The 71,294-nt window shown below is 47.5% G+C and overlaps 1 protein-coding gene across 3 annotated transcripts; it reads left to right on the top strand.

Moving 5' to 3' along the window:
• The first annotated feature begins 43,479 nt into the window (after positions 1–43,479).
• Positions 43,480–69,726, top strand: ZNF57 (zinc finger protein 57). 3 transcript variants are annotated; one of them, XM_033196090.1, is made up of 5 exons: positions 43,480–43,779; positions 58,803–58,832; positions 65,988–66,114; positions 66,546–66,717; positions 68,009–69,726. In XM_033196090.1, exons 1-5 carry the CDS (start codon positions 43,777–43,779, stop codon positions 69,315–69,317), a joined length of 1,641 nt encoding a protein of 546 aa, XP_033051981.1. In that variant the 5' UTR covers positions 43,480–43,776; the 3' UTR covers positions 69,318–69,726. The 3 variants fall into 3 exon arrangements, with proteins under 3 accessions (XP_033051981.1, XP_033051982.1, XP_033051983.1); XM_033196091.1 differs by lacking the exon at positions 58,803–58,832 and having other exon boundaries at positions 43,481–43,779; XM_033196092.1 differs by lacking the exons at positions 43,480–43,779; positions 58,803–58,832 and adding an exon at positions 65,301–65,773.
• Positions 69,727–71,294: the final 1,568 nt, after the last annotated feature.

Here is a 71,294-nt window from a genome sequence, read left to right as displayed (position 1 = left end):
TTTTATATTTTTAGTAGCGATGGGGTTTCACCATGTTGGCCAGGCTGGTCTCGAACTCTTGACCTCAGGTGATCTGCCTATGTCGTCCTTCCAAAGTGCTGGGATTACAGGCGTGAGCCACAATGCCTGGCCTAAAATGATTTCTTATTTGTGGTTAATAACAATTAAAAAGCGTAAATAATGATTTTGTCAATGCCCTATACCCAGAAACCACCAGGATCACACTGGTAGTCAAAGAAAATTTGCTGTGTTGAGTTGAAGTTGGAACACATGATCAAGAAAGGACTGTGGCTTGTATCAGTCACAGATTTGGCCTTGTGTTCTGTGATTTTGGTGAGTGTTCAGGGAAGCCAGGCTTTGGTCTGGATTGGATGTTCTCAGGTCATGAATACAATTCTCTAGGAACTCCCAAAGTTCTCATCTATAAAGCAGAAGTTAATTGGAGCTGAAAACTGGTCAGTAAAGCAGCATCAGCCAGTCACATTGGGGAGAAGAGGGGAATGTTTGATCATTTTTGTGGTTTGGAGGTGAGTTCCAGAACAAAAGAAGACATGTTTGACATCCTCAAACGAGAAAATTTTTCATGTGTCTTATAGGCCAAGGAGGCAGAAACTTTTGTTTTAATGAGCCAGAAAGCCCCAAAAGCCTATTTTAAGTTTTCTCAGGTATGGTTTCAGCCTCTGAACTTCCAGAATTAACTAGGGAAGAGGAAAAACACGTAACACCTTAGAGTTTCATTAAAGAGCAAGCAATATCCAATAATTTCCATTACTTTCCATGTTAACATAAGTTTTCATAGCGCTCTATAATGTGATTTGGCAGTCACTTGTATATCTTAACACCCCCTTACCCATCATTCCCTCTTAGATGAAGAAAGTTAAGCACCAGGAACACAGAGTCTTGTATATTCATGTAGCTCATGATGATGGAATCAAGTTTGAAGGCTTAACCTGTGCTTAACCTGTATTGGGCATTGTCAAAACTTAAATTTAGAACACTAGAAAGCAAGTATAATTAATTTTACAAATAGGGCATCAAATTTTACAAAAAGACTCCTAAGGCTATATGGTATTCTTTTTATAAGACATGGAAAAGGCAAAGATAAAGGAAATGAACAAATTGTTGGTTAGACATGGGGGATTTGAGTACGAATGGGCATAAGAGTGTTCTATCATGATTGTAGTGGTGAAAAGCATTTATGAAAAGTCATAAGGCTATTCTTAAAATAGCAAATTTTGCTGTATGTATACTTTAAACAATAAAAATGCTTTCAGTATGTTAAAGAACTCAAGACCAGGCGCAGTGGCTCATACCTATAATCCCAGCACTTTGGGAAGCTGAGGCGGGAGAATTGCTTGTGGCCAGGAGGTTAAGGCTGCAGTGAACTATGATCACGCACTGCACTCCACACTGGGCAACAGAGCAAGACCCTGTCTCAAAAAAAAAAAGGAATTCAAAACTTTCCTGAAACTTGATATATAAGTTCGCAATAAGACTTCCCTAGCTGGGCGTGGTGAATCATGCCTGTAATCTCAACATTTTGGGAGACTGAAGCAAGAGGATGACTTGAGGTCAGGAGTTAGAGACCAGTCTGGGCAACATAGCAAGACTTCCAACTCTACAAAAACTAAAAAGTGACCCAGGTAGGGTGGTGCATGTCTGGTCCCAGCTACTTGGCAGGCTGAAGCGGATCACTTGAGGCCTGGAGGAGCCATGATCATGGCACTGCACTCCAGCTTGGGCGACAGAGCAAGACTGTCTCAAAAAAAAAAAAAAAAAAAAAGACTTCCCCCACCATCGTGGAGTTCTCTGGAGGAAATGTAGGGCTGGATGACAAGGACTTGTGCCTTGTCAGACCCCGTTTGAAACCCAGTCTGAAGTTTTGGAACACCCACAACGGCCATACCTGACTTCATCTCACACACGTAACAGGAAAGAAAAGGGAGGTCTTCCAGAATCTGTCGTTGAGTTTACACCAGGTTCCTCCCATCAGATCTTTGGGAATGCTGTGGTTCTGAAAGATAAAACGGAGACCCTACACTTCTTCCTAGGAATACCCTGCCTGGGAGCATCCTGATCCTGTCTTCAGACAAGGGGCATCCACATCTTGTCTTCTAGGGCCTTTCTTGAGGCCCCTTCCAGCTCCAAAGTTCTCATCTCAAGCTCAGTTCTGTGTCTTCATGCTGCGAAATGTCTTTAGGGATCCCCAAACTCCTCTTGCTGTTGGGAACATGTGGCAGTCGCACATTGTGAGGTGAGATAGAAGAGGCAGTGGCAGAACCCATGCCATGGAGACACGTCCATCAGCCACAGCAGCTTCTGCTACTGCATAAATCCATAGGCACAATCACACACCTCCCATCTCCCATGGCATCATAAAGATGGCCAGCTGGGACCCACCTACAGTGATGGAGAGATGGGGTTTCACCTACAGATGGGCAAACAGGCACTCCTCCTCACTGTCCCAGTCACCTGACGTGCCTTCGCTGCACACTCAGGGCGTGACGCCCCAGGAAGTGTCCATCGCGCCCCAAGCTCCTTACCTGCTTCCTCCCACACTCCGGGACGTGCCTTACTAACGCCTCACCAGAGCGCATGCGCCCTTCTCAGGCGCAGCCCCACAGCGCACAGCGCCAGCTCATTGGCTGGTGGGAAGTGGCGTTCCGAAGAGAAGCCCCTCAGTCTCCGGAAGCCCCACCCTGCAGATTGTTCCCAGGATGCAACACGGGCTCGCGTCTAAAAGAGCTGTGCTTTGTTGGGACTATCTGGGAGTTTCCGCCTTCGACAAAGTGCGCAGGCGCACTTAGGCGTGGCGGGGCGACTGTAAGAAGCAGAGATATCAAGAGTGGTACTGGAAGTGGCAGAAGCTCTCCTCTTGCGCTATTCAGCTTCCGGTGTGGTGGGTCCCGGATGTTGCGTGTCTGTGGCGGGTAGACAGCCCAAGCTCCAGAGGCCTCCATCTTGTAATGGTGGATGTACTTGAGTGGACACGACAGACGGGGAAGGACCCTGATGGTCCGAGGTACCTTTCACAGCAAGTAGAAGGCACTGCTGTGAATATGGTGGCATCAGAGGTGACTGCAAAAAAGGACGGGGCAGCTGAGCAAGGAAGAGATACCAGTGATGTCCTAACTGAGCTCCCTGGGTCTGGTAGTGAGGAGCTCTTTCTTAGAATTTGAGTGGGGTCGGGGGCTACAGCATCATGACTCTTGTCCTGTCGTGGACTCAGGCTCCCTGTTCCCAGGTTCTTATGCAGACAGTGAGGGCTCAGGAAGGCTCCCACCACCATCACCATTACTCCACCAAAACGGTTGAAGGACCTTCTTTTAGGGTTGGGGGGCTCTCCTCCTCCCACAAGGGATGGCTGTGAAGACAACTCATTCTCTGACTTTCAGATGGATGTGGCCCTCTGATGAGATGTGTGCACACCTCACCGAATGCATATGTCTGTTGAGCCTGGACATTAAGTATCTGTTGATGTTCTTTCTGTGTGACAGATGATGTCCTAGGTGCTGCAGTGAACAGAAGAGACAAAATATCCTTGTTCCCTTGAAGCTAATGTCGTAGGGGCCAATAAAAACAAAACAAAACAAGGGATGCAAGTCAAGTGCACTTTGTATGGAAAGTGGTAATTCCTAAGAAGAAAAACAAAGATGGGGATAAAGGGTACAGAGGGCCTGTACTGTGTGTCTGTTACTACCTCTGGGACTCTATCTCTTGAGTGTGCTTGGGTATGTCCACCTGTTTTTCCTAGTGACAAAGTCTGGGTGATTCTGTGGGGACATATATTGGTGTGTCTGGGAGGTCCCATGTGTCTCAGTGGTGGTCCCTGTTTTCAGGAAGGAGTGTCTGTGAATGTCCATGTGTCTCACTGCACGGCTGTGATTTTTCTCTGTCTCTGTGTTTTCCAGTCTTTGTGTGATGAAATACAAAGGCCTAGCAGGCTCAGAGTTATTAATAAATTGTACTTAAGCATTTAGATACATATATTTATTGTACTATTAAATTCTTCCAATATATAGTTTAAAAAAAAAAAAAAGCTTCACAGTTGTTTTAGTAAGGTTGTGTGAATTTTTTCAGGGAGTGGGAGACCGAGTCTCGATCCATTGCCCAGGCTACAGTGCAATGGTGCAGTCTCAGCTCACTGCAACCTCTGTCTCCCATGTTCAAGCAATTCTCGTGTCTTAGCCTCCCAAGTAGCTGGGATTACAGGTGTGTGCCACCATGCCCAGCTAATTTTTTGTATTTTTGGTAGAGATGGAGTTTCACTGTGTTGGCCAGGCTGGTCTCAAACTCCTGATCTCAAGTGATCCTCCACCCACCTCGGCCTCCCAAAGTGCTGGGATTACAGGCATGAGTCACTGCGCCCAGCCTCAAGTTGATTTTTTAAAGTTTGGCATTCATTGTTTATTTAAAAAACAACAATTGAGCAGGGATCAGAGGCTCACACCTGTAATTCCAGCACTTTGAAATGTCGAGACAGCTGGATTCCTTGATCTCAGGAGTTCAAGACGAGGCTGGGTAACTTGGAGATACTCCATCTCTGCAAAACATATGAAAATTAGCCAGGTGTGGTGAGGCTCACCTGTAGTCCCAGCTAATCAGAAGGCTGAAGCTGGAGGATAGCTTGGACCCAGGAGGTCGAGGCTGCAATAAGCTGTGATCGTGCCACTGCACTCCAACCTGGAAATAAGAGCAAGACCCTATCTTAAGCAAACAAAAAAATCCTATCTGAAGCAGATAAAAACAGTCATATTTTATTTTAAAATATGTATGAAATGAGTAGAATTATTAACAGGAAGCCTGTTTTCTAAATGGTGAGCCTTTAAACACTGATTCTTATGGAAGTGGTCAGTACTTTTCGTAAATCATAAAACGTGAATGTTTTCTTCAGTTTGGTGTGTAAATAAATATCAGAGTTTGCATTCCATTGGTTCTTAAATAGAATATTTTCAGAAATGGAAGTATATAAAATGCATCAGGAGTTTTGACCCAATTCTCTAGTGATTGATGGAGGCCAGCCAATCCTCAGATGCACCTCAGAACCTGCCGTTAAATTTAAAATAGAAGATCAGAAACTAAACTTCTAAATTGACAGTGGTCCAACTTTCTCTGCCAGCTTCTCAGAGGACTCATCTCTACTGTCACTTTTAATTCTATTCAAGCTGTCAGGGTCTTTAGGCAACCTGTTTCGTTAACCACGTCTCAGGCCACACCAGTATCCTTCGTTTTGATTAACACTCATTATAGCTTTCTAGTTTCTGAAGCCTCACCGCTAAACTTTCTAGGTAGAGATTTGTTACATCAATTGAATGCCATCATACAATGTAATGGGAAAGGTGTTTTTATCCCCTTGACCTCAGACCAAACCTCAAACTTTCTGTTTTCTCTGATTGAGACGCGTCCTCTGAAGAGGATGCAACCTCAAGTGGTATTCCAATTACTTCCAGTTACTGACGTTCCAATTAGTCCCTGGGCCTCATATGCAAATGAAGTTGCATTGCTACAGAGCACAGAGACTGTGCATGTTGCCTGGAAAAGGAATAAGCCTTTTCAACCAATAGCTCAGTGCCCTCTTGTGTCAATATGCAGAACAAGGAATTGAATCTATACTAGACTCTGTTACAGCAGAGTGTCCATTAACTTTACCTTCTCCCACTATAACACCCCAGTCTTGCCAGTAAAAATGAGAAGGGAAGTTTGATTTTGATGAGAACCAAATTGACCAATTTTACAAAATCTAATAGCCACAATTATTGTAGTTCCTTACCACCCTACAGTTCCCAATACAAGCAGTATATTTCCCCCGGTTCCTGCTTGTGCAGCCTGGTTTGCATGAATGGACCTCTGCTCAGCTGTCTTTTCCATTCTTTGGCACCCTGATTCACAGTTCCTCGGTGCAGTTCTCTTTAGAGGACAGTGGGCATGGCCTGCATACCTCAGGAATATTGTTGCTCCCCCATCAATGTTTTCCCAAGTCCTTAAGGCTTGCTCAGACTTGTAACTTTTATCCAAGGCCCTACTCTTGTTCAGTATACTGATAATCTCTTTGTAGCCAAGCTAAGCAAGGTGGTCTTATGGATTTCCTCGTTCTCCTAGAGACACTAACTGAATTGGGCCATAAAGCCTCGCAATCTAAATTTCAGTGGGTGCAGATAGTTACTACTTAGGATGTGAGATATCTCAGGGCACCCAAAGCTCAGCCAGAATGCCTTGAATCAGTTTTATCCATTGCTGTCCCCAGAATAAAAGCAGGTATGGGCCAGGTGCAGGGGCTCATGCCTGTAATCCCAGCACTTTGGGAGGCCAAGATGGGCGGGTCATGAGGTCATGAGATCGAGACCATCCTGGCTAACACAGTGAGACCCTGTCTCCACTAAAAGTACAAAAAATTAGCCGGGCATGGGGGCAGGCACCTGTAGTCCCAGCTACTTGGGAGACAGAGGCAGGAGAATTGCTTGAACCCAGGAGGCAGAGGTTACAGTGAGCCAAGATCATGCTGTTGCACTCCAGCCTGGGCAACAGAGTGAGACTCTGTCTTAAACAAACAAACAAAAAAACAGACATATAATTCTAGGAGCAGCTGGCTATCTTCACTGAGAATTCCTAATTATGCTGCCTTTGCTAAACCTCTGTATGCCGTCTTTTCAGATCTGCCTCAGCGCCTATTATCTGCCCCTCAGAGACATCGAACTTCTTTGGTTTTTTTTGTTTTTTCGAGACAGAGTCTTGCTCTCTCGCCCAGGCTGGAGTGCAGTGGTGCGATCTCGGCTCACTGCAAGCTCCGCCTCCCAGGTTCGTGCCATTCTCCTGCCTCAGCCTCCCAAGTAGCTGGGACTACAGGCACCCGCCACCACACCTGGCTAATTTTTTTGTATTTTTAATAGAGACGGGGTTTCACCGTGTTAGCCAGGATGGTCTCGATCTCCTGACCTCGTGATCCACCCGCCTCGGCCTCCCAAAGTGCTGGGATTACAAGCGTGAGCCACCACACCTGTCCCAGACCTTTGAATTATTACAATTAGCACTGTCCACATATCTACTCTTGGCTTACCAAAATTGCCAATTTTAACGAACCTTTTCACCTCTATTGCCATGAAAATGATGGGATTGCTGCAGGTATCCCAACAATTGCTGCAGGTATCTGAGAGGCAAAAGACAGCCCTCTCAGATACATTCTATTGCATATTTCTCTTGTTAGTTAGACCTTGTGGCACCAGGCATGCCTCCATGCATGCCCCCTTGTCCGCATCTCGTAGCTGTAGCTGTGATGCAGGATGTTTTAGTGCTGCTTCACCAGCCAGAGGCCTCTGTGACCAGTGATGTCCTTGCCCGGGCCTTGCTTGGCTCCGGGATCGCAGCTGGAGATACCTCACCCCCCAGCCCAGCCGGCTGCACTTACCTTGCATTTGCCACAGGATCTGCACTCAGCCCACAGCTGGGTCGGGTGTGCAGTGACCTGCTTCTGCCTTAGGCACCAATGTCTGGATGATGGGAACATGGTGGCACCCAAAAAACTCAGGTGCCGTGACCCCGAAGTCCCAGAGGGGCTGTTGCAGTGTGCAGCAGCTCTCCTCCCTCCCACCACTTGTAGCATAGTGAGTGGCTGGGCGTGTTTCAAACCATTTGTGTTACAGCTCATTCAGTCCCGCTGCCCCACTCTGGCCTGCGACTCTGGGGCTGGGCTGGCTCCCCTACTGCTTCCTGTTGCATGGGGCAGCTGCCTGGTGCCAGCAGAGGGAAGAGGTCCACAATGTTACAGCCTTTTTTGTACCTCTGTTCAGTGGGTCGCCAGTTCTTGTCCTGTGTCCAAGAAGAATGAGGTTATGCTGACAACTGAAGGGTGAACAGGGCAGAGAGTTTTATTGAGCAACAGCTGTCAGCAGAGAGGGGAACCCGAGTTGGGCAGCCCTCTACCTGAAGTCGGGTCGTCTCCCCCATCGGAAGATGGCTAGTCCCAAAGTCTATCTGAGCCTGGGGCTTTTCTGGGCTTACAGTGGCAGAACATGTGCTAATTGGTTTGTGAGTGTGCAAAAAAGGCTAAAACAACAAATAAATAAAAGGCACCACTCAAAGATGGGCACAACGGTGCCAAAAACAAACAATTAGGGAAGGGTAGGTACACGTAATAGGTGAAGGGTGGCATCCATCACAGGAAAGCTCACAAATGGGAAGAGAGGTTCTCAATCCGGTCTGTGGATTTATCCAAGACTTGTAGCTTGGCCTTCAGGCTTTAAACTGTCTTCGGCTTGAAGGTTGGGTTTCACTGGGGAGCCGCCCCTGTCTACCTATGACTTGCCTGCCTCCTGCCACTATCAGCTGCCTCCACAATTGACAGAGTCACACTCTTAACATTAGGCTGTCTCATTCAGCTCTGTGTTCCCCATGCCATATCTGCTGTCTAACAAGCTCACAAAACACAGCGCCTCTGTCCTCCATGAGAGCCTATGAAGAAGCCTATTAACAAATCCTATCATCTCACACCTTTGTGACACTTTAAATCCATCTATGACCCCCACCCCTGATGGTGGAATGCCCCACTCTAGTCCACATGGTTACCTTGCAGAGACAGAAATGATTTCAAAGCCAGGAGAGTTCTTAGATATTCCCTTAGACAACCCAGACTTACTTCTTTTTTTTTTTTTTTTTTTTTTTTCTGAGACAGAGTCTTGCTCTGTCACCCAGGCTGGAGTGCAGTGGCCTGACCTTGGCTCACTGCAACCTGTGCCTCCCGGGTTCAAGCAATTCTGCCTCACCCTCCCGAGTAACTGGGATTACAGGTGCCCACCACCATGCCCAGCTAATTTTTGTATTTTTAGTAGAGAGGGGGTTCCATCATGTTGATCAGTCTGGTCTTGAATTCCTGACCTCAGGTGATCCGCCCGCCTCGGCCTCCCAAAGTGCAAGGATTACAGGCATGAGCCACCGTGCCCAGCCTCTCAGGTTAAATTTTAAGAGCACCCTGGCCAAGGAGAAAGTCCATTCAGATGGTTGGGGAAGGGGGTGCTTAGAATTTTATTTTTGGTTCACAGGCTTTTGCAAATGAAATTCCTGGAGAAACATAATCACTGGTTATGCCATAGGTTCCCCACAAGAAACATTTGACGCATACTCTTTATTTGCCATAAAATCAGCCCAACCTGCTGAACCCATAGCTCTTACTAGAGCTTGCACTTAGGCAAAGGGAAACTGCACAGTTCACACTGACTCCCATGGCTCTGGAGTCTGCCATGATGTTGGCACAATTTGGAAATTCATGGATTTCTCACCCTACCAGTACTGCAGCCTTTATATGTTCTGTGATGAACATCGCTTTCAACTATGCCTTCCGTCAGGCCATGTAAGTTCCCACCCGTTTCTCAGTCGCAAAGGGTTTTTATGAGGATGTACATGCTGAGTATTATCAACAGCTTTTCTTTTTTCTGTATTTGTTCAGATGATTTGACATATTTTCCCCTTAATGCAGTATTGTGATATATTAATTGATGCATAGTATTTTATTGTAAAATATAACGTATTCAGGCTGGGTGTGGTGGCTCACGCCTGTAATCTCAGCACTTTGGGAGGCCGAGGTGGGCGGATCACGAGGTCAGGAGATCGAGACCATCCTGGCTAACACAGTGAAACACCGTCTCGAATAAAAATACAAAAAAGGCCGGGCGCGGTGGCTCAAGCCTGTAATCCCAGCACTTTGGGAGGCCGAGACAGGCAGATCACGAGGTCAGGAGATCGAGACCACCCTGACTAACACGGTGAAACCCTGTCTCTACTAAAAAATATAAAAAATTAGCCGGGCAAGGTGGCGGCGCCTGTAGTCCCAGCTACTCGGGAGGCTGAGGCAGGAGAATGGCGGGAACCCAGGAGGCGGAGCTTGCAGTGAGCTGAGATCCGGCCACAGCACTCCAGCCTGGGCAACAGAGCGAGACTCCGTCTCAAAAAAAAAAAAAACAAAAAACAAAAAAAAGTAGCCGGGCGAGGTGGCGGACGCCTGTAGTCCCAGCTACTCTGGAGGCTGAGGCAGGAGAATGGCATGAACCTGGGAGGCAGAGCTTGCAGTGAGCCAAGATGGCACCACTCACTCCAGCCTGGGCGACTGAGTGAGACTCTATCTCAAAAAAAAAAAAGTGTGTGTGTGTGTGTGTATATATATATATACACATATATATATATATACACACACACACACACACACACATACATATATATATATATATATATATATAGTATTCAGAAAATGCACCAAACAACTGTACAGTCAAAATATTCTACAGTGGCCGCTGTGTAATGACACCTAGGCCAAGTCTTGGAGAAGCCGCCACACCAGACATCACACCTGAAACAATGCCCAGTGGTAAGCGCCTCTCTCCAGATGAGGACAGTGTTCTGAATTATAGGGAGGAAATTTCCTTGCTCTTCTTCATAGGTTTTTTTGTTTGTTTGTTTTGTTTGTTTGTTTGAGACAGAGTCTCAATCTGTCACCCAGGCTGGAGTGCAGTGGCACGATCTCAGCTCACTGCAACCTCCGCTCCCAGAGTTCTAGCAATTCTCCTCCCTCAGCCTCCTGAGTGGCTGGGATGACAGGCACCCACCACCATGCCTGGATAATTATTTTTTGTATTTTTAGTAGAGACGGGGTTTTACCATGTTGGCCAGGCTGGTGTCAAACTCTTGGCCTCAGGTGATCCACCCCCCTCAGCATCCCAAAGTGCTGAGATTACATGTGTGAGCCACCATGCCCAGCCTCTTCTTCATAGTTTTATTGCTCATGTATGTGTCCCTAAGTTAATATAGATTTCGTGGCCGGGTGCAGTGGCTCACACCTGTAATCCCAACACTTTGGGAGGCTGATCATGAAGCCAGGAGATCACGACCATCCTGATTAATGCGATGAAACCTCGTCTCTACTAAAAATACAAAAAGTTAGCCAGGCATGGTGGCGGGTGCCTTAGTTCCAGCTACTTGGGAGGCTGAGACAGGAGAATGGCGTGAACCCGTGAGGCGGAGCTTGCAGTGAGCCAAGATCGTGCCACTTTACTCCAGCCTGGATGAGAGAGCAAGACTCTGTTTCAAAAAATATATATATATATATGTGCGTGTATATTTATATGTATCTGTGTATATATGTATATAGTTTATGTGTGTATATATATGTGTACATATGTGTTTGTGTGTATATATATACAGTTCGCTTATTTTTTTATGCAGATGGTATATTGCGAGTACTACTGTTTATCATGAACTTCCTTTCCAGTTATAAAGATTAGCATAACAGTGGGATAGTAGTTCATTCACTTTTGTTGCCAACATAAAAACACTCCCTTGTGAGAATATGCCATTGTCATGTTTTTGTTTTTGTTTTTGTTTGTTGAGACAGAGTCTCGCTCTGTTGCCCAGGCTGGAGTGCAGTGGCACAACCTCGGCTCACCACAACCTCTGCCTCCCAGGTTCCAGTGATTCTCCTGAGTAGCTGGGATGACAGGCGCACGCCACCACACCCGGCTAATTTTTGTATTTTTAGTAGAGACGGGGTTTGACCATGCTGCCCAGGCTGATCTTGAACTCCTGACCTGAGGTGATCCACCCGCCTCAGCCTCCCAAAGTGCTAGGATTCCAGGCGTGAGCCACTGTGCCCGGCCCCCAAAGGCACTTTCTATGTGTGCCCTTCTGTTTTGTGGTTGGCCTTTGAATGGTAGTACCAGTCCCCACCCACCCAAATGGGTCTGGATTTCATGCCACACCCACCAAAAGGACAGAAAAAAATTCCTAGGCAAGAGTATTCTGTGGAGATCTGGGGAGGTGGGAGCTGGTCCAGGTGGCTTGAAGGAAGCAGAAACAGTGCATTATCGAGTTTGGTCTCTATAGCGGCTCAAGGCTGGGGCGGGGGTTTTGTGAGGCTTGACCTTCTCACCTGCTGGAACCACAGGGTGAGTGGTACCCATGGACCTTCTTTTTTTTGAGACAGAGTCTTGCTCTGTTGCCCGGACTGGAGTGCAGTGGCTCAATCTCGGCTCACTGCAAGCTCCACCTCCCGCGTTCACTGCAAGCTCCGCCTCCCGGGTTCACGCCATTCTCCTGCCTCAGCCTCCCGAGTAGCTGGGACTACAGGCGCCCGCCACCTCGCCCAGCTAGTTTTTGTATTTTTAGTAGAGATGGGGTTTCACTGTGTTGGCCAGGATGGTCTCGATCTCCTGACCTCGTGATCCACCCGCCTCGGCCTCCCAGAGTGCTGGGATTACAGGTGTGAGCCACTGCGCCTGGCCCCATGGACCTTCTTATCTGGTTGCATGATGGGTGCGCAAGGAAAGGGCTGTAGGTCTGTCAGTGGTCAAACATCAAAAATCAAAGTAGCCTCTTGACTACATTTCACCCCCTCCCCCGCCCCGGAATTTGATCAGTGACTGAAATTCACCATGTGTCATGTACTTGAATTTTAATTTGGCCAAGTACAAATTTTAAAAGCCATTTGCCCAAGCAGCATAGTATAATTTAAAAAGCAGGTCTTGGCCCAGGCACAGTGGCTCACACCTGTAACCCCAGCACTTTGGGAGGCTGAGGCAGGCAGATCACCTGAAGTCAGGAGTTCGAGACCAGCCTGGCCAATGTGGTGAAACACCGTCTCTATTAAAAATACAAAAATTACCTGGGCGTGGTCGTGGGCACCTGTAATCCCAGCTACTCGGGAGGCTGAGGCAGGAGAATCACTTGAACCCAAGAGGCAGGGGTTGCAGTGAGTCAAGATCGCACCACTGCACTCCAGCCTGGGCGACAGAGTGAGACTCTGTCTCAAAAAATAAAATAGGCAGGGTACAATAGCTCACGCCTGTAATCCTAGCATTTTGGGAGGCCAAGGCACTTGGAACACGAGTTCAGGAGATTGAGACCATCCTGGCTAACATGGTGAAACCCCATCTCTACTGAAAAATACAAAAATTAGCCAGGCGTGGCCGGGCATGGTGGCGAGTGCCTGTAGTCCCAGCTACTTGGGAGGCTGAGGCAGGAGAATGGTGTGAACCTGGGAGGCGGAGGCTGCAGTGAGCCAATATCATGCCACTGCATTCCAGCCTGGGCAACAGAGCAAGAGACTCTGTCTCAAAAAAAAAAAAAAAAAAAAATTAGCTGGGCATGGTGGCACACACCTGTAATCCCAGCTACTTGGGAGGCTGAGGCAGGAGAATCACTTGAACCCGGGAGGCAGAGGTTACAGTGAGCCGAGATTGTGCCACTGCACTCCAGCCTGGGTGACAAAGCAAGACTCCATGTCAAATAATCATAATAATAAAATAATAATAAAATAAAAAATAAAAAGTGGGTCTTGAAAGAGTATTCAGATGCAGTTGTCTCCAGGCATTGGAGTTCCATGGCATCTTTTCAAATATTTCAGTAACGTTTTAGACCATTGTAGTCCATTGTCTTATTTATTGTTGTTGGGGGAAAGGCTTATGGGGTGCCTGCGTAAACCAGCCATAAAAATATGGGACGATAAGTTGTGGAAAGTCACAAGAGGCCTCTGAGGAGGAAAGCCTTCTTATCGCCATTGTGTTCCCATGCTCAGAGCGAGACCCGCTTTCTTATCCATAAACACTATGTTCAAGGAGAAAGGCACTCCTTTGAAGCACTGGAATGTGGACAGACATGCAGGCTCCTAGTTAAGCCGCTCCCACTGGCTACTCTCCGAAGGACAGCACAAAGGAGATTCATTTAAACCACCACTGCTATAGATTACGCGTGTGACACACTGCCTCCCTTTCACCATTTTGCCCTGAACGTCTGCTTCTTAGATCTAAGTGACTGTCCTCAATAAACGGTGAGGAGACCAGAGCTTGGCACCTTTTGCAGCCTCCACTGTGCAACTGGCCCCCTGGCCCCCACTCTTTGTGACCTCTTAACCTGTCTCTTCTCATTCCTTCATCGCCACTGGACTTTGGGTACCCTACGGGTGATGTTGAGGCTGGTTTCCAACAATTATTTGTGAAACCCTTCCGGTACCCACGTACAGCCAGCAGCCCCTTTAAGGGAACATAACTCTCCCTGGCTGGCCAATAAATAGTCCCGAGCCAAGCAGTCATCAGCTGTCGCGTCTGCCAGGGAGTGTTATCCTTCACGGAAAGCATCTAAAGCATTAGCTATCCGCCGCGTGTGGTTAGAGTGTGCTGGATGTTTTCCAGTGGCTTCCTGGTTTGAGTTGACAGGATGACATCATGTGTGCCTGAGGCAGTGCCTGTCATGGCCCGAAAAGTATGTGCAATGAGCAGAAAGTTCGCACACTTGTGTCAAGAGGAGGTTTGGGAGTGAATGTGAGATGGAGCAGGGACTCCCTCCTCGGGACCTGCAGGTCTCCCAAGCATAGAAATAAAGAACAATTCTTGTGTTTCTTCAAGGTAAATTTCAGTCACCTACTTAGCCTCAGGAAGTAAATAAGCAACTTGATAAGCAAGAAGGTAATAGTAGCCTAAAACAATAGCCAAGGAAGCTAGAATTATGGGATGTGTCGTTCTCCTATAGAAACTAAAGATGGTTAGGCATGGTGACTCACGCGTGTAGGTCCAGCACTTTGGGAGGCTGAGGCAAGAGGGTTGCTTGAGGCTGGGAGTTTGAGACCAGCCTGGGCGACACGGCAAAACTCTGTCTCTGCAAAAAAAAAAAAAGAGAGAAAAATTAGCCTGGCGTGGTGGTGTGTATCTGTAATCTCAGCTACCTGGAAAGCTGATGTGGGAGGATCTCTTGAGCCCAGGAAGTGGAGGTTGCAGTGAGCTGTGATCACACCACTGCACTCCAGCCTGGGCGACAGAGCAAGACCCCATCTCAAAAAAAGAAAACTAATGTTTTTGTTGTTTTTTTTTTTTTTGAGATGGAGTCTTGCTCTGTCGCCCAGACTGGAATGCAGTGGTGTGATCTCCACTCACTGCAAGCTCCGTCTCCCGGGTTCACGCCATTCTCCTGCCTCAGCCTCCTGAGTAGCTGGAAGTACAGGTGCCACCACCACGCCCGGCTAGTTTTTTTGTATTTTTAGTAGAGATGGGGTTTCACCGTGTTAGCCAGGATGGTCTTGATCTCCTGAACTCATGATCCACCCGTCTCAGCCTCCCAAAGTGCTGGGATTACAGCGGAGCCACTGCGCCCGGCCAGATAACATCTTTTTTTTTTTTTTTTTTTTTTGAGACGGAGTCTTGCTCTGTCGCCCAGGCTGGAGTGCAGTGGCTGGATCTCAGCTCACTGCAAGCTCCGCCTCCTGGGTTCACGCTATTCTCCTGCCTCAGCTTCCGGAGTAGCTGGGACTACAGGCGCCCGCCACCTCGCCCGGCTCGTTTTTTTGTATTTTTTAGTAGAGACGGGGTTTCACCGTGTTAGCCAGGAAGGTCTCGATCTCCTGACCTCGTGATCCGCCCGTCTCGGCCTCCCAAAGTGCTGGGATTACAGGCTTGAGCCACCGCGCCCGGCCGATAACATCTTAATATATGTCTCTGAGTTGTTTTTCAGAAACCCCAACCCCCACCGAACAAATTCTCCCACGAGTAGATCACAAGTGGACAAGATAAAGGGGAACTGGGGATTGACCTATGACCTACGCTTTCTGCTCCAAATTTCTTCCTGAGGGTATTGGAGGTGGTCACACCCACGAGCCAGAGCTAACACTCGTTTCTACTGACCCTGCGTTTTTAACAAAGCTTCTCTTCACCAACTGCAAACTGGAAAATCTTTGACTCTACCTATGACCGGTAAGCCCCCCACTTCAAGATATACCAGCCTTTCAGGCCAAAACCAATGTGTCACTTTTATATATTAATTTACCTTTTTCCCTATAACTTCTGCTCTTCTAACATTGACCCCTGCCTTTAACAACCCTTACCTGTGAGCCACCAAGGGTGCTGGGACTTAAGCATGAGCTGCCTGATCCTCCTTGCTGGACACCTCGCAAATACACACTTTCCTTTCTACCGCAGCAAACCTCGGTGTGGATATCTGGCCTTACTTTGCTGGGTGAATGGACTCCAGTTCAGTCCTCAAACAGGCGCCCAAGAGGAAATACTGACCCCCTGCCCCAGGTCACACAGATGACAGATGATGTTCAAAAGAAGGCCCAAGAAAGGACATAAGAGTCACGGCCGGTAGAGAACTATCTCAGTTAACAAAACCCCAGGGGAACGACCATTTTGAAATAAGCATCTGGGCCGGGCGCGGTGGCTCACGCCTGTAATCCCAGTACTTTGGGAGGCCGAGACGGGCGGATCACGAGGTCAGGAGATCGAGACCATCCTGGCTAACACAGTGAAACCCCATCTCGATTAAAAAAATATATACAAAAAACTAGCCGGGCATGGTGGCGGCCCCTGTAGTCCCAGCTACTCGGGAGGCTGAGGCAAGAGAATGGCTTGAACTCGGGAGGCAGAGGTTGCAGTGAGCCGAGATTGCGCCGCTGCACTCCAGCCTGGGAGACAGAGCGAGACTGTCTCAAAAAAAATAAAGAAAAGAAAAAGAAAGAAAGAAGCATGTGTTACTGTGTTTGTTATGCGTTGTACTCCAAGGTACCAATAAGTCTGATGATCAGGACAAAATAAGGGGCCCTAAAGGCTGGGGTTGCGCCTAAGTAAAGCTGTACACAGTGGAGAAGACCCATTTAGAAGACCATGTGTGGTCTGTAGTGTCAACAAGGTTTGTCTGAGCCATCAGTTCCACGAGGCCTCTAGCCCGAGAGTATAAGAGAGCAGAAAGTTTCTTTGAATGCCTTATTCAAGAGCCCAGTTTTGGCCGGGCGCGGTGGCTCATGCCTGTAATCCCAGCACTTTGGGAGGCTGAGGTGGGTGAATCACGAGATCAACAGATTGAGACCATCCTGACCAACATGGTGAAACCCCATCTCTACTAAAAACACTAAAATTAGCCGGGTGTGGTGGCAGGTGGCTGTAGTCCCAGCTACTGGGGATGCTGAGGCAGGAGAATCACTTGAACCCAGGTGGTAGAGGTTGCAGTGAGCTGAGATTGTGCCACGGCACTCCAGCCTGGTGACAGAGTGAGACTCCATCTCTAAATAAATAAATAAATAAATAAAAGAGCCCAGTGTTGTGTTGGAACAGGAATTAAAACAAATTACAGAATATGTAAGCAGAAACTCAGTTGTAAGTAAGAAAACCCAATTCCCGGGCCGGGCGCGGTGGCTCAAGCCTGTAATCCCAGCACTTTGGGAGGCCAAGATGGGCGGATCACGAGGTCAGGAGATTGAGACCATCCTGGCTAACACGGTGAAACCCCGTCTCTACTAAAAAAATACAAAAAAAACTAGCCGGGCGAGGTGGCGGGCGCCTGTAGTCCCAGCTACTTGGGAGGCTGAGGCAGGAGAATGGTGTAAACCCGGGAGGCGGAGCTTTCAGTGAGCTGAGATCCGGCCACTGCACTCCAGCCCGGGCGACAGAGCGAGACTCCACCTCAAAAAAAAAAAAAAAAGAAAACCCAATTCCCGACCGGGCGCAGTGGCTCACTCACGCCTGTAATCCCAGCACTTTGGGAGGCCGAGGTGGGTGGATCACGAGGTCAGGAGATCGAGACCATCCTGGCTAACACGGTGAAACCTCGTCTCTACTAAAAACACAAAAAATTAGCCAGGCGTGGTGGCGGGCGCCTGTGGTCCCAGCTACTCGGGAAGCTGAGGCAGGAGAATGGCGTGAACCCGGGATGTGGAGCTTGCAGTGAGCCCAGATCACAGCACTGCACTCCAGCCTGGGTGACAGAGCAAGACTCCGTCTCAAAAAAAAAACAAAAAAAAAAAAAAAAAACAAAAATGAAAACCCAATTCCCCCTGAGAAAAAGAAAGAGCTGGAGTCCTTTAAAAATTAACTGCCTGTTTTTCTGTGGCTAGTGAGCCTTATCTCTCCTCCTTTCCCAGGCATTGTGAAGACCCTGTTTCCCTAGCTGGGCAGCTGCAAAGTCATTAGACAGATAAACTTAAGTTGTAAAACATGTTTTTCCTTGAAAAGTAAGAAATGATGTAATGCATGTCTCAGTTAATTGAATAACTGTCTTTGTGTCTCACTTCTGTAATATCCTTCTCCCTGTACAGATCTCTCCCCGCCCCACAAAATGCTTAAAAGGTAACTTAACTCTTTGTTCAGGGCTCAGTCATTTGCATGTTACTCTGACTAGGCTGGGGCACCTAAATAGTAAATATCCTCCTGAACCCTAGTCTCTCTGATTCCTTATCGATCCCGTTTCAGTGTAGTTTGGGAAAAGAACTGAGCACCTTGGTCACTGTCAGAAACGTCTCTAACCCCAAGGGTAGGGCGTGTCTTGGTGAAACCCTGTATTGTGGCCCAGCAGGAGAATGTCTGGTGGGATTGGTAAGGAACATGCTCATTTAAGTGGCTACCATGATCAGAGTATAGGGAATAGCCTCTGCAAAGGTGAGCAGTGGGCGGGGACTCTATAAAATCTGTTTGCTCTCGGCCCTACGAAGAGGCTTCCAGGGATTATGCCCCCTTGTTTATATGTTGTTTGCCTCTAGAATATTCAAGCCATTTCATCTGCCTGCACATTAAGCACTCAGCTCTGAAGTTGGAGTTTTCATAGGTACAGAGATATTCGTGACCTGGATTTTTACTTGGGAACTGTGAGGCAAAATATCCCCAGAGTGCTTTACCTCAAAATATTTACCTAGGATAAAGAGTTGTTGCCACAGTGTTTTTTTGTTTTGTTTTGTTTTTGCTGTTTTTGTTTTTGTTTTGAGACAGAGTTTCGCTCTTGTTGCCCAGACTGGAGTGCAGTAGGGTGATCTCAGCTCACTGCAACCTCCACCTCCCAGGTTCAAGTGATTCTTCCGCCTCAGCCTCCCTAGTAGCTGGGATTACAGGCACGCACCACCACGCCCAGCTAATTTTTTTGTATTTTTAGTAGAGATGGGGTTTCATCATGTTGGCCAGGCTGGTCTCAAACACCTGACGTTAGTTGACCTGCCCACCTTAGCCTCCCAAAGTGCTGGGATTCCAGGCGTGAGCGCCCGGCCAGCACGACCATTGCTAATGGCTCAAGAGTTCAGTTCTAGCAATTGTACTGACCTTAGTTAGGGAAGGTAAACCTTTCCTTGGTCACTCACTTGACCCCATGGGCCTCCCAAGGTGTCTACTGGTCAGAAGAGAGACAAGACTTCCTCCAGCATCATGGAATCTGGCAACAGACTGAGGACAGAAGAAGCTGCTTTTTTCTTTTTCATTTCTTTCTTTTTCTCTTTCTTTTTTTTTTTTTTTTTTTTTTGAGACAGAGTTTGTTTTGTTTTGTTTTGTTTTGCTTTGAGACAGAGTCTTGCTCTGTCGCCCAGGCTGGAGTGCAGTGGCATGATCTCAGCTCACTGCAAGTTCTGCCTCCAGGGTTCACACCATTCTCCTGCCTCAGACTCCCGAGTAGCTGGGACTACAGGCGCCCACCACCTCGCCCGGCTAATTTTTTGTATCTTTAGTAGAGACGGGGTTTCATCTTATTAGCCAGGATGGTCTCGATCTCCTGACCTCGTGATCCGCCCGCCTCAGCCTCCTAAAGTGCTGGGATTACAGGCGTGAGCCAGCGTGTCTGGCCGAAGCTGCTTTGTTCTATAGGTGGATACCTGAAGGGCCCAGGTTTGCCTCTAAGCACCATTTTCATTTCAGGAAGGAGACCACTGTGGATGGAGGATGCTGCCTGCAGGACCCAAGACCTGAGAACTGACCAATCAGGCAGCTGGGGTGGGGCCTTGAGAACTGACCAATCAGGGGAGCTTAGGTGGAGCATGGAGAACTGTCAATCGGGGTGGTTGGGGCAGAGCCTCTAGACCTGTCCAATCAAGGGAGCTGAGGCAGGGCCTGGAAACTTGACCAATTAGGAAAGTCGGGGTGGGGCCTGAAGAACTGCCCAATCAGCAGAGGTCAGGGCTAGCAAGCTGACCAACCAGAAGAGCAGGGACAGAGTCTAAAGAACCGTCCAATCAGGGGATTTGGGATGTGACCGGTGAACTCTCCACTCAGAGGTGAGCAGAGAAGACAACCGTCCAATCAGCCCCAGGGGCGGGGCATTGCTGCCCTCCCTGCTGAGCACTCCCAGCCTGCCCTGAGTGACCACAGGTGTCCACGTTGTGCTCACTGGCACCGGCTGTGAGCCGCGGGGAGCTCCGCAGACAGCTCAGGTCTTGGGTCCTGCAGGACATGGTGAGTGCAGGGCAGGAGCCGAGCCTGAGCCGGAGTCCTGGGAGGGGAGGGTTGGAAACCGCCAGAACACGCTGAAACTCCCAGGGCAGCGGCCCGGGAGCCCTATGTAGCCTCTGTCCCCGTGTCACCCCCGGGTCCTGCGGGGAGTTTCCTCCCCTGCCCCAGGTCTTCATTCCCTGCAAAGTCGTAGTTGTCAGGACGCTGGGATGGAGGGGAAAGAAAAGACAGAAATGACTCCTGCCCGGTGGGGTCTCACAAAGTTAAATGGAAGAAAAACTAACCCAAAGTCCAAAAACAAAAGCAAACAAACAAACAAAAAAACAAAAAGCCCACCCCAGCGAGGCGGTGCAACAACCCCCAAAGCAGAATGCGCTTTAGAAGCAAACTTTGGGCCCAGGCCCACGTCCCTGGGCGGGGCGAGGGGTGGACAGGTGGTGCGGGCGCTCCTGACCCCAAAGGCCCGCAGGCCGGACTCCAGGCCAGCCGCCCCGGCCTGGGCCTCTCTCCTTCTAAAGACTGATTTGGTTACTTGAGCCTGAGATTTTTTCAGTCCATGGAACATACAGTAAAGAAGAGACTTTGAAAGATAAAATATTTCCAAGGAGGTGAATTTCAGAAAAAAAAAAAAAGTTATCATCTTACATTCCATTTGTTAAAAATTCTTCCGTGCCTTTTTTTTTTTTTTTTCTGTTCCTTTTTTGCACATGTGGTTAAGTTTCTCACATCTGTTGTTTTCTTTTCGGTGACGACAAATGGGATTCCAGGGCTTAGCCTTTGATGGGGCTCCCGGGAAAAAGAATCGCAGAGAAAGAGAGAATATCTCTCTCTTATTATGACACCCCCCGAAATGAATACATTCCTATAAGAAAAAATGTTTGGTGTTTAATTTGGTGTATTACAAAAACTCGCTAAAATATCAGTTATTCTCTTTTTCCAGGGTGGGGAATTTGTAACAGATAATAATTCTGTTCTTTTATTTTTTATTTTTTGAGACAGAGTCTTGCTCTGTCACCCAGGCTGGAGTGCAGTGGCACGATCTCGGCTCACCGCAACCTCCACCTCCCGGGTTCGAGGGATTCTCCGGCCACGGCCTCCCGAGTAGCTGGGATTACAGGGATGCATGGCCACACACAGCTAAGTTTTGTATTTTTAGTAGAGACGCGGGTTCCACCATGTTGGTCAGGCTGGTCTTGAACTCCTGGCCTCAGGTGCTCCACCCACCTCAGCCTCCCAAAGTGCCGGGATTATAGGCGACAGCCGCCATGCCCAGCCCCTTTAATCACTCTTTTGTATTCACTCATAAGGATATATTGTTAGTGTTTATTAGTTCCACTGCTTGCTAGTGACTATTTGGGTATTTTCAAATTTTTTCCATTATGACCAGGGCCACTAAAGACATTATTATATGTGTATCCACTTGAATGTCTTGTTCTCATCTGCTTTGCAGTATACCCTCATCCTCTTCCCCAAGAGCCTGATCCAAAATAATAAAAATTAGCCTGCCTCCCTGAGCTCCGCTGATTGGGCAGTTCTTCAGGCCCCACCCCGGCATTCCTAATTGGTCAGGTTTCCAGGCCCTGCCTCAACTCCCTTGATTGGACAGGTCTCCAGGCTCTGCCCCAACCCCCGTGATTGACAGTTCTCCATGTTCCACCTAAGCTCCCCTGATTGGTCAGTTCTCAAGGCCCCACCCCAGCTGCCTGATTGGTCAGTTCTCAGGTCACATATAATCGTCTATATCGGTCTAGCCTGTAATCCAGCACTGGGAGGCCGAGTCCGGATCACGAGGTCAGGAGATCGAGACCATCCTGGCTAACACGGTGAAACCCCGTCTCTACTAAAAAAAAAAAAATACAAAAACAGCCGGGCGATGGTGGCGGCGCTGTAGTCCCAGCTACTCGGGAGGCTGAGGCGAATGGCGTAAACCCGGGAGGCGGAGCTTGCAGTGAGCTGAGACGCCACTGCACTCCAGTCCGGCAACAGAGTGAGACTCCACCTCAAAAAATAAAAAAAAAAAAAAAAAAAAAATCGTCTATATCTCAGTTGCTGGTAACTCCGTGATGCATTTTCCTGAGTGAAATAATCAGTCTTCCTCGATTCTTCCTGTTCTGTCTTGCCCCAGCTTGAGCCCATCAGGAAATTGTATATCTCCTCTCAGGCTGGCCCTGCACACGACGGCACTGTGACCACCCAAGGTGACACGCCTGCTTCTCACCTCGTGCGGCTTTCGCCTCCTAGCAGGTGTCCTGGTGTCTGCATCTGCCCCCTATGATCTAGTCTCAACTGTCACATGAGATCACTGCTCTGTGCAAAGGCCTGGAGTCATTCTGAGCCAAAGCCAAAGTCTTTCCTGTGGCTGATGAGTTCCCCACAAAGTGATCACTTCCCGTCACTCGACCCCCTTTGGCTATCACGCCCCATCCCCCTCTGCCCAGTCACACAGGCTCTGGCTGTACCTGAAAGAGCCAAGGGCCCACTCCTTCCTTAGGGCCTAACCTCTGGCTGTTTCTCCCACCCAGAACAATTTTCTCCTTTCTGTATTTTTTCATTGTATACTATATTTGCCATGATTAAAGTGGATCACTTCTGAAAGCTTCTCTTGTTTCTAATTTCAGGGAGCAGATGGCATTTTACTATTTTGGGCTGGGCCCCCATACCTGTAATCCCAGCACTTTGGGAGGCTGAGGCAGGCGGATCAGTTGAGGTCAGGAGTTCAAGACCAGCCTGACTGACATGGTAAAACCCTGAGTCTACTAAAAATAAAAATAAGGCCGGGCGCGGTGGCTCACGCCTGTAATCCCAGCACTTTGGGAGGCTAAGAAGGGCGGATCACGAGGTCAGGAGATCGAGACCATCCTGGCTAACACGGTGAAACCCTGTCTCTACTAAAAATACAAAAAACTAGCCGGGTGCGGTGGTGGGCACCTGTAATCCCAGCTACAGAGGAGGCTGAGGCAGGAGAATGGCGTGAACCCAGGAGGCGGAGCTTGCAGTGAGCTGAGATTGCGCCACTGTACTCTAGCCTGGGCGACAGAGCGAGACTCCATCTCAAAATAAATAAATAAATAAAATTTAAATAAATAAATAAATAAAAATAAAAATTAGCCAGGTGTGGTGGCACACACCTGTAATCCAAGTTAATTGGGAAGCTGAGGTGGGAGGATGGCTTGAGCCCAGGAGTTCAAGGCTGCAGTGGGCTCTCATTGTGCCATTGCATTCCAGCCTGCGCAGCAGGGTGAGACCTTGTCTCTAAAAAATTTTCTGGGCCGGCGCGGTGGCTCACGCCTGTAATCCCAGCACTTTGGGAGGCCAAGGTGGGCGGATCACAAGATCAGGAGATCGAGACCACGGTGAAACCCCGTCTCTACTAAAAATACAAAAAATTAGCTGGGCGCAGTGGTGGGCGCCTTTAGTCCCAGCTACTAGGGAGGCTGAGGCAGAAGAATGGCGTGAACCCGGGAGACGGAGCTTGCAGTGAGCCGAGATCGCGCCACTGCACTCCAGCCCGGGCTACAGAGCGAGACTCCGTCTCATAAAAAAAAAAAAAAGAAAGAAAAAAAAGAAATGTACAAAGAGTGTAGATCTTGTTCTTACCATCAAATTTTTTTAAAAGGTAACTGGTGACAGATGTGTTAATTAATTTCATGGCAATCATTTCCCAGTGTATATGTGCATCAAATCGTCATCTTAAATGTATACCACTTTTATTTGTCAAAGACGAAAAAACCTATGACCCAGGAAGTGATAATAGATAGAGGGGAAGAGGTCTCAGGACTGAGTCTTTTTTTTTTTTTTTTTTTTTTGAGACGGAGTCTCACTCTGTCGCCCAGGCTGGAGTGCAGTGGCCGGATCTCAGCTCACTGCAAGCTCCGCCTCCCGGGTTCACACCATTCTCCTGCCTCAGCCTCCCGAGTAGCTGGGACTACAGGCGCCCGCCACGTCGCCCGCCTAGTTTTTGTATTTTTTAGTAGAGACGGGGTTTCACCGTGTTACCCAGGATGGTCTCGATCTCCTGACCTCATGATCCGCCTGTCTCGGCCTCCCAAAGTGCTGGGATTACAGGCTTGAGCCACCGCGCCCGGCCAGGACTGAGTCTTAAATCAATATTGGGAGACTGCAGGATCTTGTGTGAGTGTCCTATGAATGAAGTTCAGCTCCCCAGTGCTGTGAGTTCCACCATCCTCATGTACACGTACGTGGTTTGTTTTAGGACACGGTGGTCTTTGAAGACGTGGTTGTGGGATTCACTCTGGAGGAGTGGGCCTTGCTGAATCCTGCTCAGAAAAACCTCTACAGAGATGTGATGCTGGAGACGTTCAAGCACCTGGCCTCAGTAGGTAAGGATGGCATTATTTCTGCACTTGGTTATTAGATAATACATGTTTTGTCTGGTTGCAGTGGCTCATGCCTGTATTCCCAGTGCTTTTGGGAGGCTAAGGTAGGAGGATCACTTGAGGCTAGGAGTTGGCAACCAGCCTGGGCAACATAGTGAGACCCTGTCTCTACAGAAAAATCAAAAATGAGCCCGGTGCGGTAGCATGCTCCTGTTGTCCCAGCTACTTGGGAGGCTGAGGCAGGAGAATCGCTTGAGCCCAGGAGGCCAAGGCTACAGTGGCCCGTGGTCACACCACTGTCCTCAGCCAGGGTGGCAAATTGAGACCCTGTTTTTTTTTTGTTTTTTTTGTTTTTTTTTTTTGAGACGGAGTCTCGCTCTGTTCCGGGTTCACGCCATTCTCCTGCCTCAGCCTCCCGAGTAGCTGGGACTACAGGCGCCCGCCACGTCGCCCGGCTAGTTTTTTGTATTTTTTTAGTAGAGACGGGGTTTCACAGTGTTAGCCAGGATGGTCTCGATCTCCTGACCTCGTGATCCGCCCGTCTCGGCCTCCCAAAGTGCTGGGATTACAGGCTTGAGCCACCGCGCCCGGCCTTTTTTTTTTTTTTTGAGGCGGAGTCTCGCTCTGTCGCCCGGACTGGAGTGCAGTGGCCGGATCTCAGCTCACTGCAAGCTCCGCCTCCCGGGTTTACGCCATTCTCCTGCCTCAGCCTCCCGAGTAGCTGGGACTACAGGCGCCGCCACCTCGCCCGGCTAGTTTTTGTATTTTTAGTAGAGACGGGGTTTCACCGTATTAGCCAGGATGGTCTCGATCTCCTGACCTCGTGATCCGCCCGTCTCGGCCTCCCAAAGTGCTGGGATTACAGGCTTGAGCCACCGCGGCCGGCCGAGACCCTGTTTTAAAGAAAAAAGAAAAAAGAGCCAGGTGCAGCGGCTCGTGCCTGTCATCCCAGCACTTTGGGAGGCCAAGGTAGATGGATTGCCTGAGCTCAGGAGTTCGAGACCTCTCAAGCAACACAGTGCAATGCCGTCTATACTGAAATACAAAAACTTAGCTGGGCGTGGCTGCGTGTACCTGTCATCCCAGCTACTCAGAGGGCTGAGGCAGGAGAACCGCTTGAATCCGGGAGGCACAGGTTGCAGTGAGCCGAGATGGCACCACTGCACTCCAGCCTGGGCAACAGAGTGAGACTCCATCTCAAAAAAAAATAATAATAATAAATATTTCTTGCTCATTAAGCCTATTCTAAGATTTATAATGTAGAAGGGGAATACATTGGTTAATAAGACAGTTATAATCATTGATGTCCTGGACCTAAAATTCAGTAGCTTCTCTATGATAATAAAAATCTATCTATCAATCCATACTTTTCTTTCTGTCTTGTTGAAAAGACCCCGGGTCGGCCAGGCACAGTGGCTCACGCCTGTAATCCCAGCACTTTGGGAAGCCGAGGCGGGCTGATCACGAGGTCAGGAGATCGAGACCAGCCTGGCTAACATAGTGAAACCCTGTCTCTACTAAAAATACAAAAAATTAGCCAGGCGTGGTGGCGGGCACTTGTAATCCCAGCTACTAGGGAGGCTGAGGCAGAAGAATGGCGTGAACCTGGGAGGCGGAGCTTGCAGCGAGCCAAGATCGTGCCACTGTACTCCAGCCTGGGCGACAGAGCAAGACTCCATCTCAAAAAAAAAAAGAAAAAGAAAAAGAAAAGACTTAGGGTCCTTTTGTGTTACCAACGCGGGCATATATTGGGGGCACAGAGACGTTAATTGTTTGAGACCTTGTGATGATTTTTCTGTGCATTTGAAATTATCTACCATTTTGACTGCTTTTACTTTTTTTTTTTTTTTTCTCATTAATTGAAATCCTTGAGGAGGCAGCATCACAGGGATTCTATGTCCAATGGCCTTAGCAGGAAGACTGCTTTAGAATTTGGCATGAATCGGCCGGGCGCGGTGGCTCAAGCCTGTAATCCCAGCACTTTGGGAGGCCGAGGCGGGCGGATCACGAGGTCAGGAGATCGAGACCCTCCTGGCTAACACGGTGAAACCCCGTCTCTACTAAAAACACAAAAAACTAGCCGGGCGCGGTGGCGGGCGCCTGTAGTCCCAGCTACTCGGAGGCTGAGGCGGGAGAATGGCGGGAACCCGGGAGGCAGAGCTTGCAGTGAGCCGAGATCGCGCCACTGCACTCCAGCCTGGGCGACACAGCGAGACTCCGTCTCAAAAAAAAAAAAAAAGAATTTGGCATGAATCACGCCACGGTTTCTGTGGGCCTGAATGACCTTTCCCCAGATGCTTCTGGTTTGGTTTGGTTTGTTTTGCCACCAGGAGTCACTATGTTGTTGTTTGCTTTGTATACATAAGCATGTCTCTTACCCAAATAGAATTCAGTTTCATCTTGGGCATAAACACCTTCGATTATTATTATTATTTTATTTATTTATTTATTTTTTTGAGATGGAGTCTCGCTCTGTCGCCCAGGCTGGAGTGCAGTGGCGTGATCTTGGCTCATTGCAAGCTCCACCTCCCGGGTTCATGCCATTCTCCTGCCTCAGCCTCCCGAGTAGCTGGGAGTACAGGCGCCCGCCACCACGCCTAGCTAATTTTTTGTGTTTTTAGTGGAGACGGGGTTTCACCATGTTAGCTCAAGATGGTCTCCATCCCCTGACCTCGTGATCCGCCCGCCTCGGCCTCCCAAAGTGCTGGGATTACAGGCGTGAGCCACCGTGCCCAGCCAAACACCTTCAATTTTAAGAAGAGCTGTGTGCTCTCTTTGATTCTGGAGACCCTGCTTACAGGCAGCCAAAATGGCCTTGGACCACCACCTTCCAGACACATTTTCTTTTGGAAGTCATGTTCCCTGCAGGCCTCCACAGGCTCCAAGATGGCAGAGGGAGCTCTTGTACTTCTTCGTAATGAAGTCAGGCCGGGCACAGTGGCTCACACCTGTCATCCCAGCACTTTGGGAGGCCAAGGCAGGCGAATCACAAGGTCAGGAGATCGAGACCAGCCTGGCCAATATGGTGAAACCTCGTCTCTACTAAAAATACAAAAAATTAGCTGGGTGTAGTGGCGGGCGCCTGTAATCCTGGCTACTCGGGAGGCTGAGGCAGGAGAATGGCTTGAACCCAGGAGATGGAGGTTGCAGTGAGCCGAGATCGTGCCATTGCACTCCAGTCGGGGCGACAGAGCGAGACTTTGTCTCATAAATAAATAAATAAATAAAATAGCATAATGAAGTCATGAAACAATTAAACACCTGAATGACTTCTTTCTTGGCAGATGCCTTCCTCCTCATATTTGTTCACTTTTTTTGTTTCAGATAATGAGGCTCAACCTAAAACCAGTGGGTCCATTTCTCAGCAGGATACTTCTGGAGAAAAATTATCCCTTAAACAGAAAATAGAAAAGTTCACAAGAAAGAATACATGGGCCTCCCTTTTAGGAAAAAATTGTGAAGAACATAGTGTGAAAGCCAACCACAACACCAAGGAGAGACGTTCGAGGTGAGTTGCACTTAGAAGAAAAAGTCAGTATCGTCGGGTGCGGTGGCTCACGCCTGTAATCCCAGTACTTTGGGAGGCTGAGGCAGGTGGATCACCTGAGGTGAGGAGTCTGTGACTAGCCTGACCAATATGGTGAAACCCCGTCTCTACTAAAAATACAAAAATGGGTGTGGTGGCAGGTGCCTGTAATCCCAGCTGCTCAGGAGGCTGAGACAGGAGAAGTGCTTGAACCTGGGAGGTGGAGGTTGCAGTGAGCCAAGATCGTGCCATTGCACTCCAGCCTGGGGAACAAGAGCAAAACTCTGTCTCCAGGGAAAACAATAAATAAATTATTAAGGCATAAACCATTAATAATGTGCTGCCCATTTTTAGCAGAAATCCAAGGGTGGAGAGACCATGTAAAAGCGGTAAAGGTAATAAGCGTGGAGGCACCTTCAGAAAGACTCAAAATTGTAATCGTCATCTGCGCAAGAATCATCGTCCTGGTGTGAGACGGTATGAATGCAGTCAGTGTGGAAAACTCTTCACCCATTCTTCGTCCCTGATGAGGCACCAAAGAGCTCACTCTGGGCAAAAATTATATACATGTAAGGAATGTGGGAAAGCCTTCAGTCGTCCTTCCTACCTACAGACGCATGAGAAAACTCACAGTGGAGAGAAACCCTATGCCTGTCAATCTTGCGGGAAGACGTTTCTTCGTTCCCACTCTCTCACCGAACACATGAGGACTCACACTGGAGAGAAGCCCTATGAATGCGGGCAGTGTGGGAAAGGCTTCAGCTGTCCCAAATCCTTTCGAGCACATGTGATGATGCACACTGGAGGGAAGCCGTATGAGTGCAAGCACTGTGGGAAAGCCTTCAGGTGTCAGAAATCCTTTCGAGTCCATACGATCATGCACACCGGAGCAAAACCCTACGAGTGCAAGCAGTGTGGGAAAGCCTACTGCTGGGCAACATCCTTTCAACGACACGTGAGAATTCACAATGGAGAGAAACCTTATAAGTGTGAAACATGCGGGAAAGCATTTGGTTGGCCCTCCTCCTTACACAAACACGCAAGAATGCACGCTAAAAGGAAGCCCGTGAGTAGGGGCAGCGTAGGAAAGCCTTCAGCGAGGCCTCACCCCTCCACAAATGTCAAATTGCAAACTAGAGAGAAGGTCTATAAATGTGGAAAATGTGGAAAAACGTATGGCTGGTCCTCATCTTTACACAAACATGAGAGAAAGCACATGGGAGAGAAACCTGTCAATGCAGCCAGTGTGGGAAAGCCTTCAGGGGGGCTTTGCTCTTCCAAAAATGTAAGAATGCAGATTGGAGAGAAGCCCAGTAAGTGCGAAAAATGTGGCAGAGCTTTCAGTTGTCCCAAAGCCTTTCAAGGTCATGTGAGAAGTCACACAGGAAGGAAACCCTATGCATCTAAGTAATGGGAGAAAACCTGTGCAAATTAACTCACATATCATGGTTCAGGAAATTCACAGCAGGAGGGCTGGGCGCGGTGGCTCACACCTGTAATCCCAGCACTTTGGGAGGCTGAGGCGGGTGGATCACGAAGTCAGGAGATCAAGACCATCCTGGCTACGGTGAAACCCCGTCTCTACTAAAAATACAAAAAATTAGCTGGGCGTGGTGGCGGGCGCCTATAGTCCCAGTTACTTGGGAGGCTGAGGCAGGAGAATGGCGTGAACCCAAGAGGTGGAGCTTGCAGTGAACCGAGATCATGCCACTGCACTCCAGCCTGGGCGACAGAGCTAGACTCTGTCTCAAAAAAAAAAAAAAAAAAAAAAAGGCCAGGCGCGGTGGCTCAAGCCTGTAATCCCAGCACTTTGGGAGGCCGAGACGGGCGGATCACGAGGTCAGGAGATCAAGACCATCCTGGCTAACATGGTGAACCCCGTCTCTACTAAAAAATACAAAAAACTAGCCGGGCACGGTGGTGGGCGCCTGTAGTCCCAGCTACTCGGGAGGCTGAGGCAGGAGAATGGCGTGAACCCGGGAGGCGGAGCTTGCAGTGAGCTGAGATCCGGCCACTGCACTCCAGCCCAGGCGACAGAGCGAGACTCCGTCTCAGAAAAAAAAAAGAAAAGAAAACAGAAAACAGAAAATTCCCAGCAGGAGAAGAATCTCCTGATGTTTATAAATATGGTATTGCCTTTATGAGGACCACATCCTAAAAGTGGGTCTCTAGCAAATGAATTTGCAGTTCTCTTGCAGATAAAGTTGAGGGGAGAATTTTATAAGTCCTCTCTCATCGATAGTTCTGACATTTTCATACATCATGGTTTTTTCTTATAAATTACTAATGTTTCTCTTTTCATTTAGAAGTACATTGCACCAGGCCAGGCGCGCTGGCTCACACCTGTAATCCCAGCACTTTGGGAGGACGAGGCGGGTGGATCACAAGGTCAGGAGATTGAGACCATCCTGGCTAACATGGGGAAACTCCATTTCTACTAAAAAAAAAAAAAAAAAAAAAAAAATTAGCTGGGCGTGGTGTCGGGTGCCTGTAGTCTCAGCTACTCGGGAGGCTGAGGCAGAAGAATGGTGTGAACCCAGAAGGCGGAGCTTGCAGTTAACTGAGATTGCTCCAGTGCACTGCAGCCTGGGTGACAGAGCAAGTCTCTGTCTCAAAAAAACACAAAAAACAGAAAACAAAAATATATTGCACCCATGGGTGGTTTGAAATTTATTTTAATATGCATTAACTTTTTAATATAATTTTTTGTTACTCTGTGTGAAGCCATGAGATCAGTGAAATATTGGTGTTTGTTGGCATTTTCTGACTGGCCCTGTGTGTTCTGAGCTGGATATTACTTACAGGTTACTTTTATTCCACCTTTCCATTTTACAGGGAAAAAGTATTTTTAATGTTAATACTTTCTACTTATAGAGGCAAGTAATTCAGCAGCTTTATACTGTTGGTCAGAGAATCCTTATTCATTTTGCTTACGGGCTAATAGGTAGTTGGTAGAAATATGTATGTATGTAAAGTCTTGGAGGAGTGTTATCTGGTAGAAACTATGATTTTCTTTTTTTTTTTTTTTTGAGACGGAGTCTCGCTCTGTTGCCCAGGCTGGAGTGCAGTGGCCGGATCTCAGCTCACTGCAAGCTCCGCCTCCCGAGTTCTCGCCATTCTCCTGCCTCAGCCTCCCGAGTAGCTGGGACTACAGGCGCCCGCCACCTCGCCCAGCTAGTTTTTTTGTATTTTTAGTAGAGACGGGGTTTCACCGTGTTAGCCAGGATGGTCTCGATCTCCTGACCTCGTGATCCGCCCGTCTCGGCCTCCAAAGTGCTGGGATTACAGGCTTGAGCCCCCGCGCCTGGCGGAAACTATTATTTTCATCTGTTGCTGTTTGCTCTTTGACTTGGCTTCTGGCTTGGAATCGGAAAATAGGTTTGGTTTTCTTTTCCTTCTTTGTTTTTTTTGAGACAGAGTCTTGTTCTGTTGCCCAAGCTGGAGTGCAGTGGCATGACCTCGGCTCACTGCAACCTCTACCTCCCGGGTTCAGGCAATTCTACTGCCTCAGCCTCCCAAGTAGCTGGGACTACAGGCACCCGCCATCACGCCCGGCTAATTTTTGCATTTTTGGTAGAGACGGGGTTTCACCATATTGGCCAGGGTGGTCTCGAACTCCTGACCTCAGGTGATCCACCCGCCTCGGCCTCCCGAAGTGCTGGGATGACAGGCGTGAGCCACCACGCCCGGCCGTATTATCATTATCTTCATACCTCATTCTCTCAGTATTTCTTGTGCTTCTATTTTCCTGCTTCCATGACAGATACAATGGTACAACCATAAAAGCACAGGCGACTGTGTCCCTCCTGCATCACTGAAAACTACCATGACCTAGTTTTCTTCATGAGATAAATCCTACTTTCATGAGAAAAAGAAAGACAATACTGGCTTATCAGGTACACTATGGGAATTTCCTGTCACACACAGCTGAATACAGTATCTCAGTATGTGTTCAGTTATTATGTTTGATTATGTATTTTTTTATTCTTTTTTTTTTTTTTTTTGAGAAAGAGTCTCGCTGTCTCTCCCAGCCTGGAGTGCAGTGGCACAATCTCAGCTCACTGCAATTTCCGCCTCCTGGGTTCACACCATTCTCCTGCCTCAGCCTCCCGAGTAGCTGGGACTAAAGGCGCCCGCCACCTCGCCCGGCTAATTTTTTGTATTTTTTTAGTAGAGACGGGGTTTCACCGTGTTTGCCAGGATGGTCTCCTGACCTTGTGATCTGCCTGCCTCATCCTCCCAAAGTGCTGGAATTACAGGCGTGAGCCACAGCGCCTGGCTGATTATGTATTATTAAAACAAATGTTTCTGTTTCTGAGAAATCTCTATTTACTGTGTTTTAACTGTGTTTTCAAAGAAGTTGGATTCTAAACAAATAGATAAAATGTTTCTGAGAAATAGCCTATTTAACTGAGTTTTTCAAATAAGTTGTATACTAACAAATGTCAATCTCTATTTTTTATTTACTGGAAGACTGTATTAAAATATTGAAACTGAATTGCCAAATCAACTTGGTGACTTTAAAAATTATAGTTCTGGGCCAGGTGCGGTGGCTCACTCCTGTAATCCCAGCACTTTGGGAGGTCGAGGCGGGCAGATCACGAGGTCTGGAGATTGAGACCAGCCTGGCCAACATAGCAAAACCCTGTCTTTACTAAAAATACAAAACTTAGCTGGGCATGGTGGCGGGCGCCTGTAATCCCAGTTACTCTAGAGGCTGAGGCAGGAGAATCACTTGAACCTGGGAGGCAGAGGTTGTAGTGAGCCGAGATTCTGTCATTGCACGCCAGCCTGGGTGACAAGAGCAAGACTCTGTCTCAAAAAAATAAAACAAAAAGGTATACTTATGGTTCAGCCTCATGTCTGCAAATATTAAAAATTTTAGGGCATGTCATATATATGTATATATAGTGTGTGTGTGACAGAGTTTTGCTCTGTCACCTGGGCTGGAGTGCAGTGGTGTGATCTCAGCTCACTGCAGCCTCCACCTCCCGGGTTCAAGCGATTATCCTGCCTCAGCCTCCCAAGTGACTGGGAATACAGGTGTGCGCCACCATGCCCAGCTAATTTTTCATATTTTTAGTAGAGGTGGGGTTTCACCTTGTTGGCCAGTATGGTCTCGATATCTTGACCTCATGATCCGCCCACCTTGGCCTCCCAAAGTGCTGGGCTTACAGGCGTGAGCCACCACACCAGGCCCATGTCATATGTTTTTATGAGTTTGGACATTGGCATCTCAGACCAGGTACTTCATATGGATTTGAACCACAAAATGTTTGGGTGTTTTTGTTGTTGTTGTTGTTTGTTTTGTTTTGTTTTGCTTTGTTTTTTTGAGACGGAGTCTCCCTCTCGTGCCCAGGCTGGAGTGCAGTGGCACAATCTTGGCTCACTGCAAGCTCCGCCTCCTGGGTTCATGCCATTCTCCTGCCTCAGCCTCCCAAGTAGCTGGGACTATAGGCACCCGCCGCCATGCCCAGCTAATTTTTTGTATTTTTAGTAGAGACGGGGCTTTATCATGTTAGCCAGGATGGTCTCGATCTCCTGACCTCGTGATCCGCCCACCTCAGCCTCCCAAAGTGCTGGGATTACAGGCGTGACCCACTGCGCCCGGCCAATGTGGGTGTTTGTTTTTAATATCTTTGTGAAATAATTTTAAATTGTCTTATATATTTGGCATTGTCATTTTGCTGCCCCTGCACACTGATGGAAAAATTGTGTTCTGCAGAAAGCTAGCGTTCCTCACAGGGTGGGGAAGAGCTATGGTCATCTGCACACTTCTAGCCCGTTCTGAGTCTTTTCCCATGTGCACGGTGATATCCAGGCAAGTCCGCCGTGACTTCCTGGTGAGGATAAAATCTATGGATGGTGACAGAACTAGTCAAGGAATAACTGAAGTGAGCTGCAGACAGGATTATCATTTTGAGTAACATCCCAATTTATTAGTCATCCTTTTTTATTTTTTTAATTAAACAATAATTTTTAAGTGTAAACTTTTAATGATCCACAAAGCCCAAAATTCCCATTTGATTTTCATAGGTATTGTTTCCATATACTTAGACTTCTAGCAGCTATTAGAAGAGAAAAATATGTACCAGCTTTGTGTTTAATTAAAGGCAAATGAAATCCAGTCTGTGTCCATTTTCAATGTTAATAGTCTTGATAGCGGGCGGGCACTGGGGCTCACACCTGTAATCCCAGCACTTTGGGAGGCTGAGGCGGGTGGATCACCTGAGGTCAGAAGTTTGAGACCAGCCTGACCAACATGGAGAAACCTCGTCTCTACTAAAAATACAAAAATTAGCCAGGCGTAGTGGCACATGCCTGTAATCCCAGCTACTCGGGAGGCTGAGGCAGGAGAATGGCATGAACCGGGAGGGGGAGCTTGCAGTAAGCTGAGATCGTGCCACTGCACTCCAGCCTGGGCAACAGAGCGAGACTCCATCTCAAAAAAAAAAAAAGAAAGAAATCTCACATTCTCACATTTGAATGAAGAATCATGAATCATAATGGGACAATAGAGTGCCCAACATGTTCATATATTTATAAAGGAGTGGGACTTATTCCAGGAATTTAAATGTTTCCATATTGGAAAATCCAAATATCTTCATATAATTCACCAAGGAGATGAGAAATATCTTCAGGTAGGTAAGGGTGTATTTGTACATAAGTAAATGTCTGTTTCTGCTTAAAAATACTTGTTTAGATCGCTTCTCGGCCTTTTGGGTAAAATCAAGTGTAAAAATACTTGTTTAGGAAAATAATTCCTTAAAGTGATTAAAAATACAACTATCTCAAAATTAGAGCCTAATTCAAATACTTCATACATTAGTAGAGTCACCTGGCATGGATGGAAGGATGTGTCATATAATGCCAGTGTTCTGACTCTCTACGGCTGCATAATGCCACCCCAAAAATTATGTATTTTTATTTTTTTTTATTTTTTGAGACGGAGGTTTGCTCTTATTGTCCAGGCTGGAGTGCAATGGTGTGATCTCGGCTCACCGCAACCTCTGCCTCCTGGGTTGAAGCGATTCTCCTGCCTCAGTCTCCTGAGTAGCTGGGATTACAGATATGAGCCACCACGCCCAGCTAATTTTGTATTTTTAGTAGAGACGGGGTTTCTCCATGTTGGTCAGGCTGGTCTCGAACTCCTGCCCTCAGGTGATCCGCCCGTCTCGGCCTCCCAAAGTGCTGGGATTACAGGTGTGAGACACTGCGCCTGCCCCCCGTCCCCCCGAAATTTAGTTTACAACAACCACATTTATTTTGCTGAGGTACCTGATATTTATCCAGGACTGGGCAGACGCAGCTCATCCTTGCCGTTCTCCAGTTCCACACCTGCACAAATTGGGGTGGTTTTTTCCGCATTCGTTTTTATAGGGCCTTTTACTATGTCTTTTTATCTTGGGAGCCATGGGAAAGTTTACAGCAAGTAACAATGTTAGCACATAATACAGTACGGTATCATTTTTCTCTTTTTGTGTACACAAGTGTCCATTTTTACTACACCACCAGCACGTCTAGATTTAATCCAATGTGAAAGAAAGTGAAACCCGTCCCAAAAGAGCAAGGTGATTCTGGCTTGAGCTCTAAAACGTACAAGTCATTGTCGTCTACAGTCTTGTAATTAGCCTGTCATCAGTTGTTTTAAGGTTTTAAGTAGTCTGCGTTTTCTTTTTTTTTTTTTTTTTTTTTGAGACGGAGTCTCGCTCTGTCGCCCAGGCTGGAGTGCAGTGGCCGGATCTCAGCTCACTGCAAGCTCCGCCTCCCGGGTTTACGCCATTCTCTCGCCTCAGCCTCCCGAGTAGCTGGGACTACAGGCGCCCGCCACCTCGCCCGGCTAGTTTTTTGTATTTTTTTAGTAGAGACGGGGTTTCACCGTGTTAGCCAGGATGGTCTCGATCTCCTGACCTTCGTGATCCGCCCGTCTCGGCCTCCCAAAGTGCTGGGATTACAGGCTTGAGCCACCGCGCCCGGCCTAGTCTGCGTTTTCATTGGTTGTCACTAGATGGTAGCAGAGAGCATCTGTCAGAATTAATTAACAGGGTTAAACCAGCTCAAGCAAGCGAAGCCAATGGCTGTAGTCTTTAGGATGCTGCTCAGACCAAGGCTATGGCTGAAGCAGCCCACCCCCTCTACACACACGTGGGGCCCAGGAACCTCTGCAAGGTCCTCTACGGTTGGACCTTGTGTCCTGCCAAGTGGCTGTCAGTGTAGGCTGGCATTTAGTGCTGTGTGGCCTTATTGATGGTCACAACCATTTTTTCCACTTTGGTACCACCCGCCATCCACTGGAACGCTTGGATGCATCTCCACGTGGATCTGAGTTGAGCTTCCCCTCCTTTCTCTGAGAGCATTTCCAGCTAATATGTGTCTGCTTGGTCATGTCCTTGCCTCTGCCCCTTAGCCAGGAACTTTACAGAAACCCAAAATGTATCTAGACCTCTACATCATGCCATAAATGTAAATTATTTCCAGATTTATCACTGAAAATAAATGTGAAAACAAGAGATCATGAATTGGAATAGGCAAACATTTGTGAAAACAAAAACACCACAAAATAGAATGAACAGATATTAGAGGCTACAAAACAAAAGGCACCATCGGAGAGTGAAAAGAGAGTCTATAGAATGGAAGAAGAAACGTGCGATACATAGATCTGGCAAACGGCTTGCACACAGAGTATAAACGCTCCTATAAATTACTAAGAAGGCAGGCAGCACAACAGAGAAGTAAAATTACAGATTTGATTAATCATTCACAAAGGAAGCTTGTCCAAGAGACTAATATTTAAATGATAGTTCAATTTTTTCGTAAGGGAAATGCAAATTAGAGCGAAAATGACATACTACTACTCCCTACCATCCTGGCTGCAAGCCCAAAATATCCAGGAAAATGCTATTGCAGAATATGTGCCACAGAAATGCTAAGTTGTGGCTGGCACAGTGGCTCACGCCTGTAGTCCCAGCACTTTGGGAGGCTGAGGTGGGAGGATCACTTGCGCCCAGGAGTTCAAGACCAGCCTGGGCAACATAGCGAGACCCCATCTCTAAAAAGAAAAAATTAAATAAAAATAAAAAAAGAAATGCTAAGTTGCTACAACGTCTTTGGAAAACTATGTGACTCGATATGTTTAGATACACAAATCCTTATTGTGGTGGAGCCCCTTCCTTCCGAGCTTTCCAGAAAATCAGCCACACAGCTCCCCCAACAGGAAGCACGACCTGCTTGCACCTGTGCACTATGCCCGGCGGAAGCTCCCAGCTGCCTCCAGGGCACAGCGGCTTTGGAGGCGGGGCCACGTTGCATGCTGGGAGCAATCTGAGGGGCGGGACCCTAGCGGTTAAGGGCTGTCCTTTTTTGAACAACATTTCCCAAAGAACTTGGGTTCCCCGAGTGGTGCCCCAAGCAGTGGACGAGCAAGGTGCCTGAGAAGGAGGGGACTATAGACACCGGCTGATGTCCACGGACTACCAGGAAGCCATGGGGCGGTGGCCTCCGTGTGGACTGTGCATGTGCATCCCGAGCCTCAGGCTAGTGTTCCGGACTAGACTGGGGCGTCGCAGCCGCCTGTTAACACCTGTGGGCAGCGCGGCCTCTCCCGGATGTGACGTAACATGACGCCTGCAGGACAGTTGCTGTGATGACGAGGTGGCAGCGCTGGTTCCTGTAGCTGAGGGGTGTGAGTTCGAGGTCTGATTGTCCTCGTTTTCTACTTCCGGTCACCTCACTGCCACATGGTAGGCCTCCAGGGAAATACTCTTAAGATGGGAGACCTGCGCATCTCTTTTTTTCCTTTCTTTCTTTTTTTTTTTTTGGAGACGGAGTCTCGCACTGTCGCCCAGGCTGGAGTGCAGTGGCCGGATCTCAGCTCACTGCAAGCTCCGCCTCCCGGGTTTACGCCATTCTCCTGCCTCAGCCTCCCGAGTAGCTGGGACTACAGGCGCCCGCCATCTCGCCCGGCTAATTTTTCTTGTATTTTTAGTAGAGACGGGGTTTCACCGTGTTAGCTAGGATGGCCTCGATCTCCTGACCTCGTGATCCTCCCGCCTCGGCCTCCCAAAGTGCTGGGATTACAGGCGTGAGCCACCGTACCTGGCCTCTTTTTTTCCCCTTTTGAGACAAAGTTTTGCTCTGTCGCCCAGGCTGGAGTGCAGTGGAGTGATCTTGGCTCCCTGCAACCTCCGCCTCCCAGGTTCAAGCCATTCTCCTGCCTCAGCCTGCCGAGTAGCTGGGACTCCAGACGGGCACCACCACGCCTGTCTAATTATTGTATTTTTAGTAGAGACGGAATTTCACCATTTTGGCCAGGTTGGTCTCGAACTCATGACCTCAGGTGATCCACCCACCTCGGCCTGCCAAAGTGCTGGGATTACAGGCGTGAGCCACCGCGCCCGACCACACCTTTGCCTCTCTAGCCAAGATTCGCAGTCAGAAAACACAGAACCAGACTTGGAATTCCTGATTTAGGGTTGAAATGGCCTCAAGCCTGGGAATACATGCAGATACCTAAGGATAAGAATTCCGCCCAGAAAGATCCTCAAAGGGAACTTCACATTTCAGACCTACAGTATGTGCAGAGCTCAGGCCCCCCCCCCAGGAACCTGGGAACAGAGGTGCCTTCTCGCTTCCCTCCGATCTGTGTCTGAGGAGAGAGAGGTGTGGCTCTGGCAGCCTTTGTTCATTTCAGGTTGGGCTGCAAGAAAGCAATGACGATTCGCGATTTCTTCTTTCTCACATATGCCAGTCTCTGTCCGGTTGCCAAGGAAGTGGGAAAAATGAGTTTTGCTTATCTAAAAAGGCTCAAGTGAGTTTATTATTTATTTGTATGTATTTATTTTTTGAGATGGAGCCTCATTCTGTCGCCCAGGCTGGAGTGCAGTGGCGCAATCTCACTTCACTGCAACCTCTGCCTCCCGGGTTCAATTTATTCTCCTGCTTCAGCCTCCTGAGTAGCTGGACTTACAGGCATTCGCCACCACACCCAGCTAATTTTTGCATTTTTAGTAGAGATGGGGTTTCACCATGTTGACCAGGCTGGTCTTGAACTCCTGACCTCATGTGATCCACCCGTCTCTGCCTCTTAAAGTGCTGGGATTATAGACGTGAGCCACCGCGCCCGGCCCACTTGCTGTTTAATTAAGCAAAAAGGTGTTACATTTCTGCTTTGCTGTAACATGTACTGGAAAATTGAGCATATGGAAATAATGAATGTGAACAGCAGTGTGTGCTCCTGTTTGGGCATTATGCATCATTAGATAAAAAATCTGCCATCTCTGGAGGTTGCAGTGAGCTGAGGTTGTGCCACTGCACTTCAGCCTGGGTGACAGAATGAGACTCTATCTCAAAAACAAAACAAAACAAAACAAAAACTACCATCTCCTATAAAAGGGCATTACATCTTTTTCCAAAATTTGGGATTTTGAACACCGTCCCAATTGAGTATCAAAGTATATTTGAGAATGCTAAATATACTTTGACTAAATTGGGACGGTGTTCAAAATGACACAATGTCCGCAGCTCACCTTCATTATTCCTAGAATCTCTCTTACCATCCACAGCTCTTTTTGCATCTCCCAGATCACCAAGAACTTGCACAGCTATCGTTCTGCTTGTAGGAACGGGCACATGCTGGAATGAAACTGTGCAGATGACCATATCCTTTTACAAACCAGGGGCAACTCTGTGGCTTTCTAGGCTACAAATTCTTTCAGACTAGACTAGCAGCAAATTGAGAAGGCTACCTCTTTAACACAATTTACAATTCATTCAAAAGGACTCTAAAAACAGCCACATTTGATGGCCCAAGTAACTGGTGAGACTCTGGTGACCTTTTCATAGGTACATATCATATGACCTAAAGCTTTTGAGCATTGCAAAAATGATGGACCGGCCGGGCACGGTGGCTCACACCTGTAATCCCAGCACTTTGGGAGGCCGAGACGGGTGGATCACGAGGTCAGAAGATCGAGACTATCCTGGCTAACATGGATAGTCTCTCCTAAAAATACAAAAAATTAGCCGGGCATGGTGGCACGTGCCTGTAATCCCAGCTACTCGGGAGGCTGAGGCAGGAGAATCACTTGAACCTGGGAGGTGGAGGTTGCAGTGAGCCCAGATTGCTCTACTGCACTCTAACCTGGGTGATAGAGCAAGACTCTGTCTCAATAAATAAATACATAAATAAAGATGGACATGAGAGTTTTATTTTGTAGGGAATTATTACGCTGTTAACTCCATGAATGCAGGACTGGGTATCACCCCACACTATTTACAAACATCCTGAGCAGTCCCTGTAATAGTGTTTACTTAAGACATACTGAGTGATGGAAATATAAATTAATAAATACATCCTCATTCTCCAGTGCCTCACCCTCCATAGAAAAAATGCAAAATATGTCCCTCTGTTTCCCCGATTATCTCCCTTGTGGATCCCTCTCCCTCTTCCGAGACCCTTTTTTTTTTTTTTTTTCAGATGAAATCTCGCTCTGTCACCAGGCTGGAGTACAGTGGCACGATCTCGGCTCATTGCAACCTCCACTTCCCGGGTTCAAGCGATTCTCCTGCCTTAGCCTCCCTAGTAGCTGGGATTACAGGCGCCCGTCACCACACCTGACTAATTTTTGTATTTTTAGTAGAGGCACTGTTTCACCACGTTGGCCAGGCTGGTCTCGATCTCTTGACCTCGTGATCCGCCTTCCCTAAGCCCCCCAGAGTGCTGGGATTACAGGTGTGAGCTACCGCACCTGGTCCCCAAGACCCACATTTTTTATATCAAGTCTCTACTTTTTACGTTAAAATCTTTACTTTTTTTTTTTAATCTCGTTTCCCAGAAAAATACATGCACTCAAACTGCAAGCACTTATTCTATATTGAGAGGCTACTATGCCTTGATTACTTTTCAGCCTAATTTTTTGTTTTGAGCTTGCAATGCCTGGTATATAAGAAAGGCTCAAAAATTAGGATCAGGTAAAAATCATGGTCTTTGGTCTAGAAGGAATTTTTTTTTTCTTGTGAGACAGAGTCTTTCTCTCTTGCCCAGGCTGGAGTGCAGTAGTGCAAACTCGGCTCACTGCAACCTCTACCTCCCGGGCTCAAGTGATTTTCCTGCCTCAGCCTCCCAAGTAGATGGAACTATAGGCACATGTCACTGCACGTGGCTAATTTTTGTATTTTCTGGAGAGGTGGGGTTTCTCCATGTTACCCAGGCTGGTCTTGAGCTGCTGAGCTCAAGTGATCTGCCCACTTCAGCCTCCCAAAGTGCTGGGACTATAGGCGTGAGGTACTGCACCCAGCCTAGAAAGACTTGTTCTGAATTCTGATCCTACCTTATAACTTGCTAGCTTTGTAATCTGTAAGTCTGTTACCCACAAAAGGAGACAATAAATATATCTACATTATAGTTTTGGAGGATTAAGTGAATTTATGTATGTTCATTGAATTCATTTATGGGAAACAAAACAGTGCCAGATATATGGTAAGCAATATTCAACTCTTTACACGGAAAGAAAAATCAGCCCTTGAGAACTGGGACCCGGCCTGGCATTCACCCCACGCCACATGATTCTGTTGAACAGAAATGATTTTACACAACCCCAACATCAGATGGGGCCACGGGCTGATCATGAATGAGCAAGGCAAAAGCAAGAGTTCAGGGAAGGTCTCCAGGTGGCCTGAGACTGACCCAATTCTCCCCGCTGTTGACCGTAGCTCTCAAGAATAACTAGAATGGGCTGGGCCTGGTGGCTCACGTCTGTAATCCCAGCACTTTGGGAGGCCAACGCGGGTGGATCATGAGGTCAGGAGATTGAGACCATCCTGGCTAACACAGTGAAACCCTGTTTCTACTAAAAATACAAAAAATCAGCCGGGCGTGGTGGTGGGTGCCTGTAGTCCCAGCTACTCAGAAGGCTGAGGCGAGAGAATGGCGTGAACCCGGGAGATGAAGCTTGCAGTGAGCCAAGATTGCACCACTGTACTCCAGCCTGGGCGACGGAGCGAGACTCTGTCTCAAAAAAAAAAAAGAAGTTACAATTTTTTATAGAGATGGGCTCTCCCTATGTTGCCCTGGCTGATCTCGAACTCCTGGACTGAAGCGATCCTCCTGCCTCGGCCTCCCAAAGTGCTGGGCATACAAGTGTGAGCAACCACATCTGGCCCAATTGCATAAAATCTACTAAGTAGGCGGCCACATTGTTTTCAATTACTTTCCATTGCTAAAATTTCTCTGGTCAATTTCAGACACAATGACTGACAGGCCAGCCTGCTACTCATAGGAGGTCTGACTGCAGAACATGAGAAGAACAGATGCCAGCGGGCTTCTAAGTGAAAGGAATACCATTTTCACTTCAATTATGTATCCCTGGTTGAATGTATAACACCGTCAAAAATCACCATGATCGATAAAAAGAATGTAACGGTAGAAGCAAATCTTGTCACTGGAAGTGATAATATTGCTTTTTGGAGAAACTAAACATATTTGCAAAACTGTCAGAGCTTGATAAAATACGTGCAATATACATAATTAAATGCATTGGTGGACTAAAATTTCATTTTCTGGAGAAACTATATAAAATATTGAGGAAGAGGCTAAACAGCACCTGCGAGGTCTGTGTGAGGACAGTTTCAGGTATCTCATGAGAAGGTGACAGAGGGGTTGCCCCTGGGTATATCAACAACTTTGTGGGGTGAAGACTCCTTAGTTCAAATGCATTTGCGTTCTGTAAGCATATTAAGAGTTAAGTGGGCCAGGCACGGTGGTTCATGCCTGCCATCCCAGCATTTTGGGGGCCTGGCAGGAGGCCATGAGTTCAAGATCAACCTGGGCAGCAGAAGGAAGCCTGTCTACAAAAAATCAACAAAAGAGTTAACTGGCCCATGGGTTCTGGTTTACAGTGAGCTGTGATGTCACTGCATTCTACCCTGGACAACAGAGCTAGACCTCGTCTCAAAACAAAACAAAAACAAAAACCAAAAAATAAAAATAAAAATAAACAAGAGAGAGATACTGAGAGACAGTTAACTGGTTTATCCCAAATTTATTTATTTAATTTTATTTTTTTTTTTAATTTTATTTTTAAATTTAATTTAATTTACTTTTTTTTTTTTTTTGAGACAGAATCTCACTCTGTCACCCAGGCTAGAGTGCAGAGGTGGGATCACAGCTCACTGCATGCTCCACCTCCCAGGTTCAAGCGATTCTCCTGCCTCAGCCTCCCGAATAGCTGGGATTGCAGGCACCTGCTGCCACCAGGCCCAGCTAATTTTTGTATTTTAGTAGAGACGGGGGTTTGGCCATTTGGCCAGGCTGGTCTCGAACTTCTGACCTCAGGTGATCCACCCGCCTCAGCTTCCCAAAGTGCCGGGATTACAGGCGTGAGCCACCACGCCTGGCCCGGATTTCTTGATCAGGCTCTCCTGGGGCGGGTCCGGACAACTGTCCAATCAAGGCACGGGGCGGGCACCAGGAAGCGGATTGCGGGTCTGGTGGAGTGTCGAATCGAAGGCCCCAGGGTGGAGGGGGCGTGTCCAAAACGCTGTCCACTCAGAGCGTTGAGAGGGCGGAGACTGAGAAACTTTCCAATCAGTGGCGCCGCTGCCTGCGCTCCGAGGCCCCGAGGGCGGGACGGTTTCGTCCTCCCTGCCACGCGTGCCCCGCCTACCCGGAGCGGCCCGGGAGTCCCTGCCCCTTTCAGCTGCGCCGGCCGTGGGGCCACGGGGAGCTCGCCTTGGAGACCCCAGGAGCAGGCGGGACATGGTGAGTGCGGGGCAGGAGCCGAGCCCGGGGAGGGTCGGAGCGACGGGAACCGGCTGGAACCAGCCTCCGCCAAAGTCTGTCGCCGGGCTTGGCTGAGGGCCGCGCGGGGCCGCGCAGGACGAGCGCCTGGGCCCCGGGGACGCCATCGCAGCGACCGGGCTGGAGGGCTGGGGGCAGTTTGAGGGGACGGAAGGGGCTGCCAGGAGCTGGGGGGTAACTTGGAGGGGGGAGCTGGGCAGGAGGGGGGCTCGCGGGCAGTTTGGGAGGACGGTAGGGGCGGTCAGGGGTCAGGGACCAGTTTGGGGGGACGGCAAGGGACGGTCAGCAGGTTGGGGATGTTACGCGCGTCCGTATGAGACCACCTGAGCAGGCTTAGCCACAAGGCTGTTGACTCACTTGGGTGCAAGTGGGCTGAGTCCGAGAAAGGAGTCAGCAAAGGATGGTGGATTGATTGATTGATTTGTCGGAGTCCCGCTGTGTCGCCAGGCTGGAGTGCAGTGGCGTGATCTCGGCTCACTGCAACCTCCGCCTCTCGGGTTCAAGCGGTTCTCCTGCCTCAGCCTCCCGAGTAGCTGAGGCTACAGGGGTGTGCCACCACGCCCGGCTCATTTTTGTGTGTTTAGTAGAGACAGGGTTTCACCATGTTGGCCAGGATGGTCTCGAGCTCTTGACCTTGTGATCCACCCGCCTCGGCCTTCCAAAGTGCTGGGATGACAGGCGTGAGCCACTGCGCCCGGCAATCATTAGTTCTTACAGGTTTGGGATAGGCGGTGGAGTTAGGCGCAGTTTTTTTTGCGGACAGTGGGTGGGTGTTACAAAGTACATTCTCAAGGGCGGGGACGATGTTTCAAAGTACATTCTCAAGGGCGGGGAGGCATATTACAAAGTACCTTCACAAGGGTGTGGAGGATGGATTGTCACAAGGGCGGGGTACATTCACAAGGGCCAGGAGGATGTGTGGTACAAAGTGCATGCACAAGGGCGGGTGATGTCACCAGGTACATTATCACAAGGACGGGGGATGTCACCAGGTACATTATCACAAGGGCGGGGGGATGTCACGATGGCTTGACCGAGGTGCGGCCAGCTCAGAGGACCTTACAGGGGACAGCTTGGGGGGACAGCAAGGGACGGTCCGGGGGTCGGAGGCAGTTTGGGGGATGACCTCGGCGGTGGGAGTGACCTGCCCTGGGGGTTTTGTTGCGGGGTATCCCTAATACCCTGAAATCTTTATTCGGGCAGCTGGTTTCAGTTAAATATAGTGTCTCCTGTTTGCCTTTTGTTTTCTCCCTAGTGACAATAGGAAAATTTTCAAGTCTGTTTTCTGCCTTCTGGTCCGTCAGAATAACACCTGTTTATTCTGGGGTACAGGCTAAGAATGGCCTAAGGAACTGTCTCAGGAATATTCTCTCTCCCACAATTGTAGAGAAAGGGTGCGCAGTTCCACATCTTATAGCATGATACAGATGGATTAAAATGTTCATAAAAATAGTCGTTTTTCGGCCGGGCGTGGTGGCTCAGGCCTGTAATCCCAGCACTTTGGGAGGCTGAGGTGGGCGGATGACGAGGTCAGGAGATGGAGACCATCCTGGCTAACACGGTGAAACCCTAAAAATACAAAAATACTAAAAATACAAAAAAATAGACAGCTGAGGTGGCGGGCGCCTATAGTCCCAGCTACTGGGGAGGTTGAGGCAGAATGGTGTGAACTCAGGGGGCAGAGCCTGCAGTGAGCTGAGATCGTGCCACTGCACTCCAGCCTAGGCAACAGAGCGAGCCTCTGTCTCAAAAAAAAAAAAAAAAGGAGTTTTTCAAATGCTAAAGCAATCAGACAAAAAATAATAGTAGTTATTCTTCCATACAAGGTGCAGAGTTTGCGACAGCGTGTGATCCTGTTCCATTTGAGCTCATCTAGACATGAGATTAATGCAAATTCTGCAAAAACCTGTAAAACTGAGGCGTGTTCCATTCTGGTTAATTTCCAGTTTGTCACCAATAGTATTGCTTCACTGATCCATCATCTGTTTGCTGACTGGGAAAAGCAGTTTCTGGCCTTGTAAAGTCATAAAGACTGCCTGGGAACTCCCTTCCCCTACTTACACGTGGAGTGAAAGCAGTGATTCTGCTGCATTCTCACTCTGCGGGATGGGGGTCCTCGTGGCATTTGAAGTGTAGCACCTGGAGCAGGGAGGTGAGCCCGGAGACCCATGACTCCAGCTAAGCCCACTGTTGAGCCTGCACCGGAGGCCGCTGAGGGTGCAGCCGGGTCTGGCCGGGCAGCCTCCCCGTGCTCAGACCTCCTGCCTCGTGGAACAGCCACAGCAGGAACTGTTCATGCTGATTGAGGCTGCTGAGCATCGGAATGACGATTATCCGGGAGATGTGCTTGTGGGCGATTTAGCCTTTCTGAGGTTGCACCTGTGGTTGTCTAGGGGCAGTTTCTACGCAGCTGGTTTAATTTATGCATTAAGGGTTTTGTTTTATTTTTGAGACTGTGTCTCCCCGGCTGGAGTGCAATGGCCTGATCTCACACATTGTAACCTCCGCCTCCCCGGTTCAAGCAATTTTTCTACCCCAGCCTCCAGAGTAGCTGGGATTACAGGCACCTGCCACCATGACTGGCTAATTTTTATATTTTTAGTAGAGACAGGGTTCCACCATGTTGACCAGGCTGGTCTCAAACTCGTGACCTTAAATGATTCGCCCTCCTCCACGTCCCAAAGTGCTGGGATTTCAGGCGTGAGCCACTGCACCCGGCCTGGATTAAGTTTTCCTATAAACACCAGTGGCTTTACTGGCCACATAAATAGGCCTTCAGCATCTCTTCAACACCTGTGTGCTTCTAGCAGCACTCATCACTGTGCTGCCCCCAGGGTAACCACTGTTCTGATTGATTTTTTTCATTCTCTCTACCTTTACCATTTATTATTTATCGTCATACAGAGTTTTAATTTTGCCTCCTTTGAAAAAATTTTTTTTTTCCCCCAGGCAGGGTCTTACTCTGTCACCCAGGCTGGAGTGCAGTGGCGTGAGCACAGCTCACCACCAATGGTGCATGCATGCCACTATTCCTGGCGAATATTTTTTTGTAGACGAGGGTCTCGCTGTTGCCCCAAGCTAGTCTTGAACTGTTTGACTCAAGCGATCTGCCCTCCTCGGCCTCCCGGAGTGCTGGGATTACAAGTATGAGTCACCGCACCCGGCCTGAAATTTCAATAAGTGACTGTTATCGTAAGTGGCTGTTACCATTAGTGCACCTTGAAAGGCTTTTCTGTGGTGTTTTTCCTTTGCACACATGCTGGTGTCTGAGACAGTGCGTGACCCAGTTAGTTCAGTCATTCCAGCATTTGTCAGGCTTGGGTATGTTGGTTTACTTTATGTACTTATTTATTTTTAGAGACAAGGTCTTATTCTGTTGCCCAAGCTGGAGCGCAGTGGTATGATCATGGCTCACTGCAGTCTTTAAGTAATCCTCTTGCCTCAGCTTTCCAAGTAGCTGAGACCACAGGTGTGTACCATCACACCCAGCCAAAGTTTTTTTTGTTTGTTTTGAGACGGAGTCTTGCTCTGTTACCCAGGCTGGAGTGCAATGGCACGATCTCAGCTCACTGCAACCTCTGCCTCCCGGGTTCAAGCAATCCTCCTACCTCAGCCTCCCGGATAGCTGTGGTTACAGGCATGTGTCACCAAGCCTGGCTAATTTTTATAGTTTTAGTAGACACAGTTTCATAATGTTGGCCAGGTTGGTCTCAAACTCTTGGCCTCAAGTAATCTACTTGCCTCAGCCTCCCAAAGTGTTGGGATTACAGGCGTGAGCCACTGCACCTGGCCTTCCTTGTAGCTTACTAATGTCTGTGTGTGGGCATCTATGCACACTTGCTGTACCTGGACATTGTAAGAACACTAACTTCTGAATGGGTTCTGCGTTTGTCATTCACAGTGAAATGTGCATTATGCTGATGATTGAACTTGCAGTTGATGTGGACATTCCTTATTCTCCCATAGATAGCATCTCTCCTTGCCCAGGTGTTAAACTGTCACTCGTTTCCAGCATTGTAACAATGCTTGCGCTGTCATATATTCCTGCACCATAAACACAGCTTCCCATCTTTTTCTGTCGGTCGATTTGTCCATCCTGCCGATACCATCTTCCTAATTACTTTTTTTTTTTTGAGACGGAGTCTCACTCTGTTGCCTGGGCTGGAGTGCAATGGCGCGATCTTGGCTCACTGCAACCTCTGTCTCCTGGGTTCAAGCGATTCTTCTGCCTCAGCCTCCCGAGTAGCTGAGATTACAAGCACGTGCCACCACACCCAGTTAATTTTTAAATTTTTGGTAGAGATGGAGTTTCATCATGTTGACCAGGCTGGTCTGGAACTCTTGACTTCAGGTGATCCGCCCCCTCAGCCTCCCAAAGTATTCGCATTATAGACATGAGCCACCGCCCCGGCCCTCTCCCACTTAGGATTGTGATTTTAAGTGCCTCGATGTGTTTTAGAATTGCCCCTCTACCTTGCTCTGCAGGAAACCTGGTGGTTCTTAAGACATTTGCCTTTCATTTCAGTTCTTAGAAGTAGTTTTTCATAAATGCAAAAACAAGGAAAAACAAAAAAAAAAGAGGCTGGTTTTGGATTTAATGGAATTTTATTCAAACCCCAGATCAGTCTGAGAGATCTGTTGATGTGGCATTGTTCCTTCCTGAGTCCGTGTGCCATCTCTCATTTCACTGTCCTTTGATGTCATTCAGTAGTGTTTTATAATTGTTCCATGATGATTATTTTATATCCTTCATTAGATATAAAATCCCTCTCTTGTCCAGGCTGGAGTGCAGTGATGCAGTCATGGCTCACTGCAGCCTCAAAATCCTGTGCTCAAGCGATCCTCAACCTCTGCCTCCTGAGTAGGTGGGACTGCAGATTCATGCCACCACACCCAGCTAATTTGGCCAGGCACGGTGGCTCACGCCTGTAACCCCAGCATTTTGGGAGGCTGAGGCGGGTGAATCATGAGGTCAGGAGTTCCAGACCAGCCTGGCCAAGATGGTGAAACCCCATCTCTACTAAAAATACAAAAATTAGCCAGGCGTGGTGACGCATGCCTGTAGTCTCAGCTACTTGGGAGGCTGAGGCAGGAGAATCGCTTGAACCTGGGAGGCAGAGGTGGCAGTGAGCCAAGATCATGCCACTGCAGTCCAGCCTGGGCGACAAGAGCAAAATTCCGTCTTTTTTTTTTGAGACGGAGTCTCACTCGGTCACTGGGGCCTCCCAAAGTGCTGGGATTACAGGCTTGAGCCACCGCGCCCGGCCAAAACTCCGTCTTAAAAAAACAAACAAAAACCATTGTAGAGCTGGAGTCTTGCTATGTTGCCCAGGCTGGTCTCAAACTCCTAGGCTCAAGTGATCCTCCCGCCTCAGCCTCCTGAAGTGCTGGGATGAAAGGCATGAGCCATCGTGCCCAGCCCTGAGTGTGAAATTTAAAAGGTTAACAATGCCCACACAGTGTATCTTATTAAGGACAAGCAGGCCCCGAAAGCGCTTTGGAGCATTGAAGACAGAGCAAGAAAGGTATGCCAGTGAGGCTCAGATCAAATATTTTAGCAATGTTGATTATTCTGTTGTCACCATGGAGTTGATTGCGCAGCTTTGCCGGTCTACCCATATGCAACAAGAAGCCCCTTTGCCGAAACCGCCCCCTCCCTGGCTGGCCAGTAAACAGTCCAAAGCCACACAGTCGTCTGCTGCATGGCTACCAGGGAGTGTCGTCCTGCCTGTGAAGCTTCCAGACAGTCGCTGTCTGCTGTGTGTGGTTAGAGTGGTTTGAACATCCGTGTTGGGTGTGCACAAGACTGTCCTCAGGGGAAGGGCCAGAGGGCCCAGGTTTGCCTCGGTGCTTTAAGTATCATTTCCATTTCAGGAAGGAGGTTCTGCGGACCCGTGAATCTCACCACCGGAGGCATCAGGGCAGCTCGGGGCAGAGAGGCACAGGGCCTGTGGGAGCCTCCACATGGGAGGACAGTGTCCTGCTCCAGATCCCCATGGCCAGTTCACCGCCACCGGGACTGGTGTGAGATTCGCTGAGGCTGGAGTGGAGGCTTCGAAAGCCCCTCCAGAGAAGGCGTCCAGGCGGGGGAGGCGGAGGGCGCCATCCAGGCGGGGGGCGCAGTGGAATCCCATCATCACTGCATTTTGCACACAATCTAGACCTTGTTGTCCCACAAGTAGGCTGATTTGTGATTGCACAGATGGGTCAGAGTAAAACCTGTAAGTGAGGAACACGTTCTCTCCAAAACCCAGATAGACCTAAAAAGTGTTAGGCTTGCTCTGGTCCTGGGTGTTGACAAATGAGGTATGGTTCTTCCCTAGGCTGCTGCTTCAGATAACGACCAGAAATATGAACAAACTGGTGGGGACTTGAGTCTAATGGGATGCAGCAGCTCGCCCCACCTGGAAAGTTCTGCAGCAGGCCCACGAGCTTGTCCCCGTGCCTGGCTCTCCTGAGAGCTCAAATTAAATCTCTAAAATCTAAAACTGTCTCATCCCCAAGGCCAGCTACCCTCTTCCACTTCATAATGTCATAGGAATTATTTTTCACCTATCCTACACTTCAAAGAGCTGCGGCATTTTCATTATTTCACAGAGATATGCAATCTTTTCATTGGTTCGTTTGACGGTCCTTCTGCTAATACTGTATTGGTAAGACTGACAGCTCTAAAATCCTTGCCCTGTGTTAGGTAAGCCTTCACCCTGTTCTTCAGAAAGTTTTGGCTATTTTTAGACTTTTTTTCTCAGGTTTGGAAAGTAGTTTTGTTAAGTCCTAAAAAGTCTCATTAAGAGAGGATCTCACTCTGCTGCCCAGGCTGGAGTACAGTGGTGTGATCACAGCTCACTGCAACCTCCTGGGCTCATGTGGTCCTGCTGCGTCAGCCTCCCTAGTAGGTAGGACTGCAGGCACATGCCATCATGCCTGGCTGATTTTAAAAATAATAATAAAAAAAACTGTAGACTGTCTCATGTTGCCCAGGGTGGTCTCAAATTCCTGGCCTCAAGCAGTCTTCCTGCCTCGGCCTCCCAAAATGTGGGGATTGTGGGCATGAACCACCGTCCAGGGCCCTGAGTGAGGTTTCTTTCTCCATTGGAATCTTTCACTAGCCTTAAGTACTTATTTAACTTTAGATTTTCCCATAGTATATATCAGCTTTTAAAAATTAATTTTCCAGCCAGGCGCGGTGGCTCAAGCCTGTAATCCCAGCACTTTGGGAGGCCGAGATGGGCGGATCACGAGGTCAGGAGATCGAGACCATCCTGGCTAACACGGTGAAACCCCGTCTCTACTAAAAAATACAAAAAACTAGCCGGGCGAGGTGGCGGGCGCCTGTAGTCCCAGCTACTCGGGAGGCTGAGACAGGAGAATGGCGTGAACCCGGGAGGCAGAGCTTGCAGTGAGCTGAGATCCGGCCACTGCACTCCAGCCTGGGCAACAGAGCGAGACTCCGTCTCAAAAAAAAAAAAAAAAAATTAATTTTCCAACTATTATTAAGTAGAAACAGAATGCAATTTCTTGGAATCTTGGTCAAAATCTTTTTCTAGGATTATCTCTTTGTTCTGTTGGGGTTTTATGTGCATAATTCTTAGAAATTTGCGTAAAGACAAGTTTATGATTTATAATTCTTGTATATTTTCTGGTGGTGCTGGAACTAGTATAACGTTGACTAGAGGTGAGGTCACAGGCATCTTCATTTTGTGTATCACGTTTTTGGGAAGACAGTGAACTTCACATTCTTTACATGTTTTTTAAAAACCAGCTTTACTGACATATGTACAGTCATTTAACGTGTACATTTCTTTTTTTTTCGTTTTGAGAGGGAGTCTTGCTCTGCTGCCCAGGCTGGAGTGCAGTGGCGTGATCTCAGCTCACTGCTCACTGCAAACTCCGCCTCCCCAGTAGCTGGGACTACAGGCGCCCGCCACCACTCCCAGCTAATTTTTTGTATTTTTAGTAGAAACGGGGTTTCACCATGTTAGCCAGGATGGTCTCGATCTCCTAATCTCGTAATCCGCCCGCCTCAGCCTCCCAAAGTACTGGGATTACAGGCGTGAACCACCGCACCTGGCCTATAATTTCTTTTTTTTTTTTTTTGAGACAGAGTCTTGCTCGTCGCCCAGGCTGGAGTGCAGTGGCACAATCTCAGCTCACTGCAAGCTCTGCCTCCTGGGTTCACGCCATTCTCCTGCCTCAGCCTCCCCAGTAGCTGGGACTACAGGTGCCCACCACCACGCCCGGCTAATTTTTTGTATTTTTAGTAGAGACGGGGTTTCACCACGTTAGCCAGGATGGTCTCTATCTCCTGACCTTGTGATCCGCCCGTCTCGGTCTCCCAAAGTGCTGGGATTACAGGCATGAGCCACCGCACCCGGCTTAATTTCATTTTTTATAGCAATTTAGGCTCACAACAAAATTGAGCAGAAAGAACATAGAGTGCTTATGTATCTCCTGCCCCATCCTATGCACAGCCTCCCCCACTGTGCACACCCCACACCAGCGTGCTGCGTTTGTTACAACTGATGAGCCTCACTGGCATATCATTTCCACCCGAGTCCGTAGCTTACACTGGGGTCTGCTTTTGGTGTTGTACGTTGTATGAATGTCTACAAACATGCCAGGACATGTATCCACCACTGCCGTGTCATTCAGAGTAGTTCCACTGTCCTAAAAGGCCTCTGTGCTCTGCCTATTCATTCTTCACTCCTGTGCTAACTCTGACAACCACTGATCTTTCTACTGTCTCCATAGTTTTGCATTTTCCAAAATGTCACGTAGGTAGGAATCACACTGTAGATGCCTTTTCAGTCCGGCTTCTTTCACATAATGCTGTGCATTTTAAGATTCTCTGTCTCTTTTCATGACTTGATAGCTCATCTCTTTTAATGCTGAATAACATTCCACTATCTGGATGTACCATTTATTAATCCCCTCATCTTCTGGAGGATGTCTTGGTTATTCCATGTTTTGACAATTATGAATAAAGCTGCTGTAAATGTCTGTGTACAGGCTTCTGTGTAGTCATAAGCTCTCAGCTCCTTTGAGTAAATGTCAAGGACTGCAATTGCTAGAACAGATGGTTAAAGTACGTTTACTTTTAAGAAAACACCAGGCTGGGTGCGGTGGCTCACGCCTGTAATCCCAGCACTTTGGGAGGCCGAGGCGGGCAGATCACCTGAGGTTGGTAGTTCGAGACCAACCTGACCAACATGGAGAAACCCCGTCTCTACTAAAAAACAAAAAAAACAAAATTAGCCAGGTGTGGTGGCGCATGCCTGTAATCCCAGGTACTCCGGAGGCCGAGGCAGGAGAATCGCTTAAACCGGCGGAGGTTGTGTTGAGCCGAGATCATGCCATTGCACTCCAGCCTGGGTAATAAGAGTGAAATTCCATCTCAAAAGAGAACAACAAAAAAAGAAAACACCAAACACTTTTCCAAAATGGCTGTACAAATTTGCATTCCCACCAGCAATTAATTAGAATTCCTGTTGCTCCACATCCTGGCCGGCATTTGGTGGTGTCAGTGTTCTGGATTTTGACATTCTGATAGGTGTGTCGTAGTATCTTGGTTTATTTTTTATTTTATTTTTTTTTTGAGATGAAGTCTCACTCTGTCGCCCAGGCTGGAGTGCAGTAGCACGATCGCGGCTCACTGCAAGCTCTGCCTCCCGGGTTCACACCATTCTCCTGCCTCAGCCTCCCGAGCAGCTGGGACTACAGGCGCCCGCCACCACACCTGGCTGATTTTTTGTATTTTTAGTAGAGACGGGGTTTCACCACGTTAGCCAGGATGGTCTCTATCTCCTGACCTTGTGATCCGCCCGTCTCGGTCTCCCAAAGTGCTGGGATTACAGGCATGAGCCACCGCACCCGGCTTAATTTCATTTTTTATAGCAATTTAGGCTCACAACAAAATTGAGCAGAAAGAACATAGAGTGCTTATGTATCTCCTGCCCCATCCTATGCACAGCCTCCCCCACTGTGCACACCCCACACCAGCGTGCTGCGTTTGTTACAACTGATGAGCCTCACTGGCATATCATTTCCACCCGAGTCCGTAGCTTACACTGGGGTCTGCTTTTGGTGTTGTACGTTGTATGAATGTCTACAAACATGCCAGGACATGTATCCACCACTGCCGTGTCATTCAGAGTAGTTCCACTGTCCTAAAAGGCCTCTGTGCTCTGCCTATTCATTCTTCACTCCTGTGCTAACTCTGACAACCACTGATCTTTCTACTGTCTCCATAGTTTTGCATTTTCCAAAATGTCACGTAGGTAGGAATCACACTGTAGATGCCTTTTCAGTCCGGCTTCTTTCACATAATGCTGTGCATTTTAAGATTCTCTGTCTCTTTTCATGACTTGATAGCTCATCTCTTTTTAATGCTGAATAACATTCCACTATCTGGATGTACCATTTATTAATCCCCTCATCTTCTGGAGGATGTCTTGGTTATTTCCATGTTTTGACAATTATGAATAAAGCTGCTGTAAATGTCTGTGTACAGGCTTCTGTGTAGTCATAAGCTCTCAGCTCCTTTGAGTAATGTCAAGGACTGCAATTGCTAGAACAGATGGTTAAAGTACGTTTACTTTTAAGAAAACACCAGGCTGGGTGCGGTGGCTCACGCCTGTAATCCCAGCACTTTGGGAGGCCGAGGCGGGCAGATCACCTGAGGTTGGTAGTTCGAGACCAACCTGACCAACATGGAGAAACCCCGTCTCTACTAAAAAACAAAAAAAACAAAATTAGCCAGGTGTGGTGGCGCATGCCTGTAATCCCAGGTACTCCGGAGGCCGAGGCAGGAGAATCGCTTAAACCGGCGGAGGTTGTGTTGAGCCGAGATCATGCCATTGCACTCCAGCCTGGGTAATAAGAGTGAAATTCCATCTCAAAAGAGAACAACAAAAAAAGAAAACACCAAACACTTTTCCAAAATGGCTGTACAAATTTGCATTCCCACCAGCAATTAATTAGAATTCCTGTTTCTCCACATCCTGGCCGGCATTTGGTGGTGTCAGTGTTCTGGATTTTGACATTCTGATAGGTGTGTCGTAGTATCTTGGTTTATTTTTTATTTTATTTTTTTTTTGAGATGAAGTCTCACTCTGTCGCCCAGGCTGGAGTGCAGTAGCACGATCGCGGCTCACTGCAAGCTCTGCCTCCCGGGTTCACACCATTCTCCTGCCTCAGCCTCCCGAGCAGCTGGGACTACAGGCGCCCGCCACCACACCTGGCTGATTTTTTGTATTTTTAGTAGAGACGGGGTTTCACCATGTTAGCCAGGATGGTCTCGATCTCCTGACCTCATGATCTGCCCGCCGCGGCCTCCCAAAGTGCTGGGATTACAGGTGTGAGCCACTGCGCCCAGCCGGTATCTTGTTTTAATTTGCATTTCTGTGATGACATGGTGTGGAGCATTTTTTTATATACATATCTGCCATCTATATAGCGTCACAGATGAGTTGTCTTAAGGTCTTTAGCCTCCACACCTGGCTAATTTTTTCTTAATTTTAGAAATGGGGTCTCCCTATGTTGCCCAGGGAGGTCTGAAACTCCTGAGCTCAAGCAGTCCTCCCACCTTAGCCTCCCAATGTGCTGGAATTACAGGCATGTGCCACCACATCTGGCCCATTTGTACATTCTTTACTCTATAACTCTCCTGATGACTATGGCTCTCCAGAAAGCCTTGAAGATGAACAGTGTGAGTCCTCCAACTTTAAGCTTCCCCTTCAATACTGTGTTGGTAATTTGGGTCTTTTACCTCTCCATATCAACTTTAGAAGCAGTTTGTCAATATCCATCAAATAACTTGCTGGGATTTTGATTGGGATTGTGTTGAATCTGTAGATCAAGTTGGGAAGAACCGAAGTCTTGACAATATTGAGTCTTCTATCCACGGACAGGGAATAACTATTTACTTAGTTATTTGATTTCTTCTGCCAGAGTTTTATAATTTTCCTAAGATAGATCTTGTATACATTTTGTTAGATTTATACCTAAATATTTTATTTTAGGGCAATGCTGCTGTAATTCCACTGTTGTCTAAGAGCATATGATGTATGATATTCTTTTAAAAGTGTTAAGGTGTTTTATGCCCCAAAATACAGTCTAGGTTGAGGAATGTTCTGTGTGAGCTTGACAAGAACGTGCTTTCTGCTATTGTTGAAGTTGTCTACAGACATTCATTATTGGGGGTGCTGTTGAATTCAACTCTGTCCTTACTAATGTTCCGCCTGGTTCATCTATTTCTAATAGATGTTTAAGTCTTCAGCTATGATGGTGGATTCATCTATTTTTTCCTCACAGTTCTAGCAGTTTCTACCTCCTCTGCCTGAAATTAATATATGTGCTCCAGCTTCCTTTTGAATAGTGTTAGCATGATGTATCTTTCTCCATCCCCTTACTTTTAATCTATCTTTAAAGTGGGTTTCTTATAAATCAGGGGTCCCCAGCCCCCAGGCCATGGACCAGTACTGGGCCGCACAGGAGGAGGTGAGTGGCGGGCCAGCAAACAAAACTGAGTTCCATCTCCCGTCGGATCAGCAGCCGCATTAGACTCACATAGGAGCCTGAACCACGCTGTGAACTGCGCATGAGAGCCATCTGGGTTGCGTGCTGCGCATGAGAGCCATCTGGGTTGCGTGCTCCTTATGAGAATCTAGTGCCTGACGATCTGTCACTGTCACCCGTCACTCCCAGATGAGACTTTCCAGTCACAGGAAAACAAGCTCAGGACTCCCACGGAGTCTGCATTGGGGTGGGTATGTAATAATCAAGTGCACAATAAATGCCATGTGCTTGAGCCATCCTGAAAGCATCCAGCCCCCACCCGTCCGTCTGTGGAAAACTGCCTTCCACAGAACCAGGCCGGTGCCAGCGAGGCTGGGGCCGCTATTACAGACAACATAGAGTCGGGTCTAGTTTTTTGGTCCATGCTGACAATCTGTTTGTAATTGTAGTCCATCAACTTTTAAAGGGATTGCTGACATAGTTCAATTAATAGCTGACATATTTGTTACTGTTTTCTATTTGTTGCCCCTGCTCGTTATTCCTTGTTTTGTCTCCCACTCTTTTTCTGCCTTTTTCGGTTTTAATTGCATGTTTTTTTTGTTTTTTGTTTTGTTTTGTTTTGTTTTTGAGACGGAGTCTGGCTCTGTCGCCCAGGCTGGAGTGCAGTGGCCGGATCTCAGCTCACTGCAAGCTCCGCCTCCCGGGTTCACGCCATTCTCCTGCCTCAGCCTCCCGAGTAGCTGGGACTACAGGCGCCCACCACCTCGCCCGGCTAGTTTTTTTTTTTTTTTTTTTTTTTTTAGTAGAGACGGGGTTTCACCGTGTTAGCCAGGATGGTCTCGATCTCCTGACCTTGTGATCCACCCGTCTCGGCCTCCCAAAGTGCTGGGATTACAGGCTTGAGCCACCGCGCCCGGCCAACTCTCCTTGCTTGCATGGTTTCTGAGGAGAAATTTGATGTCATTCTTGTCTGTTGCTCTGTAGGTAGTGTTTTTTCCTCTGGCTTCTTTGGAGATATTTTATCTTTCTTTCTTTCTTTTTTTTTTTTGAGATGGAGTCTCTCTCTGTCGCCCAGGCTGGAGTGCAGTGGCACGATCTCGGCTCACTGCAAGCTCCGCCTCCCGGGTTCACACCATTCTCCTGCCTCAGCCTCTCAAGAAGCTGGGACTACAGGAGCCACCACTTCGTCCGGCTAATTTTTTGTATTTTTAGTAGAGACGGGGGTTTCACCGTGTTAGCCAGGATGGTCTTGATCTCCCAACCTGTGATCCACCCGCCTCGGCCTCCCAAAGTGCTGGGATTCCAGGCATGAGCCACTGCGCCCGGCCTATATTTTATCTTTCAAACAGTGTGAATATCCTATTCCTGGCTAAGGGTTGTAGGGGTTTTTCTGTTTGTTTCATTTATTTTACTTGGTGTTCTCTGAGGTTCCTGGATCTGTGGTCTAGTATCTGACCTGAATTTATGCTGTTATTTTTACTTCAGATATTTCTTGTGTTCTTCTCCTAGTATTCCACTATGCATGTGTTAACACCTTTTGTAATTGTTACACATTTCTTGGATAGTCTGTTTCATCATTGTTCACTCTTTTTTCTTTTCAATAGTTTTTTTTTTTTGAGATGGAGTTTCACTCTTGTTGTCCAGGCTGGAGTGCAATGGCACGATCTCGGCTCACCACAACCCTCGCCTCCTGAGTTCAAGCGATTCTCCTGCCTCAGCCTCCCGAGTAGCTGGGATGACAGGCATGCGCCACCACGCCTGGCTAATTTTGCCTTTTTAGTAGAGACAGGGTTTCTTCACGTTGGTCAGGCTGGTCTCGAACTCCTGACCTCAGGCGATCTGCCTGCCTTGGCCTCCCAAAGTGCTGGGATTCCAGACATGAACCACTGTGCCCGGCCTAGAAGATTTTATTACATGTCTTCAGGCTCAGAGTCTTTCCTCAGCCACACCCAGTCTGCTCAAGAGTCCGTTAAAGTCATTCTCCGTTTCTGTTACAGTGCTTTTCATCTCTCCCATTGCCTTTTCATTCTTAGGATTTCCACTTCTTGGCCTATATTGCCTGTTTTTGCATGTTGTCTACTTTTTCCATTAGCGCCCTTCACCTGTTGATGATACTTGTTTTAAATTCCCAGGCGGATACTTCCAACATCCCTGCCGTATCTGGGGAGCTCTGCTTTGTCCCTTCAAGCTGTGTCTTTCGCCTTTTGTGTTCCTTGTCATTTGTCTCTGGACAGCTAGACACAATGCACTGGGTGAACGGCACTGAAGTAAACAGAGCTTGAGTAGCGCCCTGGTGAGGTGCGGGCAGAGGGCACGGATCCCCTGATCCTTTGATGAGGTCTCAGTCTTTTAGTGAGCCTGTGCCCCGCGACACTGACCTTCACAAGCGCTTCTCAGTTCTTCTCCTCTCCCTTAGGCGGGACAGGATGAATAGAGGAAGCTGATGTGGGATACTTCTCTTTCCACAGGTCACTCAGACTCTGATGAAACCCTCACAGGTAAGGCTCTGGTAACATAGTTTCTCTTAAGGGAAAGGCCTGGTGAGAAACAACAGGAATATCTGGCCTATTTCAAAATCATTATTTTTCTCCTCTAGAAGACTGCCCCCACCCCCACCCCGAGATTCCTCAGACTTGTGCACGCTGTGCCCCCAGGAATTCAGCAGTTACAGCTCAGGGTTTCCCAGCTAAGTAGTGGCTCCCACAGAGGCTTCTGTTCATGGTTGCGTGTTCTGGTGAGTTGTGACTCCCTGTCTCCACCTCTCTGTTCAGTTTGAGGGGGCAGAGCTTGCCCTGTGACATCAGTTCTCTGAAGGATGGAAGAAGAGCTGTTGAGGTTTCGTTTGTTCAGCTTTTTAATTGTTACAGTGGAGTAATAACTTCCAAGCTCCTTACATGCTAGACCAAAAACTAAGTCATTTAACTTTTTTTTTTTTTTTTCTGAGACCGAGTCTCGCTCTGCCGCTCAGGCTGGAGTGCAGTGGCGCAATCTCAGCCCACTGCAAGCTCTGCCTCCTAGGTTCACACCATTCTCCTGCCTCAGCCTCCCGAGTAGAGGTGCTCGCCACCTCGCCCGGCTAATTTTTTCTTGTATTTTTAGTAGAGATGGGGTTTCACCATGTTAGCCAGGATGGTCTCGATCTCCTGACCTCATGATCCACTCGCCCTGGCCTCCCAAAGTGCTGGGATTACAGGCATGAGTCGCTGCATCCAGCCATTTAACTTTTAAAAGGAACTGCCAAACTGTTTTCTTAATTGGTGGTACCATTTTACATTCCCACCAGCAATGTGTGAAGATTCCTGTTTCTCCATATCCTTGCCAAAACTTATTTTCCTTTTTAATTTTTTATTTTACCCATCCTAATGGGAGAGAAGTGGTATTTCCTTTTGTTTTGATTTGCATTTCCTTGATGACTAGTTACAATGTTTATTTTTCTTGGAGAAATGTCTGTTCACATCCTTTCCCCACTTGTTGTTGTTGTTGTTGAGACTGAGTCTTGCTCTGTCTCCCAGGCTGGAGTGTAGTGGTGTGATCTCAGCTCACTGCAACCTCCACCTCCTGGGTTCAAGTGATTCTCCCTCCTCAGCCTCCTGAGTAGCTGGGATTACAGGCACCTGCCCCCACACCCAGGTAATTTTTGTATTTTTAGTACAGATGGGGTTTCACCATATTGGCCAGGCTGGTCTCAAACTGCTGACCTTATGATCCACCCACCTCAGCCTCCTAAAGTGCTGGGATTACAGGTTTGAGCCACCATGCCCAGCCTCTTTCTTCATATATTCTAGATCCAAGTCCTTTATGAGATGTATGTTAAACCAACTTTGCACTTCTTAGATAAATTCCAGCTAGTTGGCTGGGCGCGGTGGCTCATGCCTGTAATCCCAGTACTTTGGGAGGCCAAGGCGGGTGGATCACCTGAGGTCAGTAGTTCAAGACCAGACTGGCCAAATGACAAAACCTCATCTCTACTAAAAATATAAAAATTAGCTGGGCATGGTGGCAAGCACCTGTAATCCCAGCTACTCGGGAGGCTTGAGGCAGGGAGAATCGCTTGAACCCAGGAGGTAGAGGTTGCAGTGAGCCAACATCGTACCACTGCACTCCAGCCTGGGCAACAGAGTGAGACTCTATCTCAAAAAAAAAAAATCCAGCTAGTCATGATGTAGAATTCTTTTCTGTATTACTGAATTTGCTTTGCTAGTATTTTATTGAGGATTTTGGAATCCATAACCAAATAAATATTGGTCTGTAGTTTTATTGTGATGTTTTTATCTGGTTTTGATACCAGGATAATACTCATAAAATGCGTTGGGAATTGCTCCTTTCTTTTGCAACTTTTGTAAAATGTCTTATAAACATTTGGCATTAAATTTCCCTTAAATTTTTGGTAGAATTCAGGGGAGAGGCCCTGAATCGGGCTCAGGCTTTGCATCTTCAGTAGATTTTGATAAATAATTTAGTCTCTTCGTTTCTTTTTTTTTTTTTTGAGACGGAGTCTCGCTGTGTCGCCCAGGCTGGAGTGCAGTGGCGCGATCTCGGCTCACTGCAAGCTCCGCCTCCCGGGTTCCCGCCATTCTCCCGCCTCAGCCTCCGAGTAGCTGGGACTACAGGCGCCCGCCACCGCGCCCGGCTAGTTTTTTGTATTTTTAGTAGAGACGGGGTTTCACCGTGTTAGCCAGGAGGGTCTCGATCTCCTGACCTCGTGATCCGCCCGCCTCGGCCTCCCAAAGTGCTGGGATTACAGGCTTGAGCCACCGCGCCCGGCCTAGTCTCTTCGTTTCTAATAGGTCTATTTGGATTGTCTGTGTCTTTAGTTTCGGTAGTTAAGGTGGTTCTAAGAATGTGTTTATGTTAACTAATGTATTGATGTGTAATTGTTCATACTATTTTTTTTGTTGTTGTTGTTGAGACGGAGTCTTGCTCTGTCGCCCAGGCTGGAGTGCAGTGGCCGGATCTCAGCTCACTGCAAGCTCCGCCTCCCGGTTTACGCCACTCTCCTGCCTCAGCCTCCCGAGTAGCTGGGACTACAGGCGCCCGCCACCTCGCCCGGCTAGTTTTTTGTATTTTTAGTAGAGACGGGGTTTCACTGTGTTCGCCAGGATGGTCTCGATCTCCTGACCTCGTGATCCGCCCGTCTCGGCCTCCCAAAGTGCTGGGATTACAGGCTTGAGCCACCGCGCCCGGCCGTTCATACTATTTTTATCATCCTTTTTATTCGTTTAAGGTTGGTAGTAATTGTTCACTCATTTCTGGTTCTAATAAGTGAGTCTCTTTTTTCTTGTCAATCTAAGCTAAATCAGTTTTGCTTGATCTTTTCAAACAACTAGCTTTGGTTTCACTATTTTTCTCTATTGTTTCACTGTTCTCTATTTCATTGATTTGGCTGTGATATTTATTATTTCCTTCCTCCTAGTTGCTTAGGGTTAGTTTTATTTTGCTATTGTCTTGAGGTGGACAAGGTTAGGTTGTTGATTTGCAGTCTTTAGGATAGATATTTATAGCTATTAACTTCCTTTATATAAGTTTTGGTATGTCTTTATTTTCCATCCGTCTCAAAGTATTTCCCCTTTGATTTCTCCTTGATCCATTAGTTATGGAAGAGTGTGTAAATATCCACATATTAGTGAATTTGCCCAATTTTCTGTATAAGTTTCCAATTTCATTTGTCATTCCATGGTGGTCAGAGAACATACTTATTTCTTTTTTTTTTTTTTTGTATTTTTAGTAGAGACAGGGTTTCACCGTGTTAGCCAGGATGGTCTTGATCTCCTGACCTCGTGATCCGCCCGTCTCGGCCTCCCAAAGTGCTGGGATTACAGGCTTGAGCCACCGCGCCCGGCCGAACATACTTATTTCTCGGGTTGTTTTGTTATTTTTTTGAAAACTGACTCTTGCTCTGTCAGTGCTGTGATCAGAGCTCACTGCAACTTCTGTCTCCTGGGTTCAAGCAATTCTCATGTCTCAGCCTCCCAAGTAGCTGGGACTACATGTGTGTGCCACCATACCCAGTTAATTTTTGCATTTTTAGTCGAGACAGGGTCTCACTATGTTGCCCAGGCTGGTCTCGAACACCTGAGCTCCAGCAATCCATCTGCCTTGGTCTCCCAAAATGCTGGGATTACAGGTGTGAGTCACCAAGCCCAGCCAATACCTTGTATTTCTATTGTTTAAAATTTGTTGGCCAGGTGGGGTGGCTCACGCCTGTACTCCTAGCACTTTGGGAGGCTGAGGCAGGTGGATCACAAGGTCAGGAGATTGAGACCATCCTGGCTAACACGGTAAAACCCTGTCTCTACTGAAAATACAAAAAATTAGCCAGGCATGGTGGCGGGTGTCTGTAGTCCCAGCTACTCGGGAGGCTGAGGCAGGAGAATGATGTGAATCCGGGAGGCGGAGCTTGCAGTGAGCCGAGATCTGGCCACTGCACTCCAGCCTGGGCGACAGAGCAAGACTCCATCCCCCCAAAAAAAAAAAAAATTGTTGAGGTTTCTTCTATGGCCTAGCAAAGCGTCTCTTTTACAGCACATTCTTCCTGCACTTGAAAAGAATGCATGTTTTGCTATTGTTGGGTTGAGTGTTCTGCAGGTATCTGTTATGTCTAAATGACTTACAGTGTTCAATTATTTTATTTCCCTGTATTCCACCTAGATGTTCTATCATTAAAAAGTGGGGTAATAGATGATGCTGTGTTCAACTAAAAAAAAAAAAAAGAGTGGGGTATTTATGTTCCACCAACTGTTATGTTTAACTATCCTTTTTTTTTTTTTTTTTTGGAGACACAGTCTCACTCTCTTGCCAGGCTGGAGTGCAGTGGTGCGGTCTTGGCTCACTGAAACCTACGCTTCCCAGGTTCAAGTGATTCTCCTGTCTCAGCTTCCTGAGTAGCTGAGACTACAGGTGTGCATCACCACGCCCAGCTAATTTTTGTATTTTTAGTAGAGATGGGGTTTTACCACATTGGCCAGGATGGTCTGGATGTCTTGACGTCGTGATCTGCCGGCCTTGTCCTCCCAGAGTGCTGGGATTACAGATGTGAGCCACCGTGCCCAGCCTATTTTTGCCATTTTTTTGCATCATGTATTTTGGTGCTCTGTTTTAGGTGCACATATAATTATAACTTTACAGGGTGGGTTGAACCTTTTGTCATTATACAACTTCCTTATTTACTAACACTTTTTATTTTAATGTTATGTCTGATATTAATATAGCTATTTGCACAGTATCTTTTGCTATCTTTTTTAGACGGAGTCTTTGCTCTGACACCCAGGCTGGAGTGCACTGGCGCAATCTGGGCTCACTGCAACCTCCACCTCCTGGGTTCAAGAGATTCTCCTGCCTCAGCCTCCCGAGTAGCTGGGATTACAGGCATAAGCCACCACACCTAGCTAGTTTTTGTATTTTTAGTAGAGACAGAGTTTCACTATGTTGGCTAGACTGGTTTCAAACTCCTGACCTCCAGTGATCTGCCCACCTTGGCCTCCCAAACTGCTGGGATTATAGGCGTGAGCCACCGCACCCAGCCCCATCCTTTTCTTTCAATCTGTTTGTATCTTTGGATCAAAAGTGTGTTTTTTTTTTGTTTTTTTTTTTTTTTTTTTGAGACGGAGTCTCGCTCTGCCGCCCAGGCTGGAGTGCAGTGGCACAATCTTGGCTCACTACAAGCTCCACCTCCCAGGTTCACACCATTCTCCTGCCTCAGCCTCCCGAGTAGCTGGGACTACAGGCGCCCACCACCACGCCTGGCTAATTTTTTTGTATTTTTAGTAGAGACGGGGTTTCACCGTGTTAGCCAGGATGGTCTCGATCTCCTGACCTCGTGATCCGCCCGCCTTGACCTCCCAAAGTGCTGGGATTACAGGCGTGAGCCACCGTGCCCGGCTAGTGTGTATCTTATACAGTGTATATAGTTGGACTATGTTTGTTATCCATTCTGACAACCTCTGCCATTTAATTGGGTTCTATAATTCATTCCCATTTAGTGTTATTACTGAGTTAGACATTCTTATGTTTGCCATCTTACTTTTTGTTTTCTGTGGGTTTTATGCCTTTCTTGTTGCTATACTCCTTTACTACTTTGTTTTTTTGTTTGTTTTGTTTTGTTTTTTGGAGATGGAGTTTTACTCTGTCTCCCAGGCTGGAATGCAATGGTGCGATCTCAGCTCACTGCAACCTCCACCTCCTGGGTTCACGTGATTCTCCTGCCTCAGCCTCCTGAGTAGCTGAGATTACAGGTGCCCACCACCACACCCAGCTAATTTTGTATTTTTAGCAGAGACGGGGGTTTCTCCATGTTGGTCAGGCCAGTCTCAAACTCCGTACCTCAGGTGATCCACTCACCTCAGCCTCCCAAAGTGCTGGGATTACAGGAGTAAGTCACCATGCCCGACCACTACTTTCATTTTCATTAAGTGTTTTCTAATGAAATCTTTCAGTTGTTTAACTTTTTACTATTTGTTGGTTTCTTTAGGGGTCACTGTATTATACACGTGGGGCTTATCAGATGAGCTGCAGGTTTATATTAATTGCTTGATTCCAGTGAGATACAGAAATGCTGCACCTGTGTAGCTCTCTTCCTTCCTGCCCCCCAACTTTTATGGCATTATTAATACATACTACATCCATGAATATTATACACCAAAACAGTGCATTTTATTTTTTTTTATTTTTATTTTTTTTTTTTTGAGACGGAGTCTTGCTCTGTCGCCCGGGCTGGAGTGCAGTGGCCGGATCTCAGCTCACTGCAAGCTCCGCCTCCCGGGTTACGCCATTCTCCTGCCTCAGCCTCCCGAGTAGCTGGGACTACAGGCGCCCGCCACCTCGCCCGGCTAGTTTTTTGTATTTTTAGTAGAGACGGGGTTTCACAGTGTTAGCCAGGATGGTCTTGATCTCCTGACCTCGTGATCCGCCCGTCTCGGCTCCCAAAGTGCTGGGATTACAGGCTTGAGCCACCGCGCCCGGCCAACAGTGCATTTTAATTAGCACGTTAATCGATAGTCATGTCCCTTGCCGCCTTTGCTCCCTCTCACTCACCTCCTTTGTGCTGTTATTGGCAAATAGGTAAGTATTCTTATGTGTTATACAGTAACAGTCCTTTACAAACATTTATACAGTTGCTTTTAAAATAATTTAAGAAAATAAAGGGGAAAAAACTGATAGTGTGGCCCAGGGCTCCATGCAGACAAAAACAGGAATCCTTACCTTACATTGTTAGAAGCTCTCTGGCTGGCCTCAGGCCCGTCTATACAAAGATCCCCTTACCGGGCAGTGGATTCCAAGGACTTACAGTTTTCTCCAGTAGCCGATCGAAGGCTGATCCGAAAGACCTATGAAATGTGCATCGTTTGGACAACTGAGGCCTGCTGCGTAATGCAGCGTTTCCAATGGAAGAGTTACTTCATTTGCATAGCATCATCTCTCCAGACCCTGCTGGTAGAGGAAGATAAGAACAGTCAAAGGTAGAGATAAGTTCAGACTGATAGTGGTGCTATTAAGTTTATTAGGAAGTGATTGTGAGTAAGTAAAAGATCTAACATTCACGTCACAGAGGAGGTGTTGGGACACCACAGAATCTCGTTTGAATTTATGAATTGAGTCCAGTTCCCAGTACTTTCAGTGTCACCCATCCTCCTGCACACCTATGTGGTTTTTCTTAGGACTCGGTGGTCTTTGAGGATGTGGCTGTGGACTTCACCCTGGAGGAGTGGGCTTTGCTGGATTCTGCTCAGAGGAACCTCTACAGAGAGGTGATGCTGGAGACCTTCCGGAACCTGGCCTCAGTAGGTAAGGATGACATCATTCCTTCACTTGGTTTTTAATGAACTCATTTCTTTCTCATCAATTCTATTCCAAGATTTGAAATGTGGGAAAGGACTAAGGTACACATGTTCACAGCCACCAGGGACCTAGAATCTAATCATTATTCTCTAACAGTGAAAACGTGTGTGAAACAGATGTTATTTCTGTCTTGGTTTAAAGGACTTGAAGTTCCTTTGGTGTAATTAGTATGGGTATAGATTTCATTGGTCATTTAGGATCACAGAGTGTGGTTCCTTGTTTGATACCTGTGACTTACTGTGTTTGTGAAATACCTAACATTTTGACCCCTGATGTCTGTTACTGATGAAGTCCTCAAAATGCTAAACTTCTCAGTGTCTTCCTTTGCTTAATACATATCTCATTCCTTATGAGATTTGTTCACTTTTTTGTTTCAGATAATAAGACTCAATTTAAAGCCAATGGGTCAGTTTCTCAGCAGGATATGTACGGGGAAGAAAAATCTAAGGAACAGACAATACCAAACTTCACAAGAAACAATTCCTGTGCCTACACTTTAGAAAAAACTTGTGAAGGCTATGGCACTGAAGATCACCACAAAAATCTGAGGTGAGATGCACTCACAAGAGAAATAAGTCGTCCAGAAGAAAATCTTTGTATGCAATTAAATATATATATAAGTATTGCTCCAAATATAAGCATTCCTCCAAATTTTTTTTTTTTTTTTTTTTTTTTTGAGATGGAGTCTTGCTGTGTCTCCCAGACTGGAGTGCAGTGGCACAATCTCGGCTCACTGCAAGCACCACCTCCCAGGTTCACGCCATTCTCCTGCCTCAGCCTCCAGAGTAGCTGGGACTACAGGCGCCCGCCACCACGCCCAGCTAATTTTTTGTATTTTTAGTAGAGACGGAGTTTCACTGTGTTAGCCAGGATGGTCTCGATTTCCTGACCTCGTGATCCACCCGCCTCAGCCTCCCAAAGTGCTGGGATTACAGGTGTGAGCCACCGCGCCCAGCCTGCATTGCTCCAAATTTTAACCAAAAAAAAGTGTGTATTTGATTTAGACATTGAGAATTTTTAACTCAATTGCTAGAAATAATGACGGGGGCCGGGCGCGGTGGCTCACGCCTGTAATCCCAGCACTTTGGGAGGCCAAGGCAGGCAGATCATGAGGTGAGGAGATCAAGACCATCCTGGCTAACACGGTGAAACCCCGTCTCTACTAAAAATACTAAAAAAAATTAGCTGGGCGTGGTGGCAGGCGCCTGTAGTCCCAGCTGCTCGGGAGGCTGAGGCAGGAGAATGGCCTGAACCCGGGAGGCAGAGCTTACAGTGAGCTGAGATTGTGCCACTGCACTCCAGCCTAGGCAACAGAGCAAGACTCCGTCTCAAAAAAAAAAAGACATGGCCGGGCGCGGTGGCTCAAGCCTGTAATCCCAGCACTTTGGGAGGCCGAGACAGGCGGATCACAAGGTCAGGAGATCGAGACCATCCTGGCTAGCATGGTGAAACCCCGTCTCTACTAAAAATACAAAAAACTAGCCGGGCGAGGTGGCGGGCGCCTGTAGTCCCAGCTACTTGGGAGGCTGAGGCAGGAGAATGGCGTGAACCAGGAGGCGGAGCTTGCAGTGAGCCGAGATTGCGCCACTGCACTCCAGTCTGGGCGACAGAGCGAGACTCCGCCTCAAAAAAAAAAAAAAAAAAAAAAAAAGACATTACAGGAAAACCCCATATATCATAAATACTGCATTAATAAATATGTCTCTTCAAACAATTCAGAATAGAAAAACTTCATGTACACTGAAATGTAGTTAGAAATGTATTTCTAATACTTGTTAATACATCTCAACAAATCATTGCCAAACATACCATAAATAAAAATGTTTCCCATTTTTAACAGAAATCATATGGTGGACAGATTCTGTAACAATAATGAAGGTAATCAATATGGAGAAGCCATCCATCAAATGCCAAATCTTACCCTGTTCAAGGAAATTTCTGCTGGAGAAAAACCGTATGAATGCACCAAGTGTGGGACAGTCTTCACGCATCTTTCTTCTCTTAAAAGGCACGTCAAGTCTCAGTGTGGACGAAAAGCGCCTCCGTGTGAGGAATGTAAGCAGGTCTGCATTTGTCCCTCACACCTACATAGTCATGGAAGAACCAACACTGAGGAGAAGCCCTATAAGTGTCAAGCGTGTGGGCAAACTTTCCAACATCCCCGTTCCCTCTCTCACCACGTGAAGACTCACACAGCAGAGAAAACCTATAAGTGCGAGCAGTGTCAGATGGCATATAATGGTTTTGCAAGTTTCACTAGACATGTGAGAACTCACACAAAAGACAGGCCATATAAATGTCAGGAATGTGGGCGAGCCTTCATTTATCCCTCGACATTTCAAAGACACATGACAACACACACTGGAGAGAAGCCCTATAAATGTCAATACTGTGGGAAAGGCTTCAGTTACCCCCAGGCTTTTCAAAGACATGAGAAGATGCACACGGGAGAGAAGCCCTATGAGTGCAAGCAGTGTGGGAAAACATTCCGTTGGTCTGAAACCTTGCGAGTACACACGAGGATTCACACTGGGGAGAAACTCTATAAATGTGAAAACTGTGGGAAGGCTTTTACCTCTTCCAGATCATTCCAAGGTCATTTGAGGACGCACACGGGAGAGAAACCTTATGAGTGTAAACAATGTGGAAAAGCCTTCACTTGGTCCTCAACATTTAGAGAACATGTGAGAATTCACACACAAGAGCATCTCTATAAATGTGAACACTGTGGGAAGGCTTTTACCTCTTCCAGATCATTCCAAGGTCATTCGAGGACGCACACTGGAGAGAAGCCTTATGAGTGTAAACAATGTGGGAAAACCTTCACTTGGTCCTCAACATTTAGAGAACATGTGAGAATTCACACACAAGAGCAGCTCTACAAATGTGAACACTGTGGGAAGGCCTTTACTTCTTCCAGAGCATTCCAGGGTCATTTGAGGATGCACACTGGAGAGAAGCCTTATGAGTGTAAACAATGTGGGAAAACCTTCACTTGGTCCTCAACCTTACATAATCACGTGAGGATGCACACTGGAGAGAAACCTCACAAATGTAAACAATGTGGGATGTCCTTCAAGTGGCCCTCCTCCTTCCGAAACCATCTGAGGATGCATGCAGGACAGAAATCCCACGAATGTCAGTCATGAAGGCTCAAAAGCCTTCAGTTGTCAAGTCATTCTTTCTAAAACCAGTGAGAGTACACACTGAAGAGAAATTCTATAACTAAGTAACATGGGGTAACCTCACATTAATTCATGTATAATTCGCCACAAACTTCACACCAGGAGAGAAATCTTACAAGTATGATATTGTCTTTGTCAATACCTCATTTGTAAAACAGAACCATTAGAGAAAATAATTCTCTAAGTCCTCTTTCAGCTATAATACCTATATTTTAATAGTTAAGTGTTTTATCTCTTAGAATCCAGCTCTGTCACCCAGGCTGGAGTGCAGGGGCATGATCTCAGCTCACTGTAACCTCTGCCTCCTGGGTTCATGCCATTCTCCTGCCTCAGCCTCCCGAGTAGCTGGGACTACAGGCGCCCGCCACCTCGCCTGGCTAATTTTTTGTATTTTTAGTAGAGACGGGGTTTCACCGTGTTAGCCAGGATGGTCTCGATCTCCTGACCTTGTGATCTGCCCATCTCGGCCTCCCAAAGTGCTGGGATTACAGGCGTGAGCCACCGCACCAGGCCTCTTAAATATTTTCATTTCGAACTGTATTAGACCCGTGGTGATTTGGAGTGTACTTTGAACATGACAGAATTTTTATAGTTTCTGTATTTTTCTATATGGCATCATTACAACAATGAAACTTTGGTATTTTTTATTCTTACTGGCCTACTGCTACAGATAGTGGATATCACTTACCTATTTTAAATATTGTACCTTACCAAAATTGTTTGCAAAACCTTGTAAATATGCAAAGTTCTCTATATAGTCTCTAATCATCTTTTGCAATTTGTTTTTCCTCATTTGTCACTGGGAGTTAGACAGTAGCCTTTGAATTAGGAATGAGGACCTATACGACGAGAATCAATCTACAGATGGTTTTGTTATGGATATATGTGTAAGGCTGGGAAAGACACTTCCCTGAAGGTCTTTCCTTGATGGCACCAAGTTAAAATCTGTTCATTTTCTACTTTGCATGAGGTTTGGCAGTTAGGACTAGAGAAGTCATTACCCGCTTTGTAGAGCCGGCATACTCAGAGACATCCAGGTGGCACACAGATGCACCATACACACGGCCTTCTGGATCACTGTATTGATTCCTGCCCGTTAATGAAGAGTATCTCTGCAACAGACACCAGCTGCCTAACTTTCAGCCAGACGTCTCCATGAGCTCCCCTAAATGAATACATTTAGTTCGGATTCCTACAACACCTGCCATGTCCACCAGGCCACTGATCCTGTCGGGTGATCATCTCTGAAGCTCTGACTCCCTCCTTTAGGTCTTACCTTATTTTATTTTTATTTATTTATTTATTTTTTTGAGACAGTCTCGCTCTGTTGCCCAGGCTGGAGTGCAGTGGCGTGATCTCGGCTCACCTCTGCCTCCTGGGTTCAAGAGATTCTCCTGCCTAACCTCCCGAGTAGCTAGGATTATAGGCAAGCACCACCATGCCCGGCTACCTTTTGTATTTTTAGTAGAGACGGGGTTTCACTGCGTTGGCCAGGCTGGTCTCGAACTCCTGACCTTGGGATCTGCCCACCTCGGCCTCCCAAAGTGCTGGGATTACAGGCGTGAGCCACTGCACCCAGCCCAGGTCTTACCTTATTTTTATACTAAACATTTTGTTCTTTTGTTCTCTTAGTACTGCTTACGGTTCTGTGTGCAGACACAACCATGATAGCCAAAAATCACACACACAAACCAAAAATCACACACACAAATGTTTGATCGTGTACAGCATCGCTGAATGACTACTTAGTCCATCCACGTACGAATAGTCACCTCTCTCATATCAGGCAGACTGAGTTTCCTATTACTCAGAGCTGAGTGCAACCCTTCAGTATGTGTTCAATACTATGTTTAATAATATGTTATTAAGAACAAGACACTTTCTGTCAAATTCCTCTGTAGTTGTTTCTTAGATTCTATGAACTATGTTCAGGTACATTGT

The sequence above is a fragment of the Trachypithecus francoisi genome, unplaced genomic scaffold, assembly GCF_009764315.1.
Source record: "Trachypithecus francoisi isolate TF-2019V2 unplaced genomic scaffold, Tfra_2.0 Lachesis_group5, whole genome shotgun sequence".
Taxonomy (NCBI): Eukaryota; Metazoa; Chordata; class Mammalia; order Primates; family Cercopithecidae; genus Trachypithecus; species Trachypithecus francoisi.
This window is presented reverse-complemented; position numbering and strand designations above follow the sequence as displayed.

Excerpts from the sequence above, each read along its gene's own strand:
- ZNF57 (XM_033196090.1), top strand. Across the intron at positions 58,833-65,987 it reads CTCTGATGAAACCCTCACAG|GACTCGGTGGTCTTTGAGGA; the intron begins GTAAGGCTCTGG and ends GGTTTTTCTTAG. Across the intron at positions 66,718-68,008 it reads GATCACCACAAAAATCTGAG|AAATCATATGGTGGACAGAT; the intron begins GTGAGATGCACT and ends CATTTTTAACAG.